Source organism: Ranitomeya variabilis, chromosome 8, assembly GCF_051348905.1.
Source record: "Ranitomeya variabilis isolate aRanVar5 chromosome 8, aRanVar5.hap1, whole genome shotgun sequence".
NCBI lineage: Eukaryota > Metazoa > Chordata > Amphibia > Anura > Dendrobatidae > Ranitomeya > Ranitomeya variabilis.
This window is the reverse complement of record NC_135239.1, coordinates 119,008,121-119,080,209: the sequence shown is the minus strand read 5'-3', so window position 1 is coordinate 119,080,209 and position 72,089 is coordinate 119,008,121. Positions and strand designations below refer to the sequence as shown.

The following is a 72,089-nucleotide window of genomic DNA, read 5'->3' as shown; positions in this document are numbered from 1 at the left end:
GAACATGAAAATTTATTCACACATAGTTACGTGAAGCAGGGAGGGTAGTGAACGCACACAGACGACAGCTGTTTCGTGCTCACGGCACTTCGACAGGTCCTATCATAGGAGGGGTCACCGAACCCTCACCAGAGCCCCCAGGCCGAAAGGAAAGGCACAAACCAAATCATCAGCATGAACATCGGAGGCAACAACCCAAGAATTATCCTCCTGGCCATAACCCTTCCATTTGACAAGATACTGAAGCTTCCGCCTCGAAAAACGAGAATCCAAAATCTTCTCAACCACATACTCCAACTCCCCATCAATCAACACCGGGGCAGGAGGATCAACAGAGGGAACAACGGGCACCACTTATTTCCGCAACAAAGATCTATGAAAAACATTATGGATGGAAAAAGAGGCTGGAAGGGCCAAACGAAAAGACACTGGATTGATAATCTCAAAAATCCTATGAGGGCCAATAAACCGAGGTTTAAACTTAGGGGAAGAAACCTTCATAGGGACATGACGGGAAGACAACCAGACCAAATCCCCAACCCGAAGCCGGGAACCAACACACCGACGGTGGTTAGCAAAATGCTGAGCCCCCTCCTGAGACAACACCAAATTGTCAACAACATGAGCCCAAATTTGCTGCAACCTGTCAACCACAGAGTCCACCCCAGGACAATCAGAAGGCTCAACCTGCCCCGAAGAAAAACAAGGATGAAAACCAGAGTTATTAAGGGCAAACTCAGCCAATGGCAAGAAAGCCACCCAATCATCCTGATCAGCAGACACAAAGCATCTCAAATAAGTTTCCAAAGTCTGATTAATTCGCTCGGTTTGGCCATTTGTCTGAGGATGAAATGCGGAAGAAAAAGACAAATCAATGCCCAGCCTAGCACAAAAGGCCCGCCAAAACCTAGAAACAAACTGGGAACCTTTATCGGACACAATGTTCTCCGGAATGCCATGCAAATGAACCACATGCTGAAAAAACAACGGAACCAAATCAGAAGAGGAAGGCAACTTAGGCAAAGGTACCAAATGAACCATCTTAGAAAACCCGTCACAAACCACCCAGATAACTGACATCCTCTGGGAAACCGGAAGATCCGAAATAAAATCCATAGAAATATGCGTCCAAGGCCTCTCAGGGACCGGCAAAGGCAAAAGCAACCCACTAGCGCGGGAACAGCAAGGCTTGGCCCACGCACAAGTCCCACAGGACTGCACAAAAGAACGCACATCCCGTGACAAAGAAGGCCACCAAAAGGACCTACCAACCAAATCTCTGGTACCAAAAATCCCCAGATGACCAGCTAACACAGAACAATGAACCTCCGAAATCACTTTACTAGTCCATCTGTCAGGAACAAACAATTTCCCCACTGGACAGCGGTCAGGTTTATCAGCCTGAAATTCCTGAAGAACCCGTCGTAAATCAGGGGAGATGGCAGAAAGAATCACCCCTTCCTTCAGAATACCGACCGGCTCAAGGACCCCAGGAGAATCAGGCAAAAAGGTCCTAGAGAGGGCATCAGCCTTAACATTCTTAGAACCCGGAAGATACGAGACCAGAAAATCAAAACGGGATAAAAACAGGGACCATCGGGCCTGTCTAGGATTCAGCCGTTTGGCAGACTCGAGATAAATCAGATTCTTATGATCGGTCAAGACCACAATACGGTGCTTGGCCCCCTCAAGCCAATGTCGCCACTCCTCAAATGCCCACTTCATAGCCAACAACTCACGATTGCCGACATCATAATTGCGTTCCGCAGGCAAAAACTTTAGAGAAAAGAAGGCACACGGTTTCATCAAGGAACCATCAGAATTCCTCTGAGACAAAACGGCCCCTGCCCCAATCTCAGAAGCGTCAACCTCAACCTGAAAAGGAAGAGAAACATCCGGCTGACGCAACACAGGGGCAGAAGTAAATCAGCGTTTAAGCTCCTGAAAGGCAGAAACAGCCGCAGAGGACCAATTCGTCACATCAGCGCCTTTCTTCGTCAAATCGGTCAAGGGTTTAACCACACTGGAGAAGTTGGCAATGAAACGACGATAAAAATTAGCAAAGCCCAAAAATTTCTGAAGGCTCTTCACGGATGTGGGCTGGATCCAATCATGAATGGCCTGAACCTTAACTGGATCCATTTCTATAGATGAGGGAGAAAAAATGAAGCCCAAAAAAGAAATCTTCTGTACTCCAAAGAGGCACTTAGACCCCTTCACAAACAAGGCATTATCACGAAGGATCTGAAATACCATCCTGACTTGTTTCACATGAGACTCCCAATCATCTGAAAAAATCAAAATATCATTCAAATATACAATCATGAATTTATCAAGATAATTCCGAAATATATCATGCATGAAGAACTGAAACACAGATGGAGCATTAGAGAGTCCGAATGGCATCACAAGGTATTCAAAATGGCCTTCGGGCGTATTAAACGCAGTTTTCCATTCGTCACCCTGCTTAATACGAACAAGATTATATGCCCCTCGAAGGTCCATCTTAGTAAACCAACTAGCCCCCTTAATCCTAGCAAACAGATCAGAAAGCAAAGGCAAAGGGTATTGGAATTTGACCGTGATCTTATTCAAGAGGCGATAATCAATACAGGGTCTCAAGGAGCCATCTTTTTTGGCAACAAAAAAAACCCTGCTCCCAATGGTGAAGAAGATGGCCGAATATGCCCCTTCTCCAAGGACTCCTTAACATAGCTCCGCATGGCGGTATGTTCTGGCACAGACAGGTTGAAAAGTCGGCCCTTAGGGAACTTACAGCCTGGAATCAAGTCAATAGCACAATCACAGTCCCTATGCGGTGGAAGGGAACTGGACTTGGGCTCATTGAATACATCCTGGAAATCTGACAAAAACTCAGGAATTTCAGAAGAGGGGGAGGAGGCAATTGACATCAAAGGAACGTCACCATGAACCCCCTGACAACCCCAACTAGTCACAGACATAGATTTCCAATCTAATACCGGATTATGCACCTGTAACCATGGGAAACCCAGCACAATAACATCATGCAAATTATGCAACACCAGAAAACGACAATCTTCCTGATGGGCTGGCGCCATGCACATGGTCAGCTGTGTCCAAAACTGAGGTTTATTTTTAGCCAACGGTGTAGCATCAATGCCGTTCAAAGGAATAGGACTCTGCAAAGGCTGCAAGGGGAAACCACAACGTCTGGCAAATTCTAAGTCCATTAAGTTTAGAGCGCCGCCTGAATCCACAAATGCCATGACAGAAAATGATGATAATGAGCAGATCAGGGTCACAGATAACAGAAATTTAGGTTGTACAGTACTGGTGGTAACAGAACTAGCGATTCTCTTGGTACGCTTAGGGCAATCAGAAATAACATGAGCAGAATCGCCGCAGTAAAAACACAACCTATTCTGACGTCTGAATCCTTGTCGTTCAGCTCTAGACACAATCCTATCACACTGCATAGGCTCAGGACTCTGCTCGGAAGACAATGCCATAGTGTGCACAACTCTGCGCTCGCACAAGCGCCGATCAATCTGAATGGCCAGAGACATAGAATCACTCAGACCAGCAGGCGTGGGGAACCCCACCATAACATCTTTAATGGATTCAGAAAGACCCTTTCTGAAGATTGCCGCCAAGGCATCCTCATTCCATTTAGTCAGTACAGACCATTTTCTAAACTTCTGGCAATATGATTCTGCCACTTCTTGACCCTGAGACAGGGCCAACAAGGTCTTCTCAGCATGATCCACTGAATTAGGTTCGTCATACAATAACCCAAGCGCCTGAAAAAAGGTGTCTACATTAAGCAACGCCGGATTCCCAGGTTCCAGGGCAAATGCCCAATCCTGGGGGTCACCACGCAGCAGAGATATAACAATTTTAACCTGCTGGATGGGATCACCAGAGGAACGGGGTTTCAGAGCAAAAAACAGTTTACAGTTATTTTTAAAGCTCAGAAATTTGGCCCTATCCCCAAAAAACAAATCAGGAGTTGGAATTCTAGGCTCTAAAACCGGAGTCTGAACGATATAATCGGAAATACCCTGTACTCTAGCAGCAAGTTGATCCACACGAGAAGCCAATCCCTGAACATCCATACCAGAGCCGAACTCCTGAGCCACCCAGAGGTAAAGAGGGAAGAAAAAAAAAAACACAACAGACTACAGAAAAAAAATGGCTCAGCACTTTCCTTCCCTTCTTCTGAGATGCGGTTAACTCATTGTTGGCCAGTTGTACTGTTATGATCTGGTGGCCTAAGAGCAGCATGAGACGTACTCTGGAGAAGGTGATACCTGTACTGACCGCAGACCCTGAACTTAACACCGCAACTAGAAGTAGCCGTGGAATGTACCTAGCACTCTCTGGACATCTAGACACAGCCGGAGGAATAATTACCCCTAGAGATAGAAAAGGGAAAACTATCTTGCCTCAGAGAAAATTCCCAAAGGACAGACAGCCCCCCACAAATATTGACTGTGAGAGGAGAGGGAAAAAACATACACAGACTGAAATCAGAATTTAGCAAAGGAGGCCACTTCTAGCTAAATAGAAAGGATAGGACAGAATACTATGCGGTCAGTATTAAAACACTAGAAAATATCCACCACAGAAAATACAAAAAACTCCACAGCTAACTAAAGACATGAAGGGTATATCTGCATCTCCAGAGATACCAGCTTGGCTAAACAAATCCTTATACAGACCAAGCTGGACAAGACAAAAACATGGAAAAGAACTGAACAATAAGGCCACAGCATGTGGACAGCAAAAAATCAAGGCCAGAACTTATCTTTGTTGAAAAGAACTGCAAAGCAGGAGAGACCAGGCAGAGATGTGAATCCTCCAGGAACAATGGACAACTGGCACTGACTAAAGGGTGAAGCAAGACTAAATAGCCCAGTCACAATTGCAAAAAGTGAACACACCTGATAAATGCTGAGATTCAGAGACAGCAGCGATACCACTTACAACCACCGGAGGGAGCCCAAGAGCAGAATTCACAACAAGAAAGCTAAAGATCAAAATTATGGCAATAAGCCATACAATAATATGGGGCCATACATAAAGGGTCTACTGAGGAACATTAACAGAAAGGCAACATCTAATGAATAATAGGAAGAATTCAGAGCATGAGGCATAGTATACAATCACATACATTTGTCTTCAGAATACATGGATCGCTGGACAAGTGATATCACTAAAAGAAAAGCAAATATACATACAGCAAGTTAATATGGTTAGTCTGCGGCTCTTCAAATTTGAGATATCCTTTTTGTCACATCCTTTTAGTCATTAGTTATTTAGTAGTTATTCACGATCTAATCTTTCTCCTTAGTAGTGGCTCGCAAGTCGATACACATTATACTTAGGGTTTCGGGGAATATCCCCCTTTTTTCCCCTAACCGTTTATAGACTACAGCGATCCACTCTGTTACTTTCTGTGACATGTTCTAACACAGTTAGCCGGCACCTTTACACCTAATATCCTGTACAGGGAGGAGCGCTTTCCCTCCTGCACAGCCCCGATACGTCACTTCCGGTAACGTCACACGATCGGGAATTTCCAGTTTCGCGGCTACACGGCGCCAGACGCATTAGGTGGGGTTTGTGCTTTCTATATAAAATGATACCCTGACCCACACATATGTCGCTATTTCCTCCTGCACGTTGTGTGCTATTATCTTACATACACCTCCATGCGGCATCGTTCGGGGAGTCAGATCTCGTATTAGGTTATCAGGAATCTGTTGTGCAGCGTGCTAACTGTGCTTTGCACTGTATTATGGTTTACCATATTAACTTGCTGTATGTATATTTGCTTTTCTTTTAGTGATATCACTTGTCCAGCGATCCATGTATTCTGAAGACAAATGTATGTGATTGTATACTATGCCTCATGCTCTGAATTCTTCCTGTTATTCATTAGATGTTGCCTTTCTGTTAATGTTCCTCAGTAGACCCTTTTTGTATGGCCCCATATTATTGTATGGCTTATTGCCATAATTTTGATCTTTAGCTTTCCTATATAATATTATTTCTTATTTTTTTGTCCCACGATCTGCTTCGGATAGTTGTTTATGCGTTAATTATTCAGACTTTATGCCTTAATTATCTAGACATTATACTTTGTTTTGGAAAAAGGATTTTTTTCTTTGGATCTATGGCTTTCCACTGTCATGTCCTTCTATGTTCTGTGCATTACACTGATATGCATTTTTCTATGTTTATTTACTAGAGTTCTGATGAAGGCCTAGGTATTGGCCAAAACGTCAACAATTTTTTGTCAACAGTGGATCAATAAAAATTCTGTAAATTCCCTTCTGCATAATATTTGAGAGTGCCGGATTTTTTGTTTCTAATATTGGGAGTGGTACCGTATTCGTGTACCTCATCACATACGGAGTGCCGTGCAATTACCTTATTACAGTATTTACCCTTACATGAGCACCCATTTTTGGATTATGTCTAAAGACGTATTTTCATATAGCACCAATGAAGCAGCGGACATTATACCGGTAGCTAATGTGGACATTTCTAGTGAATTCTTGCAAATTCCGTCTAATGAATATAGGACCAGAGAGTTTGAACGTGATTCTCGTCATCTCATTAATTTGTAGCTCCATTGCGCAACAATCGCTGAATACCTTAAAGCTGAAAGGATCCCACGAAGCCTTAGAGTTTCTTTACGTCCTACCATTTTTAAGGAAAATGACGACTTTTGTAAAAAATTTGAGCAGATCCTCAATAAGTGCTCATTTGATTTACTGACTCTTACTCTTGATACTTTACAGAAATCTATTACATCTGTTCGAGAAAAAGTCCAATCCACGGAAACACAATTATCTACCGCTATGACCAGTGACGACTTTCAGTCATTTAAAACTAAACTAACTAGCACTCTTTCACAGCATTGCCAGGATTCTGAATAAAAGAAGAGGCAGAAGTTTCTATGGGACGCAGAAGACTACAAAAATAATCGGGTTTACCTATGGAAAGATTCCTTCTCCACAAGTTCATATCGACCCAGAAGAATACCATCCGACTCTACCTACTCAAGTTCCGACAGCGAGAGATTTTCCAACAGGAGAGGTCCTTTTTTAGACAAGAAAAAAAGACAATCACCAAGAAGAAGACAAGGAGGGGCGGACAATGGGCAAGGAACCTCCTCGACAACCATCCACACCAGATCCCACATAGGGACACATCTTTAATTATTATTATTTCTTCTAAGGCTCTAAGTCCCCCACAGATGTCTCTTTTACAGAAAGGACTCTCCTTTTGTCCGTCTTACAGATTGGACACATTCCAGTTGGACATGGACTTGCAAAGGTTTTATAGATCGCTTAGACTCAAGGTTTTTTTTTATAGAACCAATGATATAAATTTATCTACATCTTCATCTTTGATTCCTTCTCCCATTAATTTACAACAATTAGGTATTAAAACTAGGAGTAACTTTATGCCTCCAAAAAGTGATCATCCCGTAGAAACCTTCATTGAACTTATTGATAGGTAGGTTGAGCTGTTTAAACAGGATATATCTAGAGGCAAATTACATTACCCTGTTAACATGACTAATCTTGAACAACAGGCTTTAGACTCCCTCATTAAAGACAAAGAACTGGTGGTGAAGCCCGCTGATAAAGGTGGGGCTCTAGTGGTCATGGACCAAAGGGACTATTTGGCTGAGATCCATCGGCAATTGGCCGATCGCACCATTTATGAACCTCTGTCTCATGATCCTTCTTCATCTATTGCCACTAAAATTAATAATATTATTGAATCTTATCTACACAATAAGACTATAGATAAGAAAGTATACAATTTTCTGGTAAATCAATTTCCTATCACACCTGTTTTTTATGTTCTTCCTAAAGTGCATAAACGATTGGATAAACCACCAGGATGCCCTATTGTCGCCTCCACCGACTCTATTCTATCTCCATTATCTATACTACTAGAAAAGATACTGACACCTATGGTTAGACTTACCAAGTCCTTTATTTCGGACACAGGCGATTTTATTAAACTTATTAAAGGAATTAGACAGTCCCATGTGACTCTATATTAGTCACATGGGACGTAAATAGTCTATATACTTCCATAATACACGAGAAAGGACTTACAGCAGTTCAGGAATTACTCAATGGCTCAGCATTGGATGATAACACAATTAGGTTCTGTATGGAACTCCTTAATTTGGTACTCCGGGAAAATTTTTTTATGTTTGGCGATGACTTCTTTTTGCAGAAGCAAGGTACTGCAATGGGGTCCAATGTGGCCCCGCCATATGCTAATTGTTTTATGGCTTTTTTTGAGGAACATTTTATTTACCCTAACACGTATTTCAAAGATTATGCCACAATATGGTGTCGTTACATCGACGATATTTTTTGCATATGGCGGGGCCCTTTGGATTCCCTTCTCTCTTTTCATTTGTACCTTAATCAAATCTGGCCTGAATTACAGTTTACGATTCATCATGACTTGGACACAGTTAGCTTTTTGGATACCAGAATTATCAAAAAGTCTGATGGATTTCTAGAGATTGATTTACATGTCAAAGAGACCGACCGGAATAGCCTCTTTTTGTTTTCTAGTTGTCACCTGAGAGCTACAAGAGAATCTCTCCCTTTATCTCAATTCAATAGAGTAAGCAGAATTGTATCTAATCCAGTTACGAGAGAAATCAGACTTGATGAAATACAAAATAAATTTTCTGAGAGAGGTTATCCTAATAGACTCCTTAATAAAATGCGTACACCACGCAAACAATTCTCTAAGACATCTTCAACAGGTACTAGACTACCTTTTATCCATACTTTTCATCCTTTTATGTATCGATTACATAAGAATATTAGAAAACACTGGAATATACTGAAAACTAGCTATCCAAAAATTAATGAATTCCAAGTTCCATTTATGCCATGTTTCAGGAGACCCACCAATTTACGTGATAGATTGGTACGGGCAGATGTTGGCTTCACTAAGAAGTTGCCGTTACAAACCTTTCTGGATACTCCTAAGAGAGGCACCTTTCCGTGCCTTCATTGCCCACAATGTGGGAATGTACAGAAGGGCGATAAATTCCTCCACGCACATACAGGCATAGGTATCAAAATTGGTGGTTTCTATACTTGTTAGTCTTCTTTTGTCGTCTACGCTGTGAAGTGTCCTTGCGGTCTCGTATATGTTGGGGAAACTACCCCAGCATGTGCGGGACCGCATTTCACAGCATAAGTCCAGTATTCGTTGTGGTAAAACATACCTACCTCTGCCATATCATTTTGCTCTAAAAAAACACAATGTGTCTCAGTTACGCTTTCAGGTGTTGGAGCAGATTCCATACCCAAGAAGAGGTGGCAATAGGGTTAAAATTCTAAGGTGCCGTGAGGCCTTTTGGATTAATAAGTTACTCTGGAACCACGTGGATTGAATAGGGATTATGAGATTTCTAGCTTCATTTAGAACTGAGTCTGTTGTGAACTGTGTTTCTGGGCTCCCTCTGGTGGTCACTAACGGTATTGTGTTAGGCATGTCTTGTTGCAGGCCTGAGCTCCAGCTGTGTCGTTAAGCAGCGGGTGTTCCCTATTTAAGTCTCCTCCGGACTCAGTCTCTTGCCTGGCATCGTTGTATCCAGACCTATATGGTCTCCTCCGGATTCCTTTCAGTCTGTCTCATGCAAGAAAAGCTAAGTCCGTTTTGTATAATTTGGATCGTTTGCATTTTTCAGTGTCTTTGTCCAGCTTGCTTAATATTTGATTTTCTGGCTCGCTGGAAGCTCTAGGGGGCTGATATTCTCCCTCCGCACCATCAGTCGGTGTGGGGGTTCTTGAATGTTCAGCGTGGATGTTTTTGTAGGGTTTTCTGCTGACCGCATAGTCCACTATCTATTTTCTGTCTATCTAGACTAGTGGGCCTCACTTTGCTGAATCTAGTTCATCTCTACGTTTGTGTTTTCCTCTTGCCTCACCGTTATTATTTGTTGGGGGCTTTCTATATCTTTGGGGTTCAATTTCTCTGGAGGCAAGTGAGGTCTTATTTTCCCTCTAGGGGTAGTCAGTTCTCCGGCTGGCTCGAGACATCTAGAACCAACATAGGCACGTTCACCGGCTGCTTCTAGTTGTGTGTGTTAGGATCAGGTATGCAGTTAGCCCAGTTTCCACCTCCCTAGAGCAGTATTTATGTTTTTGCTATCTTGCCGGAATATCAGAGATCCTCTACCACTGGGATCATAACAGTAGCCAGGCCAAAAGAAAATGTTTATTGCATCGCAGAAGCGGGATTAAAAAGAAGTTCTGAGTTGTTTTTTTTTGTTGTTGCTGCAGTTTGCCTAGCTTCTTCCATCCCCTTTTTCTCTGAGTGGCTGGAACTCTGCTGCAGATATGAATGTCCAGACTCTGACTTCTAGTGTGGATCAGCTTGCTGCTAGGGTGCAAAGCATTCAGGATTTTGTTATCCATAGCCCTATGTCTGAACCAAAAATACCTATTCCTGAGCCGTTTTTTGGAGATAGATCTAAGTTCCTGAATTTTAGGAATAATTGCAAATTGTTTCTGTCTCTGAAACCTCGTTCCTCTGGTGATTCCGCTCAGCAAGTTAAGATTGTTATTTCCTTCTTGCGCGGCGACCCTCAAGATTGGGCCTTCTCTCTGGCACCAGGAGATCCTGCATTGGTGAATGTTGATGCGTTTTTCCTGGCACTTGGTTTGCTTTATGAGGAGCCTAATCTTGAAAATCAGGCTGAAAAGATGTTGCTGGCTATCTCTCAGGGTCAGGACGAAGCTGAGGTATATTGTCAAAAATTTCAGAAATGGTCCGTGCTTACTCAATGGAATGAGTGTGCACTGGCCGCAAATTTCAGAAATGGTCTTTCTGAAGCCATTAAAGATGTGATGGTGGGGTTTCCTATCCCTACAGGTCTGAATGATTCAATGGCTCTGGCCATTCAAATTGATCAACGTTTTCGGGAGCGCAAATCTGTTAATCCTTCGGCGGTGCTGTCTGAACGGTCACCTGATTCTATGCAATGTGACAGAATTCTGACCAGAGTCGAGCGACAAAATCATAGACGTCAAAATGGGTTGTGTTTCTACTGTGGTGATTCAACACATGTTATCTCAGCATGCTCTAAACGCTTAAAAAAAATTGTTAATCCTGTCGCCATTGGTACTTTTCAGCCTAAGTTTATTTTGTCTGTGACTTTAATTTGTTCATTATCTTCTTACTCAGTTATGGCTTTTGTGGATTCTGGTGCTGCTTTAAGTCTGATGGATTTGTCGTTTGCCAAGCGCTGCGGTTTTGTCCTGAAGCCTTTGGAAAATCCTATTCCTCTTAGAGGAATTGATTCTACGCCATTGGCAGAGAATAAACCTCAGTATTGGACGCAAGTGACCATGTGCATGACTCCTGTACATCAGGAGGTGATTCGTTTTCTGGTACTGCATAAAATGCATGAGGTTGTCGTTTTGGGTCTGCCATGGTTACAGGCCCATAATCCAGTTTTAGATTGGAAAGCTATGACTGTGTCTAGTTGGGGGTGTCAGAGGATTCATGGCGATTCTCCATTGGTGTCTATTGCTTCTTCTACTCCTTCTGAGATCCCTGAGTTTTTGTCAGACTTTCAGGATGTATTTAATGAGGCCAGGTCCAGTGCCCTTCCTCCTCATAGGGACTGTGATTGTGCTATAGATTTGATTCCTGGTAGTAAGTTTCCAAAGGGACGACTCTTTAATTTATCTGTGCCAGAGCATGCCGCGATGCGGAGTTATATAAAGGAGTCTTTGGAGAAGGGACATATTCGCCCATCCTCTTCTCTTGGTGCAGGATTCTTTTTTGTGGGCAAGAAAGACGGGTCTTTGAGACCTTGTATAGATTATCGTCTTCTGAATAAGATCACGGTTAAATTTCAGTTTCCTTTGCCATTGTTGTCTGATTTGTTTGCTCGGATTAAGGGATCCAGTTGGTTCACCAAGATAGATCTTCGTGGTGCGTATAACCTTGTGCGCATAAAGCAGGGAGATGAATGGAAAACGGCATTTAATACGCCCGAGGGTCATTTTGAGTACCTGGTGATGCCTTTTGGATTATCGAATGCCCCTTCTGTGTTTCAGTCCTTCATGCATGACATCTTCCGGAAATATCTGGATAAATTTATGATTATTTATCTGGATGATATTTTGATTTTTTCTGATGATTGGGAGTCCCATGTGAACCAGGTCAGGATGGTGTTTCAGGTTCTGCGGGAGAATGCTCTATTTGTGAAGGGCTCAAAATGTATCTTTGGGGTACAGAAGGTTTCTTTTTTGGGTTTTATTTTTTCCCCTTCTACTGTGGAGATGGACCCAGTCAAGGTCCGTGCCATTCATGACTGGACTCAGCCCACGTCTGTTAAGAGCCTGCAGAAGTTCTTGGGCTTTGCTAATTTTTACCATCGTTTTATCGCTAATTTTTCCAGCATGGTTAAACTTTTGACGGATATGACCAAGAAGGGTTCTGATGTTGCTAATTGGTCTCCTGCGGCCGTGGAGGCCTTTCGGGAGCTGAAGCGTCGGTTTACTTCCGCGCCAGTCTTGTGCCAGCAGGATGTCTCTCTTCCCTTCCAGGTTGAAGTTGATGCTTCTGAAATTGGTGCAGGGGCTGTTTTGTCGCAAAAAAGTTCTGATGGCTCCGTGATGAAGCCATGCGCCTTCTTTTCAAGAAAATTTTCGCCTGCTGAGCGGAATTATGATGTTGGTAATCGGGAGTTGTTGGCTATGAAGTGGGCATTTGAGGAGTGGCGACATTGGCTCGAGGGAGCTAGACATCGTGTGGTGGTCTTGACTGATCATAAAAATCTGATTTACCTCGAGTCTGCCAAGCGCCTGAATCCTAGACAGGCTCGTTGGTCGTTGTTTTTCTCCCGTTTTGACTTTGTGGTCTCGTACCTGCCTGGTTCGAAGAACGTGAAGGCTTATGCACTTTCTAGGAGTTTTGTGCCTGACTCTCCGGGAGTCTCGGAGCCGGCTGGTATTCTCAGAGAGGGAGTGATTTTGTCTGCCATTTCCCCAGATTTGCGACGAGTGCTGCAGAAATTTCAGGCTGATAGGCCTGATCGTTGCCCACCAGAGAGACTGTTTGTCCCTGACAGATGGACCAGCAGACTTATTTCTGAGGTTCATTCTTCAGTGTTGGCGGGACATCCTGGGATTTTCGGTACCAGAGATTTGGTGGCTAGGTCCTTTTGGTGGCCTTCCTTGTCGCGGGATGTGCGTTCTTTTGTGCAGTCCTGTGGGATTTGTGCTCGGGCTAAGCCTTGCTGTTCTCGTGCCAGCGGGTTGCTTTTGCCCTTGCCTATCCCGAAGAGGCCTTGGACGCACATTTCCATGGATTTCATTTCGGATCTTCCGGTATCTCGGAAGATGTCTGTCATCTGGGTGGTGTGCGATCGTTTTTCTAAAATGGTCCATTTGGTGCAATTGCCTAAGTTGCCTTCCTCCTCTGATTTGGTCCCTTTGTTCTTTCAGAATGTGGTTCGTTTGCACGGCATCCCTGAGAATATTGTGTCTGACAGAGGATCCCAGTTTGTGTCCAGATTCTGGCGATCCTTTTGTGCTAAGATGGGTATTGATTTGTCTTTTTCGTCGGCATTTCATCCTCAGACTAATGGCCAGACCGAGCGAACTAATCAGACGTTGGAGACTTATTTGAGATGTTTTGTTTCTGCTGATCAGGACGACTGGGTTACCTTTTTGCCACTGGCCGAGTTTGACCTTAATAATCGGGCTAGTTCTGCCACTTTGGTTTCACCCTTTTTCTGCAACTCTGGTTTTCATCCTCGTTTCTCCTCGGGCCAGGTTGAACCTTCTGACTGTCCTGGGGTTGATTCTGTGGTGGATAGGTTGCAGCGGATTTGGAACCATGTGGTGGACAATTTGAAATTGTCACAAGACAAGGCCCAGCGTTTTGCCAACCGCCGCCGCGGTGTGGGTCCCCGACTTCGTGTTGGGGATTTGGTTTGGTTGTCTTCTCGGCATGTTCCTTTGAAAGTCTCCTCTCCTAAGTTCAAGCCTCGCTTTATCGGTCCTTATAAGATTTTGGAAATCCTTAACCCGGTGTCTTTTCGCTTGGACCTTCCAGCGTCATTTGCTATTCATAATGTGTTCCATAGGTCCTTGTTGCGGCGGTACGTGGTGCCTATGGTTCCTGCTGTTGAGCCTCCTGCCCCGGTTTTGGTTGAGGGCGAGTTGGAGTACGTGGTGGAGAAGATTCTGGATTCTCGTATCTCTAGACGGAAACTCCAGTATTTAGTTAAGTGGAAAGGCTATGGTCAGGAGGATAATGCCTGGGTTGTCGCCTCTGATGTTCATGCGGCTGATTTGGTTCATGCCTTTCACGCTGCTCATCCTGATCGTCCTGGGGGTCTTGGTGAGGGTTCGGTGACCCCTCCTCAAAGGGGAGTACTGTTGTGAACTGTGTTTCTGGGCTCCCTCTGGTGGTCACTAACGGTATTGTGTTAGGCATGTCTTGTTGCAGGCCTGAGCTCCAGCTGTGTCGTTAAGCAGCGGGTGTTCCCTATTTAAGTCTCCTCCGGACTCAGTCTCTTGCCTGGCATCGTTGTATCTAGACCTATATGGTCTCCTCCGGATTCCTTTCAGTCTGTCTCATGCAAGAAAAGCTAAGTCCGTTTTGTATAATTTGGATCGTTTGCATTTTTCAGTGTCTTTGTCCAGCTTGCTTAATATTTGATTTTCTGGCTCGCTGGAAGCTCTAGGGGGCTGATATTCTCCCTCCGCACCGTCAGTCGGTGTGGGGGTTCTTGAATGTTCAGCGTGGATGTTTTTGTAGGGTTTTCTGCTGACCGCATAGTCCACTATCTATTTTCTGTCTATCTAGACTAGTGGGCCTCACTTTGCTGAATCTAGTTCATCTCTACGTTTGTGTTTTCCTCTTGCCTCACCGTTATTATTTGTTGGGGGCTTTCTATATCTTTGGGGTTCAATTTCTCTGGAGGCAAGTGAGGTCTTATTTTCCCTCTAGGGGTAGTCAGTTCTCCGGCTGGCTCGAGACGTCTAGAACCAACGTAGGCACGTTCACCGGCTGCTTCTAGTTGTGTGTGTTAGGATCAGGTATGCGGTTAGCCCAGTTTCCACCTCCCTAGAGCAGTATTTATGTTTTTGCTATCTTGCCGGAATATGAGAGATCCTCTACCACTGGGATCATAACATGAGTCTTATCATTCTTATTTTCTTTCCCTTTTAGACACGGATAAATTGAGACTATTTGCTGCACTACAAGGACGGGTATAAATCCCTTATTCCCACTTAGATTTTTTTTATAATTGTCTATTAATTATATAACATTTTTCTATTATTATTTTTTATTATTTTTTCATTATTTTTTTTAATTTTTTAATTTTTCATTGTTATAATTTTCATAATTTTTTATTCTTAATTTTTTCATTAACTACATACTGTAAGTATTCTTTGAATTTTTATTTTTATTCCCTTCCTCCAATTTTTGGTTATACTTTGTGCTGGTTGACTTTTTCCGGTGTTGTATAAATCATAATTATTTCCTATTCTCTCCTTTAGGTAAGTCTGCGGCTCTTCAAATTTGAGATATCCTTTTTGTCACATCTTTTTAGTCATTAGTTATTTAGTAGTTATTCACGATCTAATCTTTCTCCTTAGTAGTGGTTCGTAAGTCGATACACATTATACTTAGGGTTTCAGGGAATATCCCCCTTTTTTCCCCTAACCGTTTATAGACTACAGCGATCCACTCTGTTACTTTCTGTGACATGTTCTAACACAGTTAGCCGGCACCTTTACACCTAATATCCTGTACACGGAGGAGCGCTTTCCCTCCTGCACAGCCCCGATACGTCACTTCCGGTGACGTCACAAGATAGAGAAGTTCCGATTTCGCGGCTACACGGCGCCAGACGCATTAGGTGGGGTCTGTGCTTTCTATATAAATCGATACCCTGACGCCACACATATGTCGCTATTTCCTCCTGCATGTTGTGTGCTATTATCTTACATACACCTCCATGCGGCATCGTTCGGTGAGTCAGATGTCGTATTAGGTTATCAGGAATCTGTTGTGCAGCGTGCTAACTGTGCTTTGCACTGTATTATGGTTTACCATATTAACTTGCTGTAGGTATATTTGCTTTTCTTTTAGTGATATCACTTGTCCAGCGATCCATGTATTCTGAAGACAAATGTATGTGATTGTATACTATGCCTCATGCTCTGAATTCTTCCTATTATTCATTAGATGTTGCCTTTCTGTTAATGTTCCTCAGTAGACCCTTTTTGTATGGCCCCATATTATTGTATGGCTTATTGCCATAATTTTGATCTTTAGCTTTCCTATATAATATTATTTCTTATTTTTTTGTCCCACAATCTGCTTCGGATAGTTGTTTATGCGTTAATTATTCAGACTTTATGCCTTAATTATCTAGACATTATACTTTGTTTTGGAAAAAGGATTTTTTTCTTTGGATCTATGGCTTTCCACTGTCATGTCCTTCTATGTTCTGTGCATTACACTGATATGCATTTTTCTATGTTTATTTACCAGAGTTCTGATGAAGGCCTAGGTATTGGCCGAAACGTCAACAATTTTTTTGTCAACAGTGGATCAATAAAAATTCTGTAAATTCCCTTCTGCATAATATTTGAGAGTGCCGGGTTTTTTGTCTCTAATATTGATGCTGCATAGGCAGCATCAATAGTACAAAGTTGGTCACACAGGGTTAATAGCAGCGGTTAATGGCGGCCACGACCAATCAGCGATGCGGGATTTCCATTACAAACAGACAGACAGAAAGACAGACAGAAAGACAGACAGATGGAAGTACCCCTTAGACAATTATATAGTAGATTTTCTGTTGCTGAATGTGACACAGCCCGCCATATCTCACATTGTGTTAGGGCTGGCGGAATGCACCGAGTAAATATAGAGATATTATTTGGTGCATTCGCAGCCCGGGGTCCACCGTGCAGGAAAAGAACCTGCTGCTGGCAAATGGCAGCACTATATGGCGGTAGAAGCGATCTCTGTTGCTTCACAGAGTCGCTATAAAGAAAGGACTGTGTCCTGTTAAACTCCACAGGAATACACAGTAACTGCTGAGCAGATAGCAGCTTGTGGTCACGCAGTCAAGGAGGCAAACATACAATCTCCTTACCGGAGGAGCCGGTATTCTAGGTGGCTTATTTCAGCTGGGTCCCTGAATCCATACAAGCGTGACCATATTGGCACAAAACTCGTAACATGCATTGATACTAGCGCATGGCTGTGCGGCCATGCGAACCTTATATAGCTGCAGCAAGTACAAGACCTTCCTAGAAGGACCAATGTGAGACTGCCACAGAGCCTGAGCACCTTCAGGACCTTCCTGGAGAACCAATGGGCTTCGCTGCAGTATCCAAGCATGTGACCCTCGATCTCCAATGAGAGATCTTACCCTTGGCATGCTCAGAAGGAGAAAAGCAGGACTTAGTCCCAAAAGCATCTGCTCGCTGCTGCCCAGCACTGGCTTCAATGGCAGTGTAGCGCCCCCACTGCCGCAGGGCCGAGGGGTACCCGGTACCGGGCCTCTGAGTCTCTGCGCTGGGATTGTCACGGTGGCTAGACCCGGTCCGTGACCCTCCTGAGGGGCGCCCAATAATAGGTGTGGAAAGTGGTGGTAGTGCGGTGGAGTGCCGGTCGCAGTAAATAACGAGGACACCAGGTTGCAGTCTCTTTACCCCTTTACTGAAGGCCTCAGGATCCTCAGTCCGGAATACGGTTAACCAGGCTGCGCAAGTCCGGCCGGTCCGATGGCACCTCCAGAGTTCCCTTTGCAGGTGGAAATCTGTGCCTACCTTCTAGCGCTTGTGTGTTGTGGTCCTCCCCTGCTGTGCTTACCGGATAGTCCCCACAACTGTTGTGTCTGTTTCTGAAGTTCCCTCACAACTCGATTATGATGTTCTCCTTCGTCCCCCAGATTATATGGCTAGGACGCACCCGTATGACGGGTAGGCTCGGAGTTCTTCCGGGACCCTAGAGTCGCCCCTCTCCAAATGTTGCCCCCTATGTCTTCGTAGGTGATTTTTGTGAGACAGCCCACCTATAACTGACTGTCCTGCCGTAGGTTTGAAGTATTGCTTGGAGCCTAGTACTTCCTCGGCGTTCCGGCCACCGGCTGCACGCCTCAGTAGGATGTTGCCTCGTCTTACAGCACGACTTCTACTGGTATTTCTCCTTGTTGCGTTGATCTCGTTTCTCACTCAGCACAATAAACCTCGCTTCTTGTCCTTTCTTGGGGTACCACCGCGATCAAGTGCAGGCGCGGACCCGTAACGTTCTCTCTGTTCGCTAGGTCTCTGTCAGGATCCCACCCCCGACAGGGACCCCCCTGAATCTTCCCCTGCAACACCCTCTGCCACAGGATGTTGCCTGGCTCCAACCCAGTCAGCTCTCTCTCTAACTTCCTATCCAACCCCCAGTTTTACCAGATTGTGAGGAGTGGCCTAATACATAGCACCCTTAGCTCCCCCTGGAGGCCAGACTGTGAAGTGTATTGGTGTCTGTGATACCTGGTCAGGTGAACTCCTTCAGTGCCATCAGACGTACCATAGCCCCCCTTAGCGGCGGAGTATCAGTACTGCAACGACCAGGACTCTGTGGCGCTGCAGCAGAAACTGAAAAAGCAGCAGTAACCCTTTGCACAGAGTCAGACTGAGTGAGACGCTGAGACCGACGTCTCCGATGAGCAGGCTCCACTGCGGCAGGAGAAGAATGGGAGACCGCAGCGGAGATGGCCCGAGATTCCCCCTGTGCAGAGGCGGGAACTCGATCCCTAACATTACCCCCCCTCCTTGTACCTCGCTACGCTCGAAGGCAGCAATGAGCTGCGGAGCCTGAATGTGCTCAGCAGGCTCCCAGGACCTGTCCTCAGGACCATAACCCTTCCAGTCCACCAAATAAAATTTTTTGCCATGTACCACCTTGCACCCCAAAATAGCGTTCACCTCATAATCGTCCGTAGACAAACCTGATGTCCCAGCAGATGACTCGGAAAACCGAGACATGTATACGGGTTTCAAGAGGGACACATGAAAGGTGTCGGTGATACCCATGCGTGGTGGAAGGGCTAAACAGTAGACCACAGGGTTAACCTGTTCGAGGACCTTGAAAATGCCCAAGTAGTGAGGTGCAAACTTAGTGGACTCAACTCGCAGCCTGATGTTACGGGCGGAGAGCCACACCAAGTCGCCAGGAGCAATGGTCGGAGCGGGGTGCCGATGTGCATCGGCGGAGGACCTCATTCTCTCCTTGGAGGCCCGAATGGCATCCTGAGTGCGGTCCCAAATATCCCGTACCTCCACAGCCCAGTCTGCCACCCTGGAGTCAGCGGAAGACACAGGCATAGGCACAGGTACCCGCGGATGCTGACCATAGTTAAGGAGGAATGGGGTTTGTCCAGTGGAGTCGGCTACGGCGTTGTTCAGCGCAAACTCCACCCATGGTAGCAGGGAAGCCCAGTCATCCTGCGTGGCTGAGGCAAAATGTCGCAGATATGTGACCAAGGTCTGGTTACATAGTTACATACCCATTCGTCTCGGGATGTTATGCGGAAGAGAGATTCAACTCAATGCTGAGAAGACGACAAAGCTCTCTCAAGAACCGAGACGCAAACTGGGGACCCCGGTCACTGACAATTTTGTCCCGCATACCGTGTAGGCGGAAGATGTGTTTTATGAACAACGCTGCCAAGGCCCGTGCAGAAGGTAGCCGTGGAAGTGGCACCAAATGCACCATTTTAGAAAAATGAACGGTGATAACCCAAATGATGGTACAGCCACGAGACTTGGGCAAACCCACCACAAAGTCCATCCCGACCATCTCCCAGGGCCTGTCTGCCACTGGCAAGGGATAGAGTAACCCAGCTGGCCGTTGTCTAGGAGACTTATTTTTGGCACAGGAGACACACGCCCGAATATAATCTCCGATGTCACGGACCATATGTGGCCACCAGTACGTCCTCGCCAGAAGCTCAGATGTCCTCTTTGTCGCAAAGTGTCCACCCACCCTGGACGAATGAGCCCAAGAGAGAACATTCAGTCGCAAATTAATGGGTACAAAAGTCTTGCCCGGAGGCACAGACTCTAGCGAAACCGGAGCTACAGTTCTCAAGCTCTCAGAAGGGACAATAAGCTGAGGCTCCTCTTCCTCCTCCTCAGATGACACAACGGAGCAAGAGAGGGCATCAGCACGAATGTTCTTCTCCCCAGCGAGATAATGGAGGGTGAAGTGGAACCCGGAGAAGAACAAGGACCATCTGGCCTGACGAGAATTTAGCCGCTGGGCTGTTTGTAAATAAACCAAATTTTTGTGGTCCGTGAAGACCTGGAAGGGAAAGCGAGCCCCCTCCAAAAGATGTCCGAGAAGGCTAACTTCATTGCTAGCAACTCCCTGTCCCCGATGGAATAGTTCCTCTCCGCTGGTGTGAAGGTCTTGGAGAAGAAGAAGCAAGGATGCTTCCGACCTTGAGCATCCTTTTGGAAGAGGACTGCTCCTGCACCAATGGATGAGGCATCCACCTCCATTATAAAAGGCTTATCAACATCGGGACGATGTAGGATGGGAGCGCTAGCAAAATGAGACTTAATAGAAGAAAAAGCCTTGGAGACCTCTTCAGACCACAATTTGGGATTTGCTCCCTTCTTGGTGAGGGCTACCAAGGGAGCTACCAAAGTTGAGAAGTGGGGAATGAACTGACGATAGTAATTTATGAACCCCATAAAGTGCTGCACCGCTTTAAGAGAATGGGGTTCTTGCCAGTCCATCACAGCCTGTAGTTTGGCAGGATCCATAGCCAATCCCTGGGCGGAGATGATATAGCCCAGGAAAGGTAAAGACTCCTGCTCAAACATACACTTCTCCAACTTTGCATAGAGGGAGTTTGCCCGTAAGAGGTCGAAGACTCTGCCAACATCTCTCCGGTGGGAGTCAATATCTGAAGAGAATATGAGAATATCATCCAGATAGACTACGACCGAGGTGGAGAGCATATCCCGGAAGATATCGTTGACAAAGTCTTGGAAAACGGCTGGGGCATTACAGAGCCCGAAGGGCATCACCAGATAATCATAGTGCCCATCCCTGGTATTAAACGCCGTCTTCCATTCGTCCCCCGCACGGATGCGAATCAGGTTATAAGCACCCCGGAGATCTAATTTGTTAAATACCCTTGATCCCCGTAGCCTATCAAAGAGCTCAGAAATCAGGGGCAACGGGTTTTTATTCTTAATGGTGATGGCGCTAAGACCCCTGTAATCTATGCAAGGACGTAATTCTCCATTCTTCTTCTGCACGAAGAAGAACCCCGCCCCTGCAGGTGACACTGACTTCCTAATCAACCCTCTTGCCTAATTCTCCTGGATGTATTGGGACATAACCTCTGTTTCCGGGAGAGAGAGGGGATAGACCCATCCCCGAGGAGGTTCTGCTCCAGGCAAGAGATCAATAGGACAGTCATAGGGACGGTGAGGCAGTAGGATCTCCGCAGCCTTTTTGGAGAAGACGTCTGCATAGGACCAATAGCACTTGGGAAAGGAAGAGAGATCTGCGGGTATCTCAGTAGAGAAAACCTGAACACACTCCCTCACACATCTGCCCTTACATGAATCACTCCAACCCATTATCCTCCCAGAGGTCCACTCATTATGTGGGGAGTGGAAACGGAGCCAGGGTATTCCCAGCAGAATCTTGTCCATTCCCTCGGGAAGAACAAAAAGGGAAATAATCTCCTGGTGGGAAGGGGACATAGATAACGTGAAAGGGACAGTCTGGTGTGTGATTTGTGAGGGAAGTGTCGACCCATTCACTACTCTAACAGTCACTGGTTTGGCGAGCATCACCAGAGGTATTGCATGGCGCAGAGCAAAACCAGAGGACATGAAATTCCCCTCTGCTCCAGAGTCCACACAAAGCTCGATTGTTAGAGAGGATGAGCCTAACATGATTGTCCCTTTGAAGGACAGCTTGGAGGAAAACGCCGCTGTGTCTAGTGAACCTCCTCCAATGGTTACTAGACGCGATCGTTTACCTGACCGCCGTGGACATTAATTTGCATAATGTCCTTGTTGTTGGCAATTTCTACAAACCACGGGTACGCGAGCGGTCCAAGACTTAGGTCCCACTCGAGAAACCTCCATGGCCTCATGGAAGTCGGACGCCTGAACGGAAGATTCTAGAGGTCTGGCGAAGGTGGGAGCCAGACGAAACCTCTGCCTGCACTGGGTCCGCTCTAACCTCCGCTCGTTAAAACGGAGGTGGATGCGGGTAGATATAGTAATGACTTCCTCCAGTGTGGCGGGAATCTCCCTGGTGGCCAAGGCATCCTTCACATGGTCTGCCAATCCTTTCCAGAACACCGGAATAAGGACTTTATCCGGCCACTCCAGCTCAGAGACCAGAGTCCGGAATTGGATGGCGACCTGGCTGACCATGGACGAACCCTGTGCTATCGCCAACAATTGGAGCTCGGTATCGTGGGTGACACGAGGTCCCAAAAAGACCTGTTTCAGAGGGTCCAGGAAGAGAGGAGCACTCTGCACCACATGATCATTACGCTCCCATAGCGGCGTTGCCCACTCCAACGCCCGGCCCGACAAATGGGATAAAATAAATCCCACTTTCGCCTATTCCGTAGGAAAACGTGCAGCCAGGAGCTCAAGATGTATGGAGCACTGACTCACGAATCCCTGACATAGCTTACTGTCACCAGGGAAAAAGTCAGAGCTGGGGTGGCAGAGGACAAACTGGCTGCAGCTACGCTGGCAGCCTGAGCAGCGACTGCGGTAACATCCACAGCTGAGGTTGTGTGCTCAAGAGCCGCCAATCTACCCTCCAACTGCTGGATGTACCGCTGTAGACGCTGATCGTCCACCATTTACCAGCCAGACCCTGGCGCTAGTATACTGTTAGGGCTGGCGGAACGCACCGAGTAAATATAGAGATGTTATTTGGTGCAGCCCGGGGTCCACCGTGCAGGAAAAGAACCTGCTGCTGGCAAACGGCGGCACTATATGGCGGTAGAAGTGATCTCTGTTGCTTCACAGAGTTGCTATAAAGAAAGGACTGTGTCCTGTTAAACTCCACAGGAATACACAGTAACTGCTGAGCAGATAGCAGCTTGTGGTCACGCAGTCAAGGAGGCAAACATACAATCTCCTCACCGGAGGAGCCGGTATTCTAGGTGGCTTATTTCAGCCGGGTGTCATGGTTCCCAATGGCAGGGGAACGTCAGGACACATAAATATCGGACGAGCTCTTGGGTGATGGAATCTCGAGCTGACCATGAGCTAAACCTACCACACAACTAATAGTGGCCGGGGGGCGTGCCTAAGTTTTATCCCTAGACGTCTCTCGCCAGCCGGAGAACTAACTAACCCTAGTAGAGGAAAAAACAGACCTGGCTTACCTCTAGGGAAATTCCCCCGAAAAGGAGACAGAAGCCCCCCACATATATTGACGGTGAGTTCAGAGGAAAAGACATACGCAGTATGAAGGTAGGTTCAGCAAAGCGAGGTCCGCTTACTAGATAGTAGAAAGATACAAAAGGGAACTGCACGGTCAGCTGAAAACCCTTTTAAAATACCATCCTGAAATTACTTTAAGACTCATGTGTCAACTCATGACACTGGAGTGGTAATTTCAGCCCACAAGAGCTTTCAGCTACAGAGAATGACATAACTGTAAATTGGAACAAAAAATGCAAACAAACTTAGGACAAGGGTCCAACTTAGCTGATCAGTAGTCTAGGAGCAGGAAAATGCAACAGAAAGGCTCTGGTTACATTGATGGCCGGCAAGGCAATGACTGAAGAGCAGGATTAAATAAGAACTCCCCACTACTGATGAAAACAGGTGAACTGAGAAAGAAAACACACCTGAGTCACCAGTACCACTAGCCACCACCAGAAGGAGCCCAAAAGCAGATTCACAACAGCCGGGGCCCTGAAACCATACACACAATCTCCTCACCGGAGGTGCCGGTATTCAAAGTGGCTTATTTCAGCCGGGTCCCTGAATCCATACAAGCGTGACCATATTGGCACAAAACTCGTAACATGCATTGATACTAGCACATGGCTGTGCGGCCATGCGAACCTTATATAGCTGCAGCAAGTACAAGACCTTCCTAGAAGGACCAATGAGAGACTGCCACAGAGCCTGAGCACCTTCAGGACCTTCCTGGAGAACCAATGGGCTTCGCTGCAGTATCCAAGCATGTGACTCTCGATCTCCAATGAAAGATCTTATCCTGGGCATGCTCAGAAGGAGAAAAGCAGGACTTAGTCCCAAAAGCGTCTGCTTGCCGCTGCCCAGCACTGCCTTCAATGGCAGAAGCTGATAAAGCAGCAGTAACCCTTTGCACAGAGTCATCCTGAGCGCGACGCTGGGACCAACATCTCCGCTGAGCAGGCTCCACTGCGGCAGGAGAAGAATGGGAGACCGCAGCGGAGATGGCCCGAGATTCCCCCAGTGCAGAGGCAGGAACTCGACCCCTAACACATTATCATGTTGTGACAGTGATATGAACCTGTATAATATTTTCTGTTGCTGAAGGTGATACAGCCTGACGTATCCCACATTGTCATGTTGTGGCGGTGATATGAATTTTTCTGCAGACCTAAAGCGCATTAAAAAATTTTAATCTTTTTTCTGTTGCTGAATGTGATACAGCCTGCCGTATCACACATTGTCATGTTGTGGTGGTGATGTGAACCTTTCTGCAGACCAAACGTGCATTAAAAAAAGATAATATTTTCTGTTGCTTAATGTGATACAGCCCGCCGTATCGCACATTGTCATGTAGTGGTAGTAATATGAACCTGTCTGCAGACCTAATGTGCATTAAAAAAATTATAATATTTTATGTTGCAGAATGTGATAAAGACCGCCGTATCCCACATTGTCATGTTGTGGTGGTGATATGAACCTGTCTTCAGACCTAACACGCATTAAAAAAATTGTAATATTTTCTGTTGCTGAGTTTGATACCGCCTGGCGTATCCCACATTGTCATGTTGTGGTGGTGATATGAGCCTGTCTGCAGACCTAACACGCATTAAAAAAATTGTAATATTTTCTGTTGCTGAGTTTGATACCGCCTGGCGTATCCCACATTGTCATGTTTTGGCGATGATATGAACCTGTCTACAGACCTAATGAGCATAAAAAAATTAGATTTTTTTATGTTGCTGAATGTGATACAGCCCGCCGTATCCCATATTGTCATGTTGGGGCGGTGATATGAACCTGTCTGCAGACCAAATGTGCATTTAAAAAATTACAATATTTTCTGTTGCTGAAGGTGATACAGCCTGACGTATCCCACATATTACATTCTATGGGGTGCTGTATTATATTCTATGAAGGGCTGTTTTACATTCTATGGGGGTTGTATTGTAGTCTATGGGGGCTGTATTACATTCTATGGGGGCTGTATTATATTCTATTGAGGGGATGTATTACATTCTATGGGGGGCTGTATTATATTCTATGGTGGGGCTGTATTATATTCTATGATGGGGCTGTATTACATTCTATGGGGTGCTGTATTATATTCTATGGGGGGCTGTATTACATTCTATGGGGATGTAATAATTATAGGGGATAACTCAGGAGACTCTTTGCATGGAACAAGACAACTACGGGACACAGTTTTATAAGTTGTAAAGTCTATATTATCACACGGTGATTCAAACAGGTGCAGAGAGAAACTCAAGTCCACAACACTTGGTGTAAATATTAAATGCAGCTTAGCAGTATATAGGAAACTTCAGAGGAAAATGCAATCAAGCAGAAAGTCTATGAAGCACAGTTATTCTTGAGGATACTTGACACGAATAAATCCTTGTCTTAGTCCAAACACAGATAGATAAGCTTATAAGGCAGTTCAAATAATATCTTAGCTCAACCAGGGAGGCCTGGTTAATAGTCTCAGGTTTTTGCAGAGCATCAAACGCTTACATGTCCAGCAAATGCAGATGGAAGTAAATACGAGCAGCAGATGAAGGAGGATTACTGGAACTGGTGTATGCAGCAGGAACTCAGAGCAGAGTAGCAGGATCACCACACAGGTTCACAGGAGCAGGTATATAGCCAGGGAGTAATCAGAGGTCAGGAGCTGGATGCAAGGCAGAATACTCTAGCACAGACTGAAGGCTGGGGTGGAGTTTTATAGCACGAAGACACAGTGACATGAGACCAAAGACGCCATCTTGGAAAAGGGCAGTAATACACAAAAGGTAAAAAATGTTCAGAGTCCTGACAGGGGGGCTGTATTATATTCCATTGCTGGGCTCTATTACATTCTATGGGGGTGCTGTATTATATTCTATGGGGGTGCTGTATGATATTCTATGGGGAGGTGGGCTGTATTATATTCTATGGGGGGCTGTAGTTCCTTCTATGGGGAGGTCGGCTGTATTATTTTCTATGGGAGGATGTATTACATTCTGTGGGGAGGTGGGCTGTATTACATTCTATGGGGGTCTGTATTATATTCTATGGAGGGCTGTATTACATTCTATGGGGTGATGTATTATATTTTATTGGGCTGTATTACATTCTATGGGGGGCTGAATTATATTCTATGTGGGAGGATTGCATCATACGCTTTGATGTGACTACACTATATTCTATGGGGCTGTATTATATTCTCTGAGGGCTACATTATATTCTATGGGGGGCTGTATTATATTCTCTGGGACTACATTATATTCTATGGCGGCTGTATTGCATTCTATGGGAGGCTGTATTATATTCTATTGGACTGTAGTACATTCTATGAGTTGCTGTATTATATTCTATTGGCCTGTAGTACATTCTATGGGGGGCTGTATTCTCTATGGGGGATGATTGCATCATATGCTTTGATACTGCATTATATTCTATGGGGGGACTGTATTACATTCTCTTGGGGGCTACATTATATTCTATGTGGGGCTGTATTATATTCTCTAGGGGCTACATTATATTCTCTGGGGCTACATTATATTTTATGGGGGCTGTATTATATTCTCTGGGGCTACATTATATTCTATGGGGGGCTGTATTATATTCTCTGTGGGCTATATTATATTCTATGAGGGGGCTGTATTATATTCTTGGGGGGGCTACATTATATTATATGGGGAGGTGGGCTGTATTATAATCTATGGGGGACTGTATTACATTCTATGGGGAGGTCGGCTATATTATTTTCTATGGGGGGCTGTATTACATTCTATGGGGAGGTGGGCTGTAATATATTCTATGGGCAGCTGTACTATATTCTCTGGGGTGCTGTATTATATTCTCTGGGGGGCTGTATTACATTCTATGGGGGCTGTATTATATTCTATCGGGGGTGGTATTACATTCTATGGGGTGTTGTATTATATTATATTGGGCTGTGAAACTAAATATGTATAGGTATATATGTATGTAGTGAAACATGTATAGGTATGATGGTGTGACTAGCAGTAATTTAACATCTGTTCTGAGACTGCAGGTCTCATAAAGGTCACAACATATGTTATCCTGAGAAGGCAGTCTACTGTCTCCAATCTCGCCAGGGGGTCTGGCTGGGAACCAGGAAGAAGGGGAAACATTTCACACCTTCTAGCTCTTTTGAAGAGAGGTGTAAATTACAGCCTGACATTATCTATCTGTGGGAAACTTTACACAAGAATTTCAGAGAAAATAATATATTCATTGGTGGAGTGGCCATGGGCCAATGAAAAAACAAGCAATTATAATATTAACCTGAGAGGCTGTTCTAGAGATCTTACCACCGGGGTGACGCTATAAATCAGGCCTGTATACATAGAATCATGTTCACAGATTGAGGGGCAGCCTAGCTGATGTGTTCCAGTTCATATTCCCCCCTTAGGGAGGAGAAAGCAGACTACAAAGTTAGCTATTTCTGTAAGTTTTTTCCTGTTTATAACTGTTTTGCATATTTGTATGTCTTTTTACTACCATATTTTTATACCTTTTTCTTTATTATAAGCACTGTACTTTTTTGTATTAAAGCATAAAACTTTAACAAGTTGAACCTTGTATGTGCTAAAGAATCCATAGCTTTAGTATAGTGTTTGATCCTTATGATTGGCAGACAGTAGTAGTAATATTTCCAGGTCTCATCTCACGTGTATTCAGTGAGTGGTGGCAGCGTGTATGAGCGGGTGTGTGGCCTGGGTCGGTGTGTGATTTATGCTCCCATTACAGAATAGGACAGAGGTTGAATGCTGGACTGAGAGAGGGGAGATAGATTAATCCTTGCAGGCGTAACCCCAAGTCGCGTGCTGAGAGCGGGTACTTGACAAATTGGTGGCAGCACGATGGGATCCGTAACAATTGGTGGCAAAATGGTGGAATAGAATTATTTCTATTAGAGCATTAGTGCATGGTTTAAGCAATTATTCCCTGTACTAAAGAATTGGCATCCTTGCGAGGAGTGCACCAGTTCTACAAGGTTCAACTCAGTGCTTACTTAGACATACTTGCAAACAGTTTCCCTTCCCCGTTTTTCTTTTCTATCTTTTATTTGGCAAAGGCTGTTCATCAATATGGCAGCCCAGTACAAGAAGCAGAGCAAAGAGGCTCTGACCGACCTCTGTGAGTAGAGAGGAATGGAGATGGCCAACAAATCCAAGGAACTGCTGATACGCGCCTTGGTCAAGCAGGACATAGAGCAAAGTACTGGAACGTCTGGCCAAGGAGAGAGTCCACCTCAGAGAGACCGAGCGATGCCAGCTCGTGCACTGGAGATACTTGATGGAAGTGCCAGTGCTGAGGAGACTATGGACTCTTGTTTACAAAGGGACTTACAAGAGCTGGGAACAAGTGATCCCAATCTGTGCCTGCAGCTTATTCTGCAGTACCGAGAGGCTGCTGCTGCAGAATGCTGGGAGGAGAGAGCTTTCATGCTTCAGAGGGCTCAAATAGAGAGGGGTAGCAGTCATTAGCTAACCCTCTCCCAATACATAAATCCAAGGAGATCACATGTGGAAAACTTCCCTGTGATGGAGAAGGATACAGACTTGGATACTTTCCTTCGGGGGTTTGAAAAAACCTCCAGGCAATACCATATACCATGTGAGTAGTGGGTGCAGCATCTAACCCCAGGGTTGAGAGGCAAAGCCCTGGAAGTTTTTGCTGGCCTCCCACCAGAGCTAGATGGGAACTATGAGGTCATAAAAGAGGCGCTGATCAGGAAATACAGCCTTACACCAGAAGTGTATCAGAGAAAGTTCCGGAACCTACAACGTCGATCAACTGACAGCTGTGCGGCTGTTGTGAGCACCTTGAGGACCATGTTCCACCAATGGATCAGGGGACTTTCTGTTAACAGTTTTGAGGACTTAATGGATCTTATGGTCAAGGACCAATTTTTTCACATGTGCCCCACGGATGTACGACAATTTGTGTGTGATCGGGAGCCACAAACTGCGGATCAGGCTGCAAAGATTGCAAACTGCTATGTGGCTAACAGGATGCCTGAGGTGCGGAAGCCATCGGGATTCAGCTGGAAGGGAGGTAAGCCAAATGGGGACCCTTCTCCCTCTACCGGCCAATCACCAGTGCTGTCCAAGCCCACCTCCTATGGGGTCCTGGGGAATAGACATTCTTTAGGTGATGCACGCCAGTGCTTTTCCTGCAACAAAGTGGGACACGTTAGCACTGTCTGCCCTGATAGGGAGAAATGTCCAACTATAACCACAAAGCTGTCTGTGTCCCAACCATATGTCCTCTTTGTGGCCGGCTCTGATGCGAGGGCTATTGAGAACTGTCAACCTGTCACTGTTGGCAATATAGTCACCATTGGTCTCAGATACACTGGAGCAGAGGTGACTCTGGTGCATCCATCAATGGTAACCCTTGCTGATATCATACCAGGAAAGACTGTCTATAACCGGGATTGAAGGTGTCAGCCCTGCTGTGCCCATGGCCCGTGTGTACCTGGACTGGGGAGCAGGGAAAGGACTGAGAGAAGTGGGATTATTAGATACTATTCCCACCAATGTGTTGCTAGGCACAGACCTGGGGAGGATGGTGTCCCACTATATTCCTCCCTTGCAAGTAAATGCTACAGAGAAGGTGGAAGGGAGTGACCCACCTGAGATCCCGTGCAAGGAGGGAGAATGTACCACTGCACAGGACTGTACGTATGTGGCAGCTGTGACCCAGAGTCAAGCTGCGGCTCAGACTCAGCCCCAGGGATTAGAGGATGAGTCTCAGACAGAACTGCCAGAACAGGAGGCCCATACTGTGGCCCTGGAGCCTCCTCACATGGCAGACCCACCAAGGTCCCTGATAACCGACATGGAAGACTAAGCTTCAGACCAGGGCCTGGCAGTCACACTAGGCCAGGGGCTGCAGACTGACGGTCAGAGCTTCCAGGTGGCCCAACGGACAGATGTCAGTCTGGAGAAGCTCAGATGTCTTGCATGCCAGCAACCTACTGCTTCTGACAAAGACAGAATATACTGGGACAAGGGCAGACTGTTTAAAGAGACACTCCCTACGGATACTACAGAACCTTGGGACTGTGAAAAACGGCTGGTCGTTCCTTATCCATTTAGGGAACACTTATTGAGAATTGCTCATGAAATTCATCTGGCCGGACACCTTGGAATACAAAAGACTAAAGCTCGCCTGACACATAACTTCTATTGGCCCAAGATGAGGACAGATATTGCCAATTACTGTCGATCATGTGTAGTTTGTCAGAGAGTTGGAAAGTCCGGGAATATACAGAAAGCTCCATTGTTACCATTGCCTGTGATCGATGAGCCTTTCCAGCGAGTTGCTGTTGATATCATAGGGCCACTTGCCATTACTAGCAGCTCGGCCAAAAAGTACATCCTCACAGTGGTGGACTATGCTACACGATACCCAGATGCTGTGGCACTGTCCTCCATCCGAGCAGACAAAGTGGCGGATGCTTTACTGACCATTTTCTCTCGTGTGGGGTTCCCCAGAGAAATGTTAACCAATCAGGGAACCCAATTCATGTCCGATCTGATGGAAAGCCTCTGCGAGAAAATACAAGTGCAGCATTTTGTGGCCAACGCCTATCATACCCAAACCAACGGACTCTGCGAGCGTTTAAACGGAACATTAAAACAAATGCTGAAAATGCTAGTGGAGACTGAAGGGAGAGACTGGGAGCAGTACATCCCCCATCTGTTGTTTGCATACAGAGAGGTACCCCAGGTGTCTACAGGAGTCTCCCCCTTTGAACTGGTTTATGGGAGGAGGGTCAGGGGGCCACTTGATTTGATTAAGGACTGTTGGAGGACGACCCCAAAACTACGGGAGTCTCAGTGGTTGAATATGTACTGCGGCTCAGAGAAAGAGTGCAAAAACTGAGCAACCTGGTCCATGAGAATGTGACCCAGGCCCAAATCAACCAGAAGGTCTGGTACAACCGTAATGCCAGACTGAGAGCCTATGAGGAGGGGCAGAAGGTTTGGGTGTTGGTCCCTATGTTACAGAAAAAATTTCAGGCCCCATGGGAGGGACCATACACTGTACACAAGCGGCTAAATGATGTTAATTATGTGGTGACCCTAGATGAGCATGCAAAGCGTCAGAAAGTATTTCATGTCAATATGTTGAAGGCTCATCATGACAGGGAGACCTGTGTCTTACCTGTCTGTAGCCTGCCTGAAGAGGGGGAGGCTGATCTGTTACTAGATGTGGGGGCTGGGACTCAGTAAATGGAGTCCCTGGAGTCAGCAGAGTTTAACCCTGAGCTATCCCACAGTCAGAGGTCTGAGCTGATGGGGGTGCTCGGCGAGTTCACCGAAGTCTTCACAGGGGAGCCTGGGAGGACGTAATTAGCAACTCACCATGTGGATACTGGTACTAATCCCCCAGTACGGCAGTCTGCATACCGGGTGTCAGCAGAGGTGAACAGAGGCACATATGAAGGAAAAGGTAGAGGAGATGCTGAACCTCAAGGTAATACAAAAATCCCAGAGTGCCTGGGCCTCGCCTGTGGTTCTTGTCCCAATAAAGGACCATACTACCCAGTTCTGTGTAGACTACAGGAAATGTAATGTACTGACTACATGTGAGATCTACCCCATGCCGAGGATAGACGAGCTGTTAGAGCAGCTAGCAAAAGCATCGTACCTCATCGTCATGGACCTAAGTAGGAGATATTGGCAGATACCCCTGACCAGAGAAGCTAAGGAGAGGTCTGCCTGTATAACACCATTTGGGCTGTTTGAGTTCCTGGTGATGCCATTTGGTATGAAGAATGCCCCTACCACCTTTCAGAGGTTGGTCAATCACTTATTGGAAGGATGTGATGATTTTGCCATTGCTTATCTCGATGATATAGCCCTTTTTAGTAATTCTTGGGAGGAATACCTCGTACATCTTTCTCAGGTGTTGCAAAGGCTTAAAACTGCAGGTCTTACTGCTAAGCCAGGGAAGTGTCAGGTAGCTATGAGGGAAGTACAATTCCTAGGACACCGGGTGGGGGGAGGACTGCTAAAACCTGAGCCAGGGAAGGAAGAAGCCATTACAGCCTGGTCCACCCCACGAACTAAGAAGCAGGTACTGTGATTCCTGGGTACGACTGGCTAATATAGGAGGTTTGTACCAGACTACAGTGCTCTGGCCAAACTGTTAACTGATCTGACCAGGAGGAAACTTCCCCAAATTGTCTCCTGGAGTTCTCCGTGTGAGGAATCATTTTCTGCCCTAAAGTCGGCATTGGTTAGTTCACCCGTCATTCAGGCCCCAGATTTCACTCGCAGGTTTGTAGTGCAGACAGATGTCAGCACCTATGGGCTAGGTGCGGTTCTCAGCCAGGTGAACCAACACTGTGAGGAGCACCCAATTCTTTACCTAAGCAGGAAACTCCTGCCCAGAGAAGTGGCTTATCCCACCATTGAGATGGAATCTTTGGCAATTGTGTGGGCTCTGCAGAAGCTACAACCATACCTCTATGGGCGCAACTTCAACTTGATCACAGATCATAACCCATTGAGTTGGCTCAACAGAGTAGTTGGGGACAACGGGAAATTGCTTAAATGGAGTCTGATATTACAGCAATATGATTTTACAATTCGGCATAAGAAAGGAATCGATCATGGCAATGCTGATGGCCTATCAGCCTGGATGGGGCAGAACCAGATACGCGCTCAGGAGCTGACCTGTAAGTCAACCCCCATGCATGTTCATAAGGAGGGAGGTGTAGCGAAATATATATAGGTATATATGTGTGAAGTGAAATATGTATAGGTATGATTGTGTGACTAGCAGTAATTTAACATCTGTCCTGAGACTGCAGGTCTCACAAATTCTATCCTGAGAAGGCAGTCTACTGTCTCCAATCTCGCCAGGGGGTCTGGCTGGGAATCAGGAAGAAGGGGAAACATTTTACACCTTCTAGCTCTTTTGAAGAGAGATGTCAATTACAGCCTGACACTATCTATCTGTGGGAAACTTTACACCAAGAATTTCAGAGAAAATAATATATTCATTGGTGGAGTGGCCATGGGCCAATGAAAAAACAAGCAATTGTAATATTAACCTGAGAGGCTGTTCTAGAAATCTTACCACCGGGGTGACGCTATAAATCAGGCCTGTATACATAGAATCATGTTCACAGATTGAGGGGCAGCCTAGCTGATGTGTTCCAGTCCATATTCACCCCCCTCAGGGAGCAGAAAGCAGACTACAAAGTTAGCTGTATCTGTAAGTTTTCTCCTGTTTATTTTATAACTGTTTTGCATATTTGTATGTCTTTTTATTACCATATTTTTATACCTTTTTCTTTATTGTAAGCACTGTACCTTTTTGTATTAAAGCATAAAACTTTAAAGGGAACCTGTCACCCCGTTTCTTGAAGATGAGCTAAAAATAGCGTTAAATAGGGGCAGAGCTGGGCGTTACATTAGTGTCTTTGTGTGCCTTTATTACCTACCTATGCTGCCGAAATACCTTTGTAAAGTCGCCGTTTTCTGCTGTCACTCACGCTGGTCTGGTTCTATGGGCGTGGTGACAGCGCTGTTTCTCCCCCAGAATCCAGTTCATCATTACGTTGGTGGCGTAGTGGTGTGCGCATGTCCAAAAAGAATATCCACTGCCCAGGAGATGAAAAACAGCGCGATCTGCGCTATTCAGCCGTTTACCAGTGGGCGCGGCCATCTTTCCTGTGGCCGCGCGTGCGCAGATGGAGCGCTCTGCTGCCCGGGGCTTCAGGAAAATGGCCGCCGCGATCTCCATCTGCGCATGCGCGGAATCCCGCGGCAATTTTCCTGAAGCCCCGGGCAGCAGAGCGCTCCATCTGCACACGCGGCCACAGGAAAGATGGCCGCGCCCACCGGTAAACGGCTGAATAGCGCAGATCGCACTGTTTTTCATCTCCTGGGCAGTGGATATTCTCTTTGGACATGCGCATACCACTACGCCACCAACGTAATGATGAGCAGGATTCTGGGGGAGAAACAGCGCTGTCACCACGCCCATAGGACCAGACCAGCGTGAGTGACAGCAGAAAACAGCGACTTTACAAAGGTATTTCGGCAGCATAGGGAGGTAATAAAGGCACACAAAGACACTAATGTAACGCCCAGCTCTGCCCCTATTTAACGCTATTTTTAGCTCATCTTCAAAAAATGGGGTGACAGGTTCCCTTTAACAAGTTGAACCTTGTATGTTCTAAAGAATCCATAGCTTTAAAGTGTTTGATCCGTATGATTGGCAAACAGTAGTAGTAATATTTCCGGGACTCATCGCACGTATGTTCGGTGAGTGGTGGCAGCATGTATGAGTGGGTGTGTGGCCTGGGTCGGTGTGTGATTTATGCTCCCATTACAGAATAGGACAGAGGTTGAATGCTGGACTGAGAGAGGGGAGATAGATTAACCCTTGCAGGCGCAACCCCAAGTTGCGTGCTGAAACCCCAAGTCGCGTGCTGAGAGCGGGTACGTGACAAATTGGTGGCAGCACAGTGGGATCCTTGACAGGCTGTATTACATTCTATGGGGGGCTGTATTATATTCTATGGGGGAGGATTGCATCATACTCTTTGATGGGACTACATTATATTCTATGGGGAGGTGGGCTGCATTATATTCTCTGAAGGGGCTACATTATATTGTATAGGGGGCTGTATTATATTCTCTGGGGGCTACATTATATTCTATGGGGGCTGTATTATATTCTCTGGGGCTACATTTTATTTTATGGGGGGCTGTATTATATTCTCTGGGGGCTACATTATATTCTATGAGGGGGCTGTATTATATTCTCTGGGGGGCTACATTATATTCTATGGGCAGGTGGGCTGTATTAAATTCTATGAGGCAGGATTGCATCATATTCTTTTATGGGGCTACATTATATTCTATGGTGAGGTGGGCTGTATTATATTCTGTGGGGGGCTACATTATATTCTATGTATTAAATTTATTCTATGTATTAAATTTATTATATTCTATGAGGGGTGAGTACATCATACTCTATGAGGGGGCTACATTATGTTCTATGGAGGACTGCATTATACTATATGAGGAGGGCTACATTGTATTCTATGGAGGAGCTACATTATATTCTATGGGGGGTGTTAGGGCTGGCGGAATGCACCGAATAAATATAAAGATGGTAATAAGGTGCATTCGCAGCACGTGGTCTACCGTGCAGAGATGGCACCTGCTGCTAGGTAATGGCAGCACTATATGGCGGTACTACACCAGAATAGACATGGGTTCCATCACCCAGTATGAACTGATGTGAACTCTGTTGCTTCACGGACTCGCAGGGAAACAAAGGAAATACTGTGCCCTGTTAGCAGTCACAGGGTGCAGCAGATGGACGCTAGTGGGATCCCTGAAACTCACCCCCACTATGCTGATGATTGATCTCGCTCAGACCCTCGGTGGCTTTTGAGCCCGTGCCTGAGGACGCCCTGAGTCAGATGCTGAGATCAAGCGGGATTTCCCACCCTACACTGACCGGTAGTCAGGACAGATTAAAGATTACCGCACTGAGTGCGTACAGCGCCGCTATGGCGGACGCCACTAAGCACCCTAACTAGGGCTAGGAAAGCGCACTGATTGCGCATAGCACCGCACTGGCGGTCATTGCTAACAGACGAGGTATTGTGTGCTAGATGTGCGGTAAAGCACTGTCAGGCGCTAGGTAGCTTCCACCATTCGCAAGCAGTCAACAATAGGGTTGAGCGACTTTTATTTTTATAGGATCGGGTCGGGTTTCACGAAACCCGACTTTCTCAAAAGTCGGGTCGAGTGAAATCGGCCGATCCTATAAAAAAGTCGGGGTCGGGGTCGACCGAAACACGAAACCCAATGCAGTGCAATGGGATACTATGGTCCCCAGGGTCTGAAGGAGAGGAAACTCTCCTTCAGGCCCTGGGATCCATATTTAAGTGTAAAATAAAGAATTAAAATAAAAAATATTGATATACTCACCCTCTGACGAGCCCTGGTAGTAATCGGCATCTTCCGTTCCTAAGAATGAGCGCGTTCAGAGCCTTAGATGACGTCACGGCTTTGTGATTGGTCGCGGCGGCCCACGTGACCGCTCAGCGACCAATCACAAGCCGTGATGTAATTCTCTCAGGTCCTAAATTCCTCATTCTAGGAATTTAGGCCATGAGAATTACGTCACGGCTTGTGATTGGTCGCTGAGCAGTCACGTGGGCCGCCGCGACCAATCACAAAGCAGTGATGTCATCTAAGGCCCTGAACACGCTCATTCTTAAGAAGGAAGGCTGCCGGAAAGAAGCAGGGCACGTACGAGGGTGAGTATATACCTAATAGGAATATACTCACCCTCGGCTTCTTTCCGGCAGCCTTTCTTCTTAAGAATGAGCGCGTTCAGGGCCTTAGATGACGTCACGGCTTTGTGATTGGTCGCGGCGGCCCACGTGACCGCTCAGCGACCAATCACAAGCCGTGACGTAATTCTCATGGCTTAAATTCCTAGAATGAGGAATTTAGGACCTGAGAGAATTACGTCACGGCTTGTGTTTGGTCGCTGAGCGGTCACGTGGGCCGCCGCGACCAATCACAAAGCCGTGACGTCTTCTAAGGCCCTGAACGCGCTCATTCTTAGGAACGGAAGATGCCGATTACTACCAGGGCTCGTCGGAGAGGTGAGTATATCAATATTTTTTATTTTAATTCTTTATTTTACACTTAAATGTGGATTCCGATATCGCAAACATATCGGAACTCGGTATCGGAATTCCGATACCAGATTCAGAAGATCGCCGACCCCACACAGGGGTCGGGTCGGGTTTCATGAAACCCGACTTTGCCAAAAGTCGGCGACTTCTGAAAATGGTCGACCCGTTTCGCTCAACCCTAGTCAACAACTCTAGGTATGGGAATGATTCGGAGCTTTCATCCATCAACAGGCATACATCCACACACACACACACGTTTGCAAGTTTATACTAGCACATGGCCGAGCGGCCATTTGAACATTTTATAGTAGTAGCGCTCTGGGACCTTCCTGATGGTCCAATAGGAGTCGCAACAGGATCTGAGCATGTGACCCCTGACTTCCAATGCGAGGTCGACCCGTGGGCATGCTCAGTATGGGAAAAGCAGGACTTAGTCCCTGAAATGCATGCTCGCTGCTGATCAGTGCTGGCTACAAAGGCAGGACTTGGAAAGGCAGCAGTAACCAAGCGCACATCTCCGCTGAGCAGGCTCCACTGTGGCTGGAGGAGAATGGGAGATCGCAGCGGACATGGTTTGGAATCCCCCTGTGCAGTGGCGGGAACTTGACACCTAACATTACCCCCCTCCTAGGGCCCCCTCCTCCTTGGGCCTCGCTACGTTCAAAGGCTGCAATGAGCAGCGGAGCCTGAATGCGCTCCACAGGTTCCCAGGTTCTGTCCTCTGGGCCGTGACCCTTCCAGTCCACCAGATAGTATTTTTTGCCTTGTACCACCTTGAATCCCAAGATAGAGTTCACCTCGTACTCGTCCGTGGATGAACCCGATGTCCCGGCAGATGACTCGGAAAACTGGGACATATAGACGGGCTTTAAGAGGGATACATGAAAAGTGTCGGTGATACCCAGGTGTGGAGGAAGAGCCAAATGGTAGACCACAGGGTTAACCTGTTCCAGAACCTTGAAAGGGCCTATGTAGCGAGACACAAACTTAGTGGACTCAACTCGCAGCCTGATGTTACGGGCGGAGAGCCACATTAAGTCGCCAGGAGTAAAGGCCGGAGCGGTGCGCCGGTGTGCATTGGCAGAAACCCTCATTCTCTCCTTGGAGGCCCAGATGGCATCCTGTGTGTCGTCCCAAATGTCACGTGCCTCCACCACCCAGTCTGCCACCCTAGAATCGGTGGATGACACGGGCATGGGCACAGGGACACGCGGATGCTGGCCGTAATTAAGGAGGAATGGGGTCTGCCCGGTTGTCAGGACTCTGGATTTCCTGTTTCATTTGTGGTACTTTTCGCCCTTTTCCAAGATGGCGTCTGCTGCCTCGCTTCTGCTCATGTGATCTGCCTTCCCTGTCTTTATAACCCTGGTTCACATACAACTCTCTGCTTGTATATTCTGCTAGTATTCCAGGCTTGTGCTACAAGAGACTTTCCTCTTCAGATTCTCCGGCTCCGCCTCCTCAGCAAACCTGCTCAGTTCTCAGTGGTCTTGTGCTGCAAGCTGTTTTTGCCTGAGTCTATCTGCAACCTTCTCCTGCCTGCTAGGACACGTAAGCTCTGCCTGCTACAGCCAATCTAGTTTGGTATCCGCTGCCAGTTTGTCTGTTTCTGGACTCAAAGCTTTGCACTGCTTCTGGACACTTTTCTAATGACTGCCTAACCTAGTATGAACTGTGTCTGATTATCTCTTCACCACAGAGGGTGCTACACCCATCAGACTTTGCCCGCAGCAGGGCTGCAATGAACTACTCCTAAGAAGGACCTCGTTTGCTTTTTACTTGAACTGTTGTGCACATGCTGCAACCACGTTTGCGCATATAAACACTGACTCTGCTTGCAGCAGAGCTGCTAAGGCACTTCTCCTGATTTCATCTTGTTTGCTGTGTTTGGACTTGCTCTCACCTTGCACCTGTGTTTTTTGAATAATACAGACTTTACACTGCACTTTGGTTTTGTTGCCTTATTTGTCTCAAGCCAAGAGATTCCTGAGTGTACCACTATAATCGTTACAGGATACACAAGCCAAATAAGGAATCTGCTGAGACAATGGCTACTGACCCTAAGTTGGAACAATTGTTCTCTATGATGAGATCTCTGCAAAAGGAGGTGGGCACTCTGCAGAGTAAAGGTACCTTCACACTAAACGATATCGCTAGCGATCCGTGACGTTGCAGCGTCCTGGCTAGCGATATCGTTTAGTTTGACACGCAGCAGCGATCAGGATCCTGCTGTGATATCGCTGGTCGTTTAATAAAGTTCAGAACTTTATTTGGTCGTTAGACCGGCGTTTATCGTCAGGTTTGACACCAAAAGCAACGATACCAGCGTTGTTTTACGCTGGTAACCAGGGTAAATATCGGGTTACTAAGCGCAGGGCCGCGCTTAGTAACCCGATGTTTACCCTGGTTACCAGCGTAAAAGTATAAAAAACAAACAGTACATACTCACCTGTGCATCCCCTGCCGTCCGCTTCCTGCTCTGACTGAGCGCCGGCCCTAAAGTGAAAGTAAAAGCACAGCGGTGACGTCACCGCTCTGCTGTTAGGGCAGGCGCTCACACCGTACAGGAAGCGGACGCCGGGGGACGCGCAGGTGAGTATGTACTGTTTGTTTTTTTTTTACTTTTATGCTGGTAACCAGGGTAAACATCGAGTTACTAAGCGCGGCCCTGCGCTTAGCAACCCAATGTTTACCCTGGTTACCCGGGGACCTCGGCATCGTTGGTCGCTGGAGAGCGGTCTGTGTGACAGCTCTCCAGCGACCAAACAGCGACGCTGCAGCGATCGGCATCGTTGTCGCTATCGCTGCAGCGTCGCTTAATGTGAAGGTACCTTAAGGTGGGAGGCTTGGAACGTAATCAGCAGGTGTTTGGACAGACTCTGCAGGATTTGAGTACTCGCATGGACACCCATGAAAATAAATTTAAGAGCATGGAGTCTCAGTATGGACAGGGCTTTCAGGACTTAAGTGCTCAGATGGCCACTCAGGCGGTCTCACCCCCAGGGCAACCGCAGGCAGTCAGTCCTCCTAAGCTGCCACCATTTAGATACAATGGCGATCGTGACATATTTCGTGGCTTTATAAACCAATGTATGTTGTATTTTGATGTGCCCACCGACCGCTTTCCCACTGATCGTTCTAAGGTGTTGTGTATAATTTTGTTATTGACATCACGAGCACTCGCCTGGGCGAATACAATGATCGAGTCTCGTGACCCACGTCTAAATGTTTTGGAAAACTTTTTAGCTGCTATGGCCTTAATGTTCGATGATCCTAACCGTCGTGCCTCTGCTGAGACCGCCTTACTGTCTTTACACCAGGGTAAACGTTCTGTAATTGAATATGCCACTGATTTTAGAAGGTTAGCAGTTGATACTATTTGGGATTGTTATGCACAGTTGCCTATTTTCAAGAGAGCTCTGTCTAGTGTTATAAAGGATGAGCTAGCTCGTTCTGAGTCACCACAAGAACTAGAAACCTTTATCCAACATTGTGTATGCATTGATATTCGCCTTACTGAGCGGAGACAAGAGAAAATGGCAGTATTTAATCGCATGTCTAACTATTCCCTTTCTCCCAAGGAACCTGCAGGAAAAGCCACTCGGGAGTCTGAGGTGGTGCCTATGCAAATTGACTCAGTGCAGAAGCGTGAGAGTAATGAACACCGGGAACACCGCTTCCGTGAGAGTCTATGCTTCTATTGCGGCCAATTTGACCACTTCCTGATCAATTGTCCCAAGTGGCCTAACAAGGTGTTAGCAGCAGTAGGGGAATATGATAACTGTGACGCTGAGTCAGATGTCTCTGAATTTAGTCTACCAGTGAATGCTGTTTTCCATGCACTCTCAATGACTACTTCTTCTACTGAGCAGAAGGAGAGGAGTTCTCACTGTTCTCTTCCTATAAAAGTTTTATGCTCTGGACAGTGGATCTCTAGTGCAGCCATGATTGACTCTGGTGCAGGGGGTAATTTCATGGACATTGCTTTTGCCAAGAAACATGGTATAGATATTCTGCATAGAGCTTCCCCAATTGCCATGGAGACAGTGGATGGGTCACCTTTAGTCTCTGGGCCTGTCGATCAGGAGACCGTCCCTCTTACCATTGTATTGGAGCCAGATCATCAGGAGCAGCTCTCCTTCTTATTAATTTCTTCTCCTCATTTTCCTGTGATTCTAGGCATTCCCTGGCTGCGTTCATAGAATCCAACAATCAACTGGGAGACCAGAGAGATTACATTTCCAACAAGAAGTGATTCAACATTTACAGAGACTCTACCAAGGTCCTTTGATTCGGAAACTCCAGAACCAGTATTAACTTTACCTTCTGTGTATAAGGAATTCTCAGATATCTGTGTATAAGGAATTCTCAGATATCTGTGATAAGAAGGCAGATCAGCTTCCACCACATAGGGCTTATGATTGTCCTATTGAACTGCTTCCAGGGGCAGCCATTCCTTTCAGCAATGTTTATCCATTAGCGGCTCCTGAACTCCAAGCTTTGAAGGAATATATAGATGAGAATTTGGCCAAGGGCTTTATACGTCCTTCTTCGTCCTTCGTCGGTCTGCTAGAGCAGGAGCAGGACAAATCCTCGGAGAGGTCCCATGCGAACCCCCAGCTGAAGGCTTGCGGACGCAGTAATCAGGCCAGTCGCAGATCGAGACAGAAGGATCTGGACCGACCCCCCAGTAATCCGGTACCTACCGCTGCTGCCTGGGTAAGAGATCTTCGTGAATGTACCCTGATGCAGTCTTTTCCTATGCTTATTTCCGTAGGGGGAAAAAATGCGCTGGTAAAGCAAAAAACAAGGAGTGCGCGCTATGCGCTTGTCCTTTGCCAGACGCCTACCCTAAGAGACTTTGTCAGTCATGTGTACGGCAGACGGTAGGAAATAAATTGATGGGAACACTGATAGCGGTAGCGCCAGATAAATTACATAGCCTTTTTCTCCGCTCCCATAGGTGGTGGAAGAGTCTCCTGATTTCACATCAACCCTTAGGGAGATTATCAGGAAGGAGGTGAAAGATTCCCTGTCCCAGGGGGAGCCTTCCAAAAGAAGAAGGGAGCCTAGCGCCTCAGAGTCGGATTCGTCCGCTGGCCCTAGTAGGGAGAATGAGTCAGACGTCTCTGTCTCCTCAGCATCCTCTTCGGAAGAGGAGTCTAACCGGTTCTGTTTCCCGTTGGACCAAATGGACAAAGTTAATTAAATCAGTCAGATCCACCATGGGGGTGGCTGACGATAGGCCAGAACTCTCAGCACAGGACCTAATGTTTGGCGGTCTAGACCCTAAAAAGCGTAGGTCTTTTCCGCTCAATGACAAGGTTCAGAACCTCATCAAAAGGGAATGGAAAAAGCCAGAGAAAAAAGGCTCTTTTCCACCGGCCTTTAAACGAAGGTATCCCTTTGAGGACCCCATGGTGAACACTTGGGATAAGGTGCCAAAATTGGACGCAGCGGTATCTAAGGCGTCTAAAAAATAATCTATCCCCTTCGACGACATGGCTTCCCTAAAGGATCCTCTCGATAAAAAGGCTGACTCGTTCCTTAAAGGGACATGGGAGATGTCGGCAGGTGCCCTGAGACCTGCTGTAGCTGCGACATGTGCAGCCAGATCGATGATGGTCTGGCTGGATCAGCTAGGGTCTAAATTGGAACAGGGTGTTTCCAGAGATTCTATGTTGAAATTCCTGCCAACAATTCAGAATGCCGCTGCCTTTCTCGCGGACGCATCTGCGGATTCGGCAAGAATGGCTGCTAGGGCGGCTGGACTATCAACACAGCACGCAGGGCCCTATGGCTGAAATGTTGGCCGGGTGACCTTCAATCCAGATCCCGTCTGTGCTCTATCCCATGCGAAGGGGAATACCTGTTTGGTCCGGTCCTAGACGAACTGCTAGAGAAATCCGGAGACGAGAAGAAGAAGTTTCCCAATCTACCAACTACCTCTTACAGGCGTCCCTTCGCAGGGAAGAGATTCTTTCGGAGGAGACCAGCCAGAGACCAGAGCAGATGGGCTGAGAAAAAGAAGAAAGGTACTGGATTTATGTTTGGAGGTGGAGGACGTCAGGAGCCATCCCGTGAGGTCAAAAAACCACCCCAATGACTAGTCGCCCCGGTGGGAGGTAGACTATCTGCCTTCTACCCGGCCTGGTCCAAAAATCTCCAGTAGTGATTGGATTTTGGGGTTAATCGCTACGGGTCTGCGGCTAGAGTTCTCTTCTATCCCTCAGAACTTCTTCAGAATTACCCCACTCAGGTCCTCTCCAGCAGAACAGGCGGCCCTGGAAACGGAAGTTCACGACCTGCTCAATAAGAATGTCCTGTCAGAGGTTCCGGAAGGAGAACAGGGTAGAGGATTCTACTCTCCTCTATTCCTAATAAGTAAACCTGACGGCTCCTTCAGAACAATTATTAACCTTAGGGCTCTTAATAATTTCCTGACCGTTCAATCATTTAGGATGGAAACTATTAACACCGCAATAAAGCTGCTGTTTAACAACTGCTTTATGGTAGTATTGGATTTGAAGGACGCCTATTACCATATCCCTATTTATGCAGGTCACCAACGATACCTGAGGGTGGCGGTAAGGTTGGATGGGGTAGTCAGACACTTCCAGTACAGGGCCCTCCCCTTTGGTATATCGGTCGCCCCTCGAGTGTTTACCAAAGTTATGGCGGAAGTTATGGCACACCTGCATGAGTCCAACATTCTAATAATCCCCTACCTGGACAATCTCCTTATCGTAGGTAAAACGGCGGATCACTGTCTGGAACAGTTACATAAAGTGATGTCGGCTCTGGAACGTCTAGGGTGGTTGCTAAATGTTAAAAAATCACGCTTACAGCCCATGACGGTGCAGCGATTTTTAGGCCTGACCCTGGATTCCCAGGTTCAGGAATGCCGTTTGCCTCAAGAGAATATTGATCGCCTGCACCTTCAGGTGCTGAATGCCTCTAAAAACCCCACCATGTCCCTTAGAAGAGCCATGTCTCTATTAGGCTCTCTCTCGTCCTGTATTCCAGCGGTCCGATGGGCCCAGTATCATACGAGGATACTCCAGGGCGAGGTGCTGTTACAACAAAAAAGGTTGGCGTGTCTGGAGAGCCGGCTGACCCTATCCCAAGATGCTATTGTATCCCTTGGTTGGTGGCTAGACCAAGAGACCTGTCCACAGGGGTCCCCTGGGAATATAATGTAACTCGTATAGTCACCTCGGACGCTAGCCCTTCTGGGTGGGGGGCTCACATGGGGGATACATTGGTCCAGGGGCTTTGGGATCGGGATCAGATAGAAATGTCTTCCAACCTAAAGGAGTTAACGGCTGTGGAACGGGCAGTTAAATCACTCCTTCTCTATCTACAGGGCCACCACGTGCGGGTATTCTCGGACAATCGGGTCACCGTGGCATACATAAATCACCAAGGCGGGACTCGTTCCAAATCCCTAATGTCCGTAGCAGATCGTCTATTCCATCTAGCAGAGCAACATCTTCTCTCATTGACGGCTCTTCACATAAGAGGGGCAGAAAACACTACGGCGGATTTCTTAAGCCGCAACACATTGAGGCAGGGAGAGTTGTCCCTGAACGGCTCCATCTTCAACCTCATCGTGGAAAGATGGGGTCAACCAGAGGTAGACCTGTTTGCCACAAAAGAAAACAGGAAAGTGGCACAATTCTGCTCTCTCAACCCCAGAGAAAATCCTCTGTCAGTGGACGCCCTCCTCATAGACTGGAACTTCAGGCTAGCCTACGCCTTTCCTCCCCTGTCTCTACTTCCTCTGGTGGTGAGGAAAATCAGGAAGGACAAAGCCACAGTGATAATAATTGCCCCCTTCTGGCCCAGAAGGACGTGGTTCCCATGCCTGAGGGCTATGTCGATATCCGACCCATGGGTCTTGCCAGACATCCCGGATCTCCTATCCCAGGGCCCAGTCTACCATCCTCGGGCGGTTGGCCTTCATCTGACAGCGTGGATTTTGAGCGGGCGCTGTTAAAGGATAGGGGGTTCTCTCCGGGCCTCATTAACACTCTGCTGAAGAGCAGAAAAATAATCACCACAAGGATTTATGTCAGGATCTGGAAGAGGTTCCTTCAAAACTCGGGAGTAATAGCTGGTCAGTCAATACCAATAGACCAGATTTTAGAATTCTTACAGAAGGGGTTAGATATGGGGTTATCCCCAAATACACTTAAAGTGCAGGTATCAGCCTTAGGGGCTCTCTTTGGCTGCAACATTGCTGAGAATCACTGGGTCAGCAGATTCATCAGAGCGACAAAACTGTCTAGGCCAATGGTGAAGAATAGGGTCATGCCATGGGACCTGAACCTAGTCCTCTCAGCCATAACAGAGGCCCCATTTGAGCCAATTGCATCAGCCTCTATTAAAAATGTATCCCTTAAAGTAGCCTTCCTGGTGGCCCTAACATCGGCGCGTAGGATAGGCGACATCCAAGCATTATCCAGGGTTCCCCCTTACATGCAGCTTAGGGATGATAGAGTGATACTATCCCCTGATCTAGCATATCTTCCTAAAGTAGTGTCCAGGTTCCACAGAACACAGGAAATAGTTCTTCCATCCTTCCTCCCCAATCCTACTAACAATAAGGAAAGGAAGCTACACACTTTAGATGTAAAAAGATGTATCCTGGAGTATCTAGCAGTAACTGATCCGTGGAAGATAGATAATGCCCTATTCGTGTCCTATCAGGGTAGTAGGAAGGGTCATATAGCATCAAAATCTACTTTAGCTAGATGGATCAGGGAGGCTATCTCGCTGGCATACATCTCAAAGGGCAAGCCGGCGCCTGAAGGTCTGAAAGCGCATTCCACTAGAGCTATGGCGGCTTCGTGGGCGGAAAGATTGGAGGTGTCGATCGACCAAATTTGTAAGGCTGCTACTTGGTCTTCCCCAAACACATTCTATAACCACTATAGATTGAACTTGGGTGCCTCTTCTGACCTCTATTTTGGTGTTAGGGTACTGCAAGCTGTAGTCCTCCCTAGTTAGTTACTCTCTGTAATTCTCTCCGTAGTGCGGTCATGGACGACCGATAAAGTCTTAGTTACTCACCGGTTAACGGTGTTTTTCAGAGTCCATGACAGCACCTGTACATACCCTCCCGTCTTCTTAAGTTCTGGGTGTACACCTCTTCCTTTATTCATATAATTCACGGGTAGTGAATAGTTATTGTATAATTGTTTATTATGTATGCTATTAACCTTGGTGGTCCTCTTGTGCTCTGTAAACCAACTGATGCATGGGAGAGGTGCCGCCCTTGTGTATCTGTAGGTTTCCTGTTCCTGAAGGGCGGATCCCCTCTCTCCATAGTGCTGTCATGGACTCCGAAAAACACCGTTAACCGGTGAGTAACTAAGACTTTCACTTCAGCTCCGCTCTTGATTCATCCAGATCCGGTTTATTTTTAAACCAATTTAATTTTGTGATTTCGTACTGTTCGTTCCGTAATGGGAAGGCTGATGCTTTGTCCCAAATCCATTCTGCGGATTCCGTACCTGGAGCCCCACCCAAGACCATTTTATCGGATGCCAACTTCATCAGAGTAATCCATGATCCAGACCTGTGGACGGAGATCAAGGAGGCCTATGATGGTGATGTATGTCTTGCTAACCCACCTGTGGATCTCAATCTTGTCCTTAAGAGAGGCTTGTGGTTCCATGACCGACGTATCTACATCCCTGAGGCCGTACGTCTCCAGATTCTCAAGTTGGTACATGACTCCAAGTTGGCTGGTCATAGGGGGGTACAGAAGACACAAGAATTCCTGAGCCGATTCTTATGGTGGCCAACTTGCCTGAAGGACACTAAAGACTATGTTCTTTCTTGCGAGGTATGTGCTCGTTATAAGACTCCTTGTGCTTCTCCTACGGGTCTACTCCAACCACTACCAGTCCCATCTCGCCCATGGGGCTAAATTTCTATGGACTTCATTGTGGATCTTCCTACTTCTGGTGGTATGAATACAATCCTAGTGGTGGTTGATCGTCTGACGAAGGCTGCTCATTTTGTTCCTTGTGCCGGCCTCCCCACGGCAAAAGAGACTGTGAACTTAGTGATTCAGAATATTTTTCGGCTGCATGGGGTCCCAGATGAAGTCATCTCTGACCGTGGAGTACAATTCACATCAAGATTCTGGAAGGGGTTTTGTGTTGCACTTAATATTAATGTTCGTCTTTCTTCTGCATATCATCCACAGACGAATGGTCAGACCGAGCGAACCAATCAGACTTTGGAGCAATATCTGCGATGCTACATCTGCCATCTTCAGGATGATTGGTTGGAGCTACTTCCTTTAGCAGAATTCTCCTATAACAATTCTCAGAGTGCCTCCACTATGGTAACTCCTTTCTTCGCTAATCTAGGTTATCATCCGAGCATCTTTCCTAGATCTCCAATTGATGTTCCAGTTCCGGCAGTGGAGGAGAGGTTGATTACCATAAGTGAGAATCTAAAAGTCCTTAAGGAATCTCTAACCTCAGCCCAGGGACGTTACAAGAAATCAGCTGATAGATTCCGGAAGCCAGCACCTATGATTAAGGTAGGAGACTCAGTGTGGTTATCCACTAAGAATCTAAGACTGAATGTTCCCTCACAGAAACTGGGACAGAGGTTCATCGGTCCTTTCAAGATCAGCGGTATCGTGAGCTCTGTGGCCTGCCGTCTAAAGCTGCCAAGGACTATGAAGGTACATCCAGTATTTCATGTCTCTCTATTGAAAAAGGTCTCACCTAATAAATTTCAGGGACGCAGTGTGCCCCTCCACAACCCCTACTGGTAGACGGGCAGGAGCAATTCTTGGTGGAAGAGATCATCGATTCCAGGATTCGCAGGAATCGACTTCAGTATCTAATAAGATGGCAGGGGTATCCACCTGAGGAGGACTCCTATCTGTGCCCCACAGAAGATTGCTCAGTTTCATCAAAGATACCCAGAGAAACCAGGTCCAGGATCGTCCTGAGGCCACTGTTAAGGACGGAGTAATGTCAGGACTCTGGATTTCCTGTTTCATTTGTGGTACTTTTCGCCCTTTTCCAAGATGGCGTCTGCTGCCTCGCTTCTGCTCATGTGATCTGCCTTCCCTGTCTTTATAACCCTGGTTCACATCCAACTCTCTGCTTGTGTATTCTGCTAGTATTCCAGGCTTGTGCTACAAGAGACTTTCCTCTTCAGATTCTCCGGCTCCGCCTCCTCAGCAAACCTGCTCGGTTCTCAGTGGTCTTGTGCTGCAAGCTGTTTTTGCCTGAGTCTATCTGCAACCTTCTCCTGCCTGCTAGGACACGTAAGCTCTGCCTGCTACAGCCAATCTAGTTTGGTATCCGCTGCCAGTTTGTCTGTTTCTGGACTCAAAGCTTTGCACTGCTTCTGGACACTTTTCTAATGACTGCCTAACCTAGTATGAACTGTGTCTGATTATCTCTTCACCACAGAGGGTGCTACACCCATCAGACTTTGCCCGCAGCAGGGCTGCAATGAACTACTCCTAAGAAGGACCTCGTTTGCTTTTTACTTGAACTGTTGTGCACATGCTGCAACCACGTTTGCGCATATAAACACTGACTCTGCTTGCAGCAGAGCTGCTAAGGCACTTCTCCTGATTTCATCTTGTTTGCTGTGTTTGGACTTGCTCTCACCTTGCACCTGTGTTTTTTGAATAATACAGACTTTACACTGCACTTTGGTTTTGTTGCCTTATTTGTCTCAAGCCAAGAGATTCCTGAGTGTACCACTATAATCGTTACACCGGTGGAGTCGGCTACGGTGTTGTTCAAAGCAAATTCCGCCCATGATAGCAAAGATGCCCAGTCATCCTGCCTGGTGGAGACAAAATGTCGCAGGTATGTGACTAGACTTTGGTTAGCCCTCTCTACCAACCCATTCGTCTCGGGATGGTATGCAAAAGAGAGATTCAGCTCAATGCTGAGTAAACGACAGCTCTCTCTCCAGAACTGAGACACAAACTGGGGACCCCGGTCACTGACAATTTTGTCAGGCATGCGATGTAGACGGAAAACATGTTTAATGAACAACGCCGCCAAGGCCCATGCAGAAGGTAACCGTGGAAGCGGCAACAAGTGCACCATTTTAGAAAAATGGTCGGTGACCAACTAGATAACAGTGCAGCTACGAGACTTGGGTAAGCCCACCACGAAGTCCATCCCGACCATCTCCCAGGGCCTGTCTGCCACTGGCAGTGGGTAAAGTAGCCCAGCAGGCCATTGCCAAGGAGACCGATTCTTGGCGCAGGAGACACACGCCCAAATATAGTCCCTGATGTCACGGGCCATATGCGGCCACTAGGGTTGAGCGAAACGGGTCGTTCATTTTCAAAAGTCGCCGACTTTTGGCAAAGTCGGGTTTCATGAAACCCGATCCGACCCCTGTGCGGGGTCGGCCATGCGGTACGCGACTTTCGCGCCAAAGTCGCGTTTCAATGACGCGAAAAGCGCCATTTCTCAGCCAATGAAGGTGAACGCAGAGTGTGGGCAGCGTGATGACATAGATCTCAGTCCCCACCATCTTAGAGAAGGGCATTGCAGTGATTGGCTTGCTTTCTGCGGCGTCACAGGGGCTATAAAGGGGCGTTCCCGCCGACCACCATCTTACTGCTGCTGATCTGAGTGTAGGGAGAGGTTGCTGCCGCTTCTTCAGAAGCAGGGATAGTGATAGGCAGGGTACATAAAGCTGCAAACTGCTTGTGCTGTAGTGATTTCCACTGTCCAACACCACCTTTTGTTTGCAGGGTCAGTGGAAGCTACGTTTTTTTTTTCCTCAGCGCTGTCGCTCATTGGGCTGCCCTAGAAGGCTCCCTGACCCTGATAGCTGTGTTGCTGTGCCTGTGTGTGTACGACGCTGTGCAAACCAACTGCTTTTTTCAAAGCACAAATCCTCTTGTTCCTTCCTTTCTGCACAGCTATCTTTTTTGTTTGTCTACACTTTTTATTTAATTTGTGCATCAGTCCACTCCTTATTGCTGCCTGCCATACCTGGCTGAGATTACTGCAGGGAGATAGTAATTGTAGGACAGTCCCTGGTTTGTTTGTTTTTTTTTGTTTTGTTTTTTTGTGGGAGATTAAGATTGGCATTTCTGCTAGAGTGCCATCCCTGTGTGTGCCATCTCTCACTCAGTGGGCCAAAGAAAGCCTATTAATTTTTTTGCTTGATTTGGGTTCTAAAATCTACCTGAAAAAAAATCACTACATCAATCAGTGGGAGAAAAATATTGGCCTCAGGGCTTGTGTGCCACTCCTGACTCCTGTGTGTGCCATCTCTCACTCAGTGGGCCATAGAAAGCCTATTTATTTTTTTGCTTGATTTGGGTTCTAAAATCTACCTGAAAAAAAAATTCAAACAGTGGGAGATTAATATTGCCCTTTCTGCTTGTGTGCCACTCCTGACTCCTGTGTGTGCCATCTCTCACTCAGTGGGCCATAGAAAGCCTATTAATTTTTTTGCTTGATTTGGGTTCTAAAATCTACCTGAAAAAAAATCACTACATCAATCAGTGGGAGAAAAATATTGGCCTCAGTCAGGGCTTGTGTGCCACTCCTGACTCCTGTGTGTGCCATCTCTCACTCAGTGGGCCATAGAAAGCCTTTTTTATTATTATTATTTGGTTTCTAAAGTCTCCCTGAAAAAAAAAAAAATAAATTGGTGGGAGATTAATATTGACATTTGTGCTTGAGTGACAGTCCTGCTTGTGTGGCATCTCTGTGATTTGGTGCCACAGAAAACAGAGTGTGTAACATTGTGCCTGATTTTCCTTGTGGTCTCACCAACCTGTTAAGGGATATTGAAATCATTCTGAAGTTATAGCTCACCGTGTAAGTTGTTTGACAGCAACAAATAAAGTTACTTTGGTTAATTTTTTAAAACAATGAGGAAGTCTGGTGCAAGAGGTCGTGGCCGTGGGCGTTCATTGTCAGCTGGTAATGATGGTAGTGGTAGTGGAGCATCAGGTGGTCGTGGGGATAAAAATATTCCACCTAAGTCTGGAGCTGTGGAGCCAGTTTCGTCGTCTGGCTACACAAGGCCTCGAACGCTCTCTTTTCTGGGAGTAGGAAAACCGCTTTTAAAGCCGGAGCAGCAACAGCAAGTTTTGGCTTACATTGCAGACTCAGCCTCTAGCTCTTTTGCCTCCTCTTCTGAAACTGGTAAATGTAAAAGCAGCGCGTCGCTTGTGGATGTTCACGGTCAGGGACAAGTCGCTTCCTTATCCTCTTCAGCAAAAACTACAACAAGAGAGAATGATGCAGCAGGCGACACAACGGGTTACTCCATGGAGCTCTTTACACATACCGTCCCTTGCTTAGAAAGTGAAACACTTAACAGGTCATGCCCATTACAAGTAGATTCTGACATGGAGTGCACTGATGCACAGCCACAGCCAGAGTACTATGCTGCTCCTTTGACTCAGACCACAACATTGCCCTCTCAGCGTACTGATCCACAATCAGACCCTGATGAGACTATGTTGCCCCGCCACGAACGCTATACCACCGACCGACACGGTGACACAGACGAAGTTGCACACGAGCTCGAATAGGAGGTAATAGATGACCCAGTTGTTGACCCCGATTGGCAGCCATTGGGGGAACAGGGTGCAGGCGGCAGTAGTTCAGAAGCGGAGGTGGAGGAGGGGCCGCAGCAGGCATCAACATCGCAACAGGTTCCATCTGCCGGTCCCGTATCTGGGCCAAAATGCGTGTCAAAGCCAAAACCTGTTGGAGGACAGCGTGGCCATCCGGTTAAAGCTCAGTCTGCAATCCCTGAAAAGGGATCCGATGCTAGGAAGAGTGCAGTCTGGCATTTTTTTAAACAACGTCCAATTGATCAGCGCAAAGTCATCTGTCAAAAATGTTCAACTAGCTTAAGCAGAGGTCAGAATCTGAAAAGTCTCAATACTAGTTGCCTGCATAGACACTTAACCACCATGAATTTTCAAGCCTGGAGTAACTACCAAACGTCCCTTAAGGTTGTAGCACCCTCGGCCAATGAAGCTAGTCAGCAACGCAACATCCCTTCCGTCACTGTAAGGCCACCATTTTCCACACCACCGGCAGTATCTGTGCAGGTTTCTTTGCCAGCCAAAAGCAGTCAGGGTCAGGGAATCACCAGTTTTGTAGGAGGAAATATTGCATCTAGGGCACCGGCGGAAACAATACCGTCTCCAACCGTCTCTCAGTCTGCCATGTCCACCGGCACACCCGAAAGTTCCACGATCTCCATCTCTCCAGTCCAGCTCACCCTACGTGAGACTCTGGTTAGAAAAAGGAAGTACTTATCCTCGCATCCACGTACACAGGGTTTTAATGCCCACATAGCTAGACTAATCTGGTTAGAGATGATGCCCTACCGGTTAGTTGAAAGCGAAGCTTTCAAAGCCCTGATGGAGTACGCTGAACCACGATATGAGCTACCCAGTCGACACTTTTTTTCCAGAAAAGCCATCCCAGCCCTGCACCAGCATGTTAAACAGCGCATCATCCATGCACTCAGGCAATCTGTGAGTACAAAGGTGCACCTGACTACAGATGCATGGACCAGTAGGCATGGCCAGGGACGTTATGTGTCCATCACGGCACACTGGGTGAATGTGGTGGATGCAGGGTCCACAGGGGACATCAATTTCGGGACAGTTGTGCCTAGCCCATGGTCTAGGAAACAGTTGGCTGTAGGCGTTCGCACCCCCTCCTCCTCCTCCTCGTCCTCCTGCAGAAGCTACAGCTCTTCCACAGACCGCAGTCGGCCAACCACTCCATCGGCAGATGACACTGTTGCACACCAGTTGTCCCATTATGGGCCAGCTACTGGCAAGCATCAGCAGGCTGTATTGGCTATGAAGTGTTTGGGTGACAACAGACACACCGCGGAAGTTCTGTCCGAGTTCTTGCAACAAGAAACGCAGTCGTGGCTGGGCACAGTAGATCTTGAGGCAGGCAAGGTAGTGAGTGATAACGGAAGGAATTTCATGGCTGCCATCTCCCTTTCCCAACTGAAACACATTCCTTGCCTGGCTCACACCTTAAACCTGGTGGTGCAGTGCTTATTGAAAACTTATCCTGGGTTCTCCGACCTGCTCCTCAAAGTGCGTGGACTTTGCTCACATATCCGACGTTCGCCTGTACACTCCAGCCGTATGCAGACCTAGCAGCGGTCTTTGAACCTTCCCCAGCATTGCCTAATCATAGACGTTGCAACAAGGTGGAACTCAACACTGCACATGCTTCAGAGACTGTGCCAACAGAGGCGGGCTGTTATGTTTTTGTGGGAGGATACACATACACGGGCAGGCAGTAGGATGGCAGACATGGAGTTGTCAGGTGTGCAGTGGTCGAAGATACAAGGCATGTGTCAAGTCCTTCAGTGTTTTGAGGAACGCACACGGCTGGTTAGTGCAGACAACGCCATAATAAGCATGAGCATCCCCCTAATGTGTCTGCTGATGCAAAGTTTGACGCACATAAAGGATCAGGCGTCTGCACCAGAGGAAGAGGAAAGCCTTGATGACAGTCAGCCATTGTCTGGTCAGGGCAGTGTACAGGATGAGGTAGCGGGCGAAGAGGAGGTGGAGGACGAGGAGGATGATGGGGATGAGTATATTTTTAATGCGGAAGCTTTCCCGGGGGCACTGGAAATTGGTTGCGTGGCAAGGACGGGTTCTGTTTTTTTGAGGGACACAAGTGACGTAGATTTGCCTGAAACTGCCCCTCAACCAATCACAACCGTAGATTTGACAACTGGAACTTTGGCCCACATGGCGGATTATGCCTTACGTATCCTAAAAAGCGACACATGCATTACGAAAATGATGAACGATGACGATTACTGGTTGGCCTGCCTCCTTGATCCACGCTATAAAGGCAAATTGCAAAATATTATGCCACATGAGAACTTGGAACTAATATTAGCAACCAAACAATCAACTCTTGTTGACCGTTTGCTTCAGGCATTCCCAGCACACAGCGCACGTGATCGTTCTCACACGAGCTCCAGGGGGCAGCAGACTAGGAGTGTTAGGGGTGCACAGATCAGAAGTGGCGTTGGACAGAGGGGTTTTCTGACCAGGTTGTGGAGTGATTTTGCTATGACCGCAGACAGGACAGGTACTGCTGCATCAATTGAAAGTGACAGGAGACAACATTTGTCCAGTATGGTTACTATTTTTCATCCCTTATCGATGTTCTCCCTCAACCGTCATTCCCATTTGATTACTGGGCATCTAAATTAGACACCTGGCCAGAATTGGCAGAATATGCATTGCAGGAGCTTGCTTGCCCGGCAGCAAGTGTCCTATCAGAAAGAGTATTCAGTGCTGCAGGTTCAATATTAACCGAAAAAAGGACGCGTCTGGCTACCCAAAATGTTGATGATCTAACATTCATTAAAATGAACCACAACTGGATTTCAAAATCTTTTGCCCCACCTTGCCTGGCCGACACCTAGCTTTCCTATGAAAAGCTCTTGCCTGTGGACTACTGTGAATTACTTTTCTAATGTCTAATTTGCTGCAGCTGATTGTCCAGCATACGATATGTTTACACCTCCCTAAATGGCCAAACTCCCCACACGGGGCCGTGGTATCGCGACTTGGCGCAAGCACCCGTGAGACTGCTGTTTGTCTGAAGAGGTGGGTGTGCTCGCTTTTGGTCGACGGCATTGCTACTGGGTCCCTCATAGTACAATAAAGTGTCTCTGGCGGTGGTGGTGCGCACCCAACGTCAGACACACTGTTGTAACATGAGGGGCCCTGGGCCTGTACCGCCGGCCACAAGAGAGTTCACCCACCCCCAGGTCAAACATTGGTCTACCACTTCCACAGTTATCTCACACACTTCCACCAATGTTTAGTCTATGCGCTGACATCCTTCCATACCTGCCACTGACAATACCATTGTGTTGACATGTATGATGGTACTTAACATAGTCAGGGGCAGTGTCCTCTATTTACCACAGTAAATACTTTGCGCTAAATTAGGAGGTCTGAAACAACGCAGAGGATACCACCCCTGAACCTAATGATTGCACCCTTTAGTGTTTTTGTTTTGTTTTAATGCGAGACATTCACATTTATTTGTTGTTTTGGACTACTAACTGGCAGACACTCATTACAATCGGCCTCCGTTGACCAGACCACTGCTGCCCGTGTACCCCTGGAACCAATTATAAAGTGCCTACAGCCCGCCCATTTTAGTATGTTAGGCCTTGGAAGCCTGTCTGCGGTCCCTCCTTCCACTAGGCCTCCACTCACCTGACCACTGCTGCCCGTGTACCCCTGGAACCAATTGTAAAGTGCCTACAGCCAGCCCATTTTAGTATGTTAGGCCTTGGAAGCCTGTCTGCGGTCCCTCCTTCCACTAGGCCTCCACTCACCTGACCACTGCTGCCCGTGTACCCCTGGAACCTATTTTACAGTGCCTACAGCCAGCCCATTTTAGTATGTTAGGCCTTGGAAGCCTGTCTGCGGTCTCTCCTTCCACTAGGCCTCCACTCACCTGACCACTGCTGCCCGTGTACCCCTGGAACCAATTGTAAAGTGCCTACAGCCAGCCCATTTTAGTATGTTAGGCCTTGGAAGCCTGTCTGCGGTCCCTCCTTCCACTAGGCCTCCACTGACCTGACCACTGCTGCCCGTGTACCCCTGGAACCTATTTTACAGTGCCTACAGCCAGCCCATTTTAGTATGTTAGGCCTTGGAAGCCTGTCTGCGGTCCCTCCTTCCACTAGGCCTCCACTCACCTGACCACTGCTGCCCGTGTACCCCTGGAACCAATTGTAAAGTGCCTACAGCCAGCCCATTTTAGTATGTTAGGCCTTGGAAGCCTGTCTGCGGTCCCTCCTTCCACTAGGCCTCCACTCACCTGACCACTGCTGCCCGTGTACCCCTGGAACCAATTGTAAAGTGCCTACAGCCAGCCCATTTTAGTATGTTAGGCCTTGGAAGCCTGTCTGCGGTCCCTCCTTCCACTAGGCCTCCACTCACCTGACCACTGCTGCCCGTGTACCCCTGGAACCTATTTTACAGTGCATAGAGCCTATTTTTTTATTTTATTTAATATTAATAAAGCCATGATGGACTACGCTGTACCACGCTATGAGCTACCCAGTTGACAATTCTTTTGCGAGAAAAGCCATCCCACCCCTCCACCAGCATGTTAAAGACCACATTGTCCTTTCATTCTGTCAATCTGTGAGTCCAAAGGTACACCTGACAACAGACACATGGAGCGGAAGGCATGGCAACGGAAGGTTACGTGTCCTTTGTGGCGCAATGAGTTAATGTATTGGATGCATGGTCCACACAGGGGACTGCCTGGTAAGTCTGTCTGCAGTCCCTAATTCAAGTTGTCCTCAAATGAATAAAACTGAGCTTCTACCTTCTGGCTCTGATTAACTGCTGTTTTTTAAAAAATTGTTGGTTCCGGCCTACTAACGGTGTCTGCCCCTGCCTGGTGTTGTCCTCAACTGAATAAAGCTGAGCTTCTACCTTCTGGCTCTGATTAACTGCTGTTTTTAAAAAAATTGGTGGTTCCGGCCTACTAACGGTGTCTGCCCCTGCCTGGTGTTGTCCTCAACTGAATAAAGCTGAGCTTCTACCTTCTGGCTCTGATTAACTGCTGTTTTTAAAAAAATTGTTGGTTCCGGCCTACTAACGGTGTCTGCCCCTGCCTGGTGTTGTCCTCAACTGAATAAAGCTGAGCTTCTACCTTCTGGCTCTGATTAACTGCTGTTTTTTAAAAAAATTGTTGGTTCCGGCCTACTAACGGTGTCTGCCCCTGCCTGGTGTTGTCCTCAACTGAATAAAGCTGAGCTTCTACCTTCTGGCTCTGATTAAGCTTTTTTTTTTTTTTAATTGCTGGATGGGGCCTAATACCTCTGTTTGCTGCTCCCTGGTGTTTGTCCTCAACTGAATAAAGCTGAGCTTCTACCTTCTGGCTCTGATTAACTGCTGTTTTTAAAAAAAATTGTTGGTTCCGGCCTACTAACGGTGTCTGCCCCTGCCTGGTGTTGTCCTCAACTGAATAAAGCTGTGCTTCAACCTTCTGGCTCTCATTAAGTGCTGTGTTTTTAAAAATTGGTGGTTAGGGCCTACTAACGGTGTCTGCCCCTCCCTGGTGTTGCCCTCAACTGAATACAGCTGAGCTTCTACCTTCTGGCTCTGATTAACTGCTGTTTTTTAAAAAATTGTTGGTTCCGGCCTACTAACGGTGTCTGCCCCTGCCTGGTGTTGTCCTCAACTGAATAAAGCTGAGCTTCTACCTTCTGGCTCTGATTAACTGCTGTTTTTAAAAAAATTGTTGGTTCCGGCCTACTAACGGTGTCTGCCCCTGCCTGGTGTTGTCCTCAACTGAATAAAGCTGAGCTTCTACCTTCTGGCTCTGATTAACTGCTGTTTTTAAAAAAATTGTTGGTTCCGGCCTACTAACGATGTCTGCCCCTGCCTGGTGTTGTCCTCAACTGAATAAAGCTGATCTTCTACCTTCTGGCTCTGATTAACTGCTGTTTTTAAAAAAATTGTTGGTTCCGGCCTACTAACGGTGTCTGCCCCTGCCTGGTGTTGTCCTCAACTGAATAAAGCTGAGCTTCTACCTTCTGGCTCTGATTAACTGCTGTTTTTAAAAAAATTGGTGGTTCCGGCCTACTAACGGTATCTGCCCCTGCCTGGTGTTGTCCTCAACTGAATAAAGCTGAGCTTCTACCTTCTGGCTCTGATTAACTGCTGTTTTTAAAAAAATTGGTGGTTCCGGCCTACTAACGGTGTCTGCCCCTGCCTGGTGTTGTCCTCAACTGAATAAAGCTGAGCTTCTACCTTCTGGCTCTGATTAACTGCTGTTTTTAAAAAAATTGTTGGTTCCGGCCTACTAACGGTGTCTGCCCCTGCCTGGTGTTGTCCTCAACTGAATAAAGCTGAGCTTCTACCTTCTGGCTCTGATTAACTGCTGTTTTTAAAAAAATTGGTGGTTCCGGCCTACTAACGGTGTCTGCCCCTGCGTGGTGTTGTCCTCAACTGAATAAAGCTGAGCTTCTACCTTCTGGCTCTGATTAAGCTTTTTTTTTTTTTTTTAATTGCTGGATGGGGCCTAATACCTCTGTTTGCTGCTCCCTGGTGTTTGTCCTCAACTGAATAAAGCTGAGCTTCTACCTTCTGGCTCTCATTAAGTGCTGTTTTTTAAAAGATTGGTGGTTCCGGCCTACTAACGGTGTCTGCCCCTGCCTGGTGTTGTCCTCAACTGAATAAAGCTGAGCTTCTACCTTCTGGCTCTGATTAACTGCTGTTTTTAAAAAAATTGTTGGTTCCGGCCTACTAACGGTGTCTGCCCCTGCCTGGTGTTGTCCTCAACTGAATAAAGCTGTGCTTCAACCTTCTGGCTCTCATTAAGTGCTGTGTTTTTAAAAATTGGTGGTTAGGGCCTACTAACGGTGTCTGCCCCTCCCTGGTGTTGCCCTCAACTGAATACAGCTGAGCTTCTACCTTCTGGCTTTCGGCCTATAGTATCAGATATTAAACTGCATTTGGCCTACTAGTGTGGTTGGGCCCTTAAAACAGTGTCTGCTGCTCTTGGGTTTGCTACTCCACTGAACAAAGCAGTGCCGCCTGTTTAGTCCTGTTACCAATTTTGAACTGCATTTAGCCTACTTTATTCTTTGGCCCTATATCTGTTTATTCCTCATCCTGCCCATTGCCCAGCCACTGCTAGATGAGTCTGCTGGTACATTGACCCAGACCACTACATTCCCCTTGCACTCTACACAGCCAGAATCTGACCCTGCTGAAAGTAAGGTTCCCCTTCCCGCATGTTATACCACCTTACACAGGGACAAAGAGGAAGGTGCAGATGAAAGTGCAGGTTCCTTCATCAGGTGGGGGGGGCATACTCGTTGGCGACGTCACTGGCACAGGGCCCCTCAGAGTACGCAAAAGTGTCGCTGCTGGTGGGAGGCGCCCCCGCCGTGCAAACACACCGCTGTACTTTGAGGGGCCCTGTGCCAGTGCCAATGCCAACGAGTGGGCCCCCTTGCTTGCTTAGGATCACAGCACTTGCAAACTTGACATACTTACCTCTCACTGCTCCACCACCGTGACGTAGTCCACGTTTCCTGTGCCCACTAAAACCTTGAACCAGCCCTACCCCCCACAACTTTTGCCAAATGACCCCAATTTCCAATGCCCAACTATTATTATAAAGTTAATTAAGATTGACAAGCTTCAGAAACAAGAATGGATGTTTTTGGCATTAAAATGGGCACTGTAGGTGTTTTCCTGGCCTCCACTCACTGCCGACTATGCTTCCCCATTGACTTGCATTGGGTTTCGTGTTTCGGTCGATCCCCGACTTTTAGCGATAATCGGCCGACTGCACTCGACTCGACTCTGGACAAAGTCGGGTTTCACAAAACCCGACTCGACCGTAAAAAAATGAAAGTCGCTCAACCCTAGCGGCCACCAGTACGTCCTCGCCAGAAGCTCAGATGTCCTCTTGGTCCAAAAATGTCCACCCACCCTGGACGAGTGAGCCGAAGAGAGAACCTCTAGTTGCAAATTAGATGGAACAAAAGTCTTGCCTGGGGCACAGACTCTAGCGAAACCAGAGCCACAGTTCTCAGGCTCTCTGAAGGGACAGTAAGCCGAGGCTCCTCCTCCTCTGATAACACTAAGGAGCGGGAGAGAGCATCGGCACGAGTGTTCTTCTCCCTGGATTGAAAATGGAGGGTAAAGTGGAACCGGGAGAAGAACAGGGACCATCTGGCCTGGCAAGAGTTTAGCCGCTGAACGGTTTGCAAATACACCAAACTTTTGTGGTCAGTGAAAACCTGGAAGGGAAAGCGAGCCCCCTCCAGGAGATGTCTCCACTCTGAAAAGGCCAACTTCATGGCTAGCAACTCCCTATCCCCGATGGAATAATTCCTCTCCGCCGGTGTGAAGGTCTTGGAGAAGAAGCAAGGATGCTTCCGACCTTGAGCATCCTTCTGGAAGAGGACTGCTCCAGCACCGACGGAAGAGGCATCCACCTCCATGATAAATGGGTTATTAACATCGGGGTGATGTAAAATGGGAGCGCCAGCAAAGTGTGACTTGATAGAGAGGAAGGCCTTGGAGACCTTCTCCGACCACTATTTGGGATTAGCTCACTTTTTGGTGAGGGCAACCAGGGGAGCTACCAAAATTGAGAAGTGGGGAATGAACTGGCGATAATACAGTAGTTGATAAACCCCATAAAGCGCTGCACCGCTTTGATAGAATGGGGTTCCTGCCTGTCCATCACAGCTTGTAGCTTGGCGGGATCCATAGCCAATCCTTGGGCCGAGATGATATAGCCCAGGAAAGGCAAAGACTCCTGCTCAAACACACACTTCCCCAACTTGGCATAGAGGGAGTTTGCCCATACAGTTGTGGCCAAAAGTATTGACACCCCTGCAATTCTGTCAGATAATATTCAGTTTCTTCCTGAAAATGATTGCAAACACAAATTCTTTGTTATTATTATCTTCATTTAATTTGTCTTAAATGAAAAAACACAAAAAGAATTGTCCTAAAGCCAAATTGGATATAATTCCACACCAAACATAAAAAAGGGGGTGGACAAAAGTATTGGCACTGTTCGAAAAATCATGTGATGCTTCTCTAATTTGTGTAATTAACAGCACCCGTAACTTACCTGTGGCACCTAACAGGTATTGGCAATAACTAAATCACACTTGCAGCCAGTTGACATGGATTAAAGTTGACAAAACCTCTGTCCTGTGTACTTGTGTGTACCACATTGAGCATGGAGAAAAGAAAGAAGACCAAAGAACTGCCTGAGGACTTGAGAAACCAAATTGTGAGGAAGCATGAGCAATCTCAAGGCTACAAGTCCATCTCCAAAGACCTGAATGTTCCTGTGTCTACCGTGCACAGTGTCATCAAGAAGTTTAAAGCCCATGGCACTGTGGTTAACCTCCCTAGATGTGGACGGAAAAGAAAAATTGACAAGAGATTTCAACGTAAGATTGTGCGGATGTTGGATAAAGAACCTCAACTAACATCCAAACAAGTTCAAGCTGCTCTGTAGTCCGAGGGTACAACAGTGTCAACCTGTACTATCCGTCGGCGTATGAATGAAAAGGGACTGTATGGTAGGAGACCCAGGAAGACCCCACTTCTTACCGCAAAACATAAAAAAGCCAGGCTGGAGTTTGCCAAAACTTACCTGGAAAAGCCTAAAACAATTTGGAAGAATGTTCTCTGGTCAGATGAGACAAAAGTAGAGCTTTTTGGGCAAAGGCATCAACATAGAGTTTACAGGAGAAAAAAAGAGGCATTCAAAGAAAAGAACACGGTCCCTACAGTCAAACATGGCGGAGGTTCCCTCATGTTTTGGGGTTGCTTTGCTGCCTCTGGCACTGGATTGCTTGACCGTGCACATGGCATTATGAAGTCTGAAGACTACCAACAAATTTTGCAGCATAATGTAGGGCCCAGTGTGAGAAAGCTGGGTCTCCCTCAGAGGTCATGGGTCTTCCAGCAGGACAAGGACCCAAAACACACTTCAAAAAGCACTAGAAAATGGTTTGTGAGAAAGCACTGGAGACTTCTAAGGTGGCCAGCAACGAGTCCAGACCTGAATCCCATAGAACACCTGTGGAGAGATCTAAAAATGGCAGTTTGGAGAAGGCACCCTTCAAATATCAGGGACCTGGAGCAGTTTGCCAAAGAATAATAGTCTAAAATTCCAGCAGAGCATTGTAAGAAACTCATTGATGGTTACCGGAAGCGGTTGGTCGCAGTTATTTTGGCTAAAGGTTGTGCAACCAAGTATTAGGCTGAGGGTGCCAATACTTTTGTCTGGCCCATTTTTGGAGTTTTGTGTGAAATGATCAATGTTTTGCATTTTGCTTCATTCTCTTTTGTGTTTTTTCATTTAAGACAAATTAAATGAAGATAATAATACCAAAGAATTTGTGATTGCAATCATTTTCAGGAAGAAACTGAGTATTATCTGACAGAATTGCAGGGGTGTCAATACTTTTGGCCACAACTGTAGGAGGTCGAAGACTTTGCAAACATCTCTCCAGTGGGAGTCTATATCTGGAGAGTAGATGGGAATATCATCCAGATAGACTACAACCGAGGTGGAGAGCATATCCAGGAAGATATTGTTAAGTTTTGGAAAACAGCTGGGGCATTATAGAGCCCGAAGGGCATCACCAGGTATTTATAGTGCCCATCCCTGGTGTTAAAAGCTGTCTTCTATTCGTCCCCATCATGGATACGAATCAGGTTGTAAGCACCCCGCAGATCTAGTTTAGCAAATACCCTTGCTCCCCGAAGCCTATCGAAGAGCTCAGATATCAGGGGCAGTGGGTACTTATTCTTAACGGTGATGTATTTAAGACCCCTGTAGTCTATGCATGGACGTAGTTCTCCGTTCTTCTTCTGCACGAAGAAGAACCCAGCCCCTGCGGGTGACACTGACTTCCTAATGAATCCTCTTGCCAGATTTTACTGGATGTACGGAGACATTGCCTCCGTTTCTTGGAGAGATAACGGATAGACTCGACACCAGGGAGGCTCAGCACCAGGCAAGAGATCAATAGGACAGTCATAGGGGCGATGAGACGGAAGGGTCTCCGCAGCCCTCTTGGAGAACACGTCCACATGGGGCCAATAGTGCTTGGGGAGAGAGGAAAGATCTGCGGGTACCTCAGTAGTAGCAACCTGAATGCACTCCCTCTGACATCTACCCTCACAAGATTCACTCCATCCCCAAAAATTCTGCCTGTGGACCACTCTACATGAGAGGAGTGGTACCGTAGCCAAGGTATCCCTAACAGGACCTCATCAATACCCTCAGGAATGACGAGTAAAGAGATAATCTCCTGATGGGATGGCAACATAGAAAGAGTAAATGGGATGGTCTGGTGTGTTATCTGTCAGGGCAGTGTCAACCCATTCACCACTTGTACGGTCACTGGTTTGGCGAGCATCACCAGAGATATTGTGTGCCGTTGGGCGAAGGCAGAAGACATGAAGTTGCCCTCCGCTCCAGAATCCACGCAAAGCTCTACCGTATGAGTGGATGGGCCTAAGGTAATTGTCCCCTTGAAGGATAGTTGGAGGAAAACGTTGCCTTGTCTAGTGTACCTCCTCCTAATACCACTAGACGCTGACATTTTCCTGACCGCTGGGTACATTTCCTAGCAAAATGTCCCGACTGCTGGCAGACCAGACAGAGCTTGAGTGCCCGAGCGGTCCGGGACTTAGACCCCGCTCGTGACACCTCTACGGCCTCATATGGCTCAGACGCCTGGATCGGAGATCCCAGACGTTTGGCGGATGTGGGAGCCAGCCAAAACCTCTGCCTACACTGGGCTCACTCCAACCTTCACTCGTTAAAACGAAGGTCGATGCGGGTAGATATAGTTATTAGCTCCTCCAGTGTGGCAGGAATCTCCCTAGTGGCCAAGGCATCCTTCACATGGTCAGCCAGCCCCCTCCAAAATACAGGAATGAGGGCTTTATCCGGCCACTCCAGCTCAGATTCTAAAGTCCGGAAGTGGACGGAAAAATGACTGACCAATCCCATAGACGAACCCTGTGTCGATGCCAGCAGTTGGAGCGCCGTATCATGGGTGACTTGGGGTCCCAAAAACACCTGTTTCAGAGTGCTCAGAAACCGCGGAGCACTCTTTACCACATGATTGTCGCACTCCCACAGCGGCATATGCCCACTCCAACACCCTGTCCGACAAGAGAGATATAAAGAATCCCACTTTAGCCCGCTCTGAGGGGAAACCTGCAGCCAGGAGCTCAAGGTGAATCGCACACTGGTTCAGGAATCCCCTACAAGACTTGATATCACCAGAGAATTTAACTGGCAGCGGGAGGTGGGATAAGGTCAGAACAGGGGTGGCAGTGGACAAAGTGGCTGCAGCCACGCTAGCAGCCTGAACAGCTACTGCGGTAACATCCACAGCTGAGGTTGTGCGCTCGAGAGCCGCCAACCTACCCTCCAGCTGCTGGATGTACTGCTGCAGTCGCTGTTCATCCGCAATTACTAGCCAGACCCTGGCGCTAGTATAATGTTAGGGCTGGCGGAATGCACCGAATAAATATAAAGATAGTAATAAGGTGCGTTCGCAGCCTGGGGTCCACCGTGTAGAGATAGAACCTGCTGCTAGGTAATGGCGGCACTCTGTGTGGGTACTACACCAGAATAGACATGGGTTCCGTCACCCAGTATGAACTGATGCGAACTCTGTTGCTTCACAGAGTCGCAGGGAAACAAAGGAAATGCTGTGCCCTGTTAGCAGTCACAGGGTGCAGCAGATGGACGCTAGTGGGATCCCTGAAACTCACCCCCACTACGCTGGTGATTGGTCTCTCTCTGACCCTCGGTGGTTTTTGGTCCCGCGCCTGAGGATGCCCTGAGTCAGATGCTGAGATCAAGCGGGAGTTCCCACCCTACACTGCCGGTAGTCAGGACAGATTAAAGATTACCGCACGGAGTGCGTACAGCGCCGCTCTGGCGGATGCCACTAACCACTCTAACTAGGGCTAGGAAAGCGCAGTATCGTGTGCTAGATGTGCGGGAAAGCACTGTCAGGCGCTAGATAGCTTCCACCATTCGCGAGCAGTCAACAACTCTAGGGATGGGAATGATTCGGAGCTTTCATCCATTGACAGGCATACATCCACACACACATTTGCAAGTTTATACTAGCGCATGGCCGAGCTGCCATGCGAACCTTTTATAGTAGTAGTGCTCCTGGACCTTCCTGATGGTCCAATAGGAGTCGCAACAGGACCTAAGCATGTGACCCCCGACCTCCAATGGGAGGTCGACCCGCAGGCATGCTCCGTATGGAAAAAGCAGGACTTAGTCCCTGAAATGCCTGCTCGCTGCTGATCAGTGCTGGCTACAAAGGCAGGACCTGGAAAGGCAGCAGTAACCAAGCGCACAGTATCAGCTTGAGCCAGATGCTGGGACCGACGTCTCCGCTGAGCAGGCTCCATTGCAGCTGGAGGAGAATGGGAGACCACAGTGGACATGGTTCGAGTTTCCACCTGTGCAGTGGCGGTAACTCGACACCTAACAGGGGGCTGCATTATACTATATGAGGGGGCTGTGTTATATTCTATGAGGAGTTACATTATATTGTATGGCAGGGCTGCATTATACTCAGGGGGCTACATTATACTCTGTGAAGTGACAGCATTATACTATATGTGGGCTGCATTGTACTGTATCCAGGACTATGGGGAATACATTATACTTTTTGAAGAACTATGGGGTGCATTATACTATGGGAAGTGAATTCTACTACATGGATGACTATGGTGTTGCATTATACTATATGGAGCACTATGAGTGTATTACACTATATGGAGGACTGAGAAGTGTATTATACTATTTGGAGGACTGAGGAGTGTATTTTAATATATGGAGGACTATGGGGAGTGTATTATACTATATGGAGGACTATGGGTAGTGTATAATACTATATGGAAGACTGAGGAGTGTATTTTAATATATGGAGGACTATAGAGGGTGTATTATACTATATTGAGGACTATGGGTAGTGTATTATATTATATGGAGGACTATGAGGAGTGTATTTTACTATATGGAGGATTATGGGGCACATTATATTATATGGAGGACTATGGGGTGTGCATTTTACAATATGGAGGGCTATGGTGCACATTATAATATATGGAGGACTATTGGGTGTATTATACTAAGCAAGCAAAATGCTACATATTCATCAGGTGATTGGATTGTTAATGCCTTAACAGAAATCATTGTTCTCAGCAGTACATCACTGGTGTAAACTGCAGATGTGCTGCTGATAACATGATACTGTATGGGGACAGATTGATGTAATAGTGATTATTATGTTCCCATCATTCTTTCTCAGTTGATGTAAAGAGGACGGGAAACAAGCGAACAACTTCAATATTGTCGATCACACTCGTTTAGCGGCCTGAACTCAGCGCATGTAAACACAACAGAAATGCTTCTATGGATGTGCAATATGTTAGCATTTGGGGCCCAATTTTAAACCTTTGCCTAGGACCCCACTTTGCCTAAAACCGGCCCTGCAGCCGAGATCTGAGTTTGAAATTGTTTTGAGCCTATCTTCTAGATTATGTTCATCTTTGGCATCCAATTTCTCATGGGCATCTTTTATACCTAGCTTGAGATGCGCATCTGTTACACCTATCTTCTGACGAGCATCAAACGCTCTCTGGTAATTGGTGTTGGGTAAATGAGTAATCATTGTGGGCTGGATTCTGGATCTCGTACGTCCCATAGCCGACCTGTTAATAATCCTGTTGTACGTTCCCATTGCCACCATTGGCATGGCCCTTTTCCTGATCAGTTCATGTAATGACTAGTGATGAGCAAGCATACTCGGTAATGCTTGGTACTCGCCTGAGAATCGCTGCTGATCAGTGCTGGCTACAAAGGCAGGACCTGGAAAGGCAGCAATAACCAAGCGCACAGTATCAGCTTGAGCCAGATGCTGAGGCTGATGTTTCCACTGAGCAGGCTCCACTGCGGCTGGAGGAGAATGGGAGACTGCAGCGGACATGGTTTGAGATTCCCCCTGTGCAGTGGCGGGAACTCGACACCTAACAGGGGGCTGCATTATACTCTATGAGGGGGTTACCATATATTGTATGGAGGGGCTGCATTATACTATACGAGGGGGCTGTATCTTATTCTATGAGGGGATACATTATATTGTATGGCAGGGCTGCATTATACTCAGGGGGCTACATTATACTCTGTGAAGTGACAGCATTATACTATATGTGGGCTGCATTTTACTGTATCCAGGACTATGGGGAATACATTATACTATTTGAAGAACTATGGGGTGCATTATACTATGGGAAGTGAATTGTACTACATGGATGACTATGGTGTTGCATTATACTATATGGAGCACTATGAGGAGTGTATTATACTATATGGAGGACTGAGGAGTGTATTATACTATATGGAGGACTGAGGAGTGTATTATACTATATGGAGGACTGAGGAGTGTATTATACTATATGGAGGATTGAGGAGTGTATTTTAATATATGGAGGACTATGGGGAGTGTATTATACTATATGGAGGACTATGGGTAGTGTATAATACTATATGGAGGACTGAGGAGTGTATTTTAATATATGGAGGACTATAGAGAGTGTATTATACTATATTGAGGACTATGGGTAGTGTATTATATTATATGGAGGACTATGGGGAGTGTATTTTACTATATGGAGGATTATGGGGCACATTATATTATATGGAGGACTATGGGGTATATTATACTAAACAAGCAAAATTCTGCATATTCATCAGGTGATTGGATTGTTTATGCTGGAACAGAAATCATTGTTCTCAGCAGTATATCACTGGTGTAAACTGCAGATGTGCTGCTGATAACATGATACTGTATGGGGACAGATTGATCTAATAGTGATTATTCTGTTCCCATCATTCTTTCTCAGTTGATGTAAAGAGGCTGGGAAACAAGCGAACAACTTCAATATTGTCGATCACACTCGTTTAGTGGCCTGAACTCAGCGCATGTAAACACAACAGAAATGCTTCTGTGGATGTTCAATATGTTAGCATTTGGGGCCCCATGTTAAACGTTTGCCTAGGGCCCCACTTTGCCCAAAACCGGCCCTGCAGCCGAGATCTGAGTTTGAAATTGTTTTGAGCCTATCTTCTAGATTATGTTCATCTTTGGCAGCCAATTTCTCATGGGCATCTTTTATACCTAGCTTGAGACGCTCATCTGTTACACCTATCTTCTGACGAGTATCAAACGCTCTCTGGTAATTGGTGTTGGGTAAATGAGTAATCATTGTGGGCTGGATCCTGGATCTCGTACGTCCCATAGCCGACCTGTTAATGATCCTGTTGTATGTTCCCATTGCCAACATTGGCATGGCCCTTTTTCTGATCAGTTCATGTAATGACTAGTGATGAGCAAGCATACTCGGTAATGCTTGGTACTCGCCTGAGAATCGCTGCTGATCAGTGCTGGCTACAAAGGCAGGACCTGGAAAGGCAGCAGTAACCCAGCGCACAGTATCAGCTTGAGCCAGATGCTGCGGCTGATGTTTCCGCTGAGCAGGCTCCACTGCGGCTGGAGGAGAATGGGAGACCGCAGCGGACATAGTTTGAGATTCCCCCTGTGCAGTGGCGGGAACTCGACACCTAACAGGGGGCTGCATTATACTCTGAGGGGGCTACCATATATTCTATGGAGTGGCTGCATTATACTATACGAGGGGGCTGTATCATATTCTATGAGGGGTTACATTATACTCAGGGGGTTACATTATACTCTGTGAAGTGACAGCATTATACTATATGCGGGCTGCATTTTACTGTATCCAGGACTATGGGAATACATTATACTATTTGAAGAACTATGGGGTACATTATACTATGGGAAGTGAATTGTACTACATGGATGACTATGGTGTTGCATTATACTATATGGAGCACTATGAGGAGTGTATTATACTATATGGAGGACTGAGGAGTGTTTTATACTTTATGGAGGACTGAGGAGTGTATTATACTATATGGAGGACTATGGGGAGTGTATTATACTATATGGAGGACTGAGGAGTGTATTATACTATATGGAGGACTGAGGAGTGTATTATACTATATGGAGGACTGAGGAGTGTATTATACTATATGGAGGATTGAGGAGTGTATTTTAATATATGGAGGACTATGGGGAGTGTATTATACTATGTGGAGGACTATGGGTAGTGTATAATACTATATGGAGGACTGAGGAGTGTATTTTAATATATGGAGGACTACAGAGCGTGTATTATACTATATTGAGGACTATGGATAGTGTATTATATTATATGGAGGACTATGGGGAGTTTATTTTACTATATGGAGGATTATGGGGCACATTATATTATATGGAGGACTATGGGGTGTGCATTTTACAATATGGAGGGCTGTGGTGCACATTATAATATATGGAGGACTATGGGGTGTATTAGTCTAAACAAGCAAAATTCTGCATATTCATCAGGTGATTGGATTGTTTATGCCGGTACAGAAATCATTGTTCTCAGCAGTACATCACTGGTGTAAACTGCAGATGTGCTGCTGATAACATGATACTGTATGGGGACAGATTGATCTAATAGTGATTATTCTGTTCCCATCATTCTTTCTCAGTTGATGTAAAGAGGCTGGGAAACAAGCGAACAACTTCAATATTGTCGATCACACTCGTTTAGTGGCCTGAACTCAGCGCATGTAAACACAACAGAAATGCTTCTGTGGAAGTGCAATATGTTAGCATTTGGGGCCCCATGTTAAACCTTTGCCTAGGGCCCCACTTTGCCCAAAACCGGCCCTGCAGCCGAGATCTGAGTTTGAAATTGTTTTGAGCCTATCTTCTAGATTATGTTCATCTTTGGCATCCAATTTCTCATGGGCATCTTTTATACCTAGCTTGAGACGCGCATCTGTTACACCTATCTTCTGACGAGTATCAAACGCTCTCTAGTAATTGGTGTTGGGTAAATGAGTAATCATTGTGGGCTGGATCCTGGATCACGTCCCATAGCCGACCTGTTAATAATCCTGTTGTACGTTCCCATTGCCACCATTGGCATGGCCCTTTTCCTGATCAGTTCATGTAATGACTAGTGATGAGCAAGCATACTCGGTAATGCTTGGTACTCGCCTGAGAATCGCTGCTGATCAGTGCTGGCTACAAAGGCAGGACCTGGAAAGGCAGCAATAACCAAGCGCACAGTATCAGCTTGAGCCAGATGCTGAGGCTGATGTTTCCACTGAGCAGGCTCCACTGCGGCTGGAGGAGAATGGGAGACTGCAGCGGACATGGTTTGAGATTCCCCCTGTGCAGTGGCGGGAACTCGACACCTAACAGGGGGCTGCATTATACTCTATGAGGGGGTTACCATATATTGTATGGAGGGGCTGCATTATACTATACGAGGGGGCTGTATCTTATTCTATGAGGGGATACATTATATTGTATGGCAGGGCTGCATTATACTCAGGGGGCTACATTATACTCTGTGAAGTGACAGCATTATACTATATGTGGGCTGCATTTTACTGTATCCAGGACTATGGGGAATACATTATACTATTTGAAGAACTATGGGGTGCATTATACTATGGGAAGTGAATTGTACTACATGGATGACTATGGTGTTGCATTATACTATATGGAGCACTATGAGGAGTGTATTATACTATATGGAGGACTGAGGAGTGTATTATACTATATGGAGGACTGAGGAGTGTATTATACTATATGGAGGACTGAGGAGTGTATTATACTATATGGAGGATTGAGGAGTGTATTTTAATATATGGAGGACTATGGGGAGTGTATTATACTATATGGAGGACTATGGGTAGTGTATAATACTATATGGAGGACTGAGGAGTGTATTTTAATATATGGAGGACTATAGAGAGTGTATTATACTATATTGAGGACTATGGGTAGTGTATTATATTATATGGAGGACTATGGGGAGTGTATTTTACTATATGGAGGATTATGGGGCACATTATATTATATGGAGGACTATGGGGTATATTATACTAAACAAGCAAAATTCTGCATATTCATCAGGTGATTGGATTGTTTATGCTGGAACAGAAATCATTGTTCTCAGCAGTATATCACTGGTGTAAACTGCAGATGTGCTGCTGATAACATGATACTGTATGGGGACAGATTGATCTAATAGTGATTATTCTGTTCCCATCATTCTTTCTCAGTTGATGTAAAGAGGCTGGGAAACAAGCGAACAACTTCAATATTGTCGATCACACTCGTTTAGTGGCCTGAACTCAGCGCATGTAAACACAACAGAAATGCTTCTGTGGATGTTCAATATGTTAGCATTTGGGGCCCCATGTTAAACGTTTGCCTAGGGCCCCACTTTGCCCAAAACCGGCCCTGCAGCCGAGATCTGAGTTTGAAATTGTTTTGAGCCTATCTTCTAGATTATGTTCATCTTTGGCAGCCAATTTCTCATGGGCATCTTTTATACCTAGCTTGAGACGCTCATCTGTTACACCTATCTTCTGACGAGTATCAAACGCTCTCTGGTAATTGGTGTTGGGTAAATGAGTAATCATTGTGGGCTGGATCCTGGATCTCGTACGTCCCATAGCCGACCTGTTAATGATCCTGTTGTATGTTCCCATTGCCAACATTGGCATGGCCCTTTTTCTGATCAGTTCATGTAATGACTAGTGATGAGCAAGCATACTCGGTAATGCTTGGTACTCGCCTGAGAATCGCTGCTGATCAGTGCTGGCTACAAAGGCAGGACCTGGAAAGGCAGCAGTAACCCAGCGCACAGTATCAGCTTGAGCCAGATGCTGCGGCTGATGTTTCCGCTGAGCAGGCTCCACTGCGGCTGGAGGAGAATGGGAGACCGCAGCGGACATAGTTTGAGATTCCCCCTGTGCAGTGGCGGGAACTCGACACCTAACAGGGGGCTGCATTATACTCTGAGGGGGCTACCATATATTCTATGGAGTGGCTGCATTATACTATACGAGGGGGCTGTATCATATTCTATGAGGGGTTACATTATACTCAGGGGGTTACATTATACTCTGTGAAGTGACAGCATTATACTATATGCGGGCTGCATTTTACTGTATCCAGGACTATGGGAATACATTATACTATTTGAAGAACTATGGGGTACATTATACTATGGGAAGTGAATTGTACTACATGGATGACTATGGTGTTGCATTATACTATATGGAGCACTATGAGGAGTGTATTATACTATATGGAGGACTGAGGAGTGT

General features: G+C 46.6%; 1 pseudogene; it reads left to right on the top strand.

Moving 5' to 3' along the window:
* Positions 1 to 28,606: 28,606 nt before the first annotated feature.
* Positions 28,607 to 48,719, top strand: LOC143788824 (uncharacterized; annotated as a pseudogene).
* Positions 48,720 to 72,089: the final 23,370 nt, after the last annotated feature.